This window comes from Bubalus kerabau, chromosome 15 (genome assembly GCF_029407905.1).
Source record: "Bubalus kerabau isolate K-KA32 ecotype Philippines breed swamp buffalo chromosome 15, PCC_UOA_SB_1v2, whole genome shotgun sequence".
Lineage (NCBI taxonomy): Eukaryota > Metazoa > Chordata > Mammalia > Artiodactyla > Bovidae > Bubalus > Bubalus kerabau.
Window position 1 is genome coordinate 56,728,767 of NC_073638.1, and position 70,964 is coordinate 56,799,730.

At 50.5% G+C, this 70,964-nt stretch overlaps 1 protein-coding gene across 2 annotated transcripts; it reads left to right on the plus strand.

Annotated features, from left to right (window-relative positions):
• The first annotated feature begins 35,497 nt into the window (after positions 1 to 35,497).
• Positions 35,498 to 48,953, plus strand: TSKU (tsukushi, small leucine rich proteoglycan). 2 transcript variants are annotated; one of them, XM_055549150.1, is made up of 2 exons: positions 35,498 to 35,584; positions 46,466 to 48,953. In XM_055549150.1, exon 2 carries the CDS (start codon positions 46,473 to 46,475, stop codon positions 47,547 to 47,549), a length of 1,077 nt encoding a protein of 358 aa, XP_055405125.1. In that variant the 5' UTR covers positions 35,498 to 35,584; positions 46,466 to 46,472; the 3' UTR covers positions 47,550 to 48,953. The 2 variants fall into 2 exon arrangements, with proteins under 2 accessions (XP_055405125.1, XP_055405124.1); XM_055549149.1 differs by lacking the exon at positions 35,498 to 35,584 and adding an exon at positions 36,325 to 39,060.
• The last annotated feature ends 22,011 nt before the right edge of the window (positions 48,954 to 70,964 follow it).

Below are 70,964 nucleotides of genomic sequence, written 5' to 3' on the forward strand. Positions count from 1 at the left end.
CATTGGAGAAGGAAATGGCAACCCACCCCAGTACTCTTGCCTGGAAAATCCCATGGATGGAGGAGTCTGGTGGGTGGGCTGCAGTCCATGAGGTGGCTAAGAGTCAGACACGACTGAGCAACTGCACTTTCACTTTTCACTTTCATGCATTGGAGAAGGAAATGGCAACCCACTCCAGCGTTCTTGCCTGGAGAATCCCAGGGACAGGGAAGCCTGGTGGGCTGCCATCTATGGGGTCGCACAGAGTCGGACACGACTGAAGCGGCTTAGCAGCAGCAGCAGCAGCAACAGGGAGGGGGGGTTCTGGATGGGGAACACATGTGTGCCCGTGGCTGATTCATGTCCATGTTTGGCAAAAAACCACTACAATATTGTAGAGTAATTAGTCTCCAATTAAAATAAATAAATTTATAAAAATAAATAAAATAAATAAATTCCTTATTTAATTTCATTCTCATAATAACCTTACAAGATAGGAATTACCTCTCCCTTTTACTGAGGACCTGTGGTTTATGCAAAGCCACTATTGATCAGTGCCTGAGATTAAATCATTCACTCCCTCATCTTTTCATTTACTTACTCTTTAACTCAATTTGAGCATCTCCCCCTGCTCCCCAGCCCCAACCCTGCTCCCAGCCTATGTCAGTCTGAGGAAGTATAGGTGGCATTTGACACAGATCTGGTTTTTTTAATCAGCCATTCAGAGGCCACCTCTAGTAGTTTATTGTGAGCCTTCAGTGTTGGGTTTTATCCATGGCTTAGCATTCAATTCTTATAACAGTGCAGGAGGAAATCTTTTGTCCCATTTTACAAGAAAGAAAACAGAGGCTTACAAAGGGGAAGTGGTTTGTGTCAGACTACCCCACTGTGGGGGCAGAGCCCAGGATCCAACGGGCAGAAGCTCACAGGTTCAATTCCCACCTCAGGCTTCACAGCCCAGCCTCACATATGCTCCTGGTTCTCTCACATCCCTCTGGCTAGGTCCTGGGGCCTGATACCTCTCAACTGAAGCAGCCCTGAGATCCAATAGCCCAGCTCCCAGCAGGCTCTGCGGGAGGACGCTAGCGGAGAAAAGCGGCCCCTTGGGGAAGCCATGAGTGCAGCCCTTGTTTGGGGGCCGCTCCCTGGCCAGGGCACCCCAGCTATCAGGGAGAGGAGGGGGCCCAGGCTGCCTCACACAGGGTCGGGGTGAGGTGTCTCCAGGCTGGAAAAGGAGCGGGCAGCCTTCCCCGTGGGTCATGGTCATGCCCCCTCCCCCTCCCCCTCAGGAAGTCCATGCTAGGATGCTGTGGGTCCAACATGCTCCCCCCTATTGTGCTGGGGTGCCTGCCTGACAGAGGAGTGGTGTGGGAACTCAGGCTGGCCAAGGCTTTGGGAGAAACTGAGACTACCCCTCAGCAGGGTTAAGGGGACTGTGGAAGGGGAGGGGCCTCTCAGATGGGAAAAGGGTGTGGAGAGAAGAAGCTGGAGAGGAGAATGCAGAAAAGGCAAGGAGCGAGGAACAGAGGGAAACACAGACGCAAAGAGGAAGCAGAGACAGAGAGAAGGCAGGAAAAGAAAAAAAGACAAAGCCAGAGGCACAGAGGCCAAAAGATAGCCACGGAGAGGGAAACCGGAGAGGGCCACAGCGACAGAGGGGAGAACAGCACACAGAGAGGGCTGCCCGAGCAAGAGGGACTCCTCCCTGCCCCCAAGTGCGGGGGCAGGGAGAGGCCTCGGGCAGCTCCTCAGCTGGAGCTAGCCAACTGGACTCCAGGAAAGAGGCAGGAAAGCCTGCATCTGGAAGCACTCAGGGTCCCTCCAAGAGGAGGGTGTGGGGACGGAGTCAGACATGAGCCACGTCTGGAAAAAGAAACCGGCAGAATTTTGCAAAGGCTGAGTTGGCAGTGGGCAGGGAAGTTACACAGACTGGATTCTCTGGTCTGGGATTTCTCAGTGGGCAGAGAGGACAGAGGTCCCGCCCCATCCATCCCATCTGTCTTGGGCTCTGCAGGAGGACTGGGTGGGTCCGGTTGTCAGAGAGAAGCCTGCCCCACCTCTTTGTAGAAGGAAAACAGGCCCAGGGTGGAGGGTGGGGGTTGGGAACATCTGGCCTGAGGTCACAGAGTTTCTAGGTCTTCTATACAGGCAGCCCCTCTCCCTCTTTCATCCATGTAGCCATTCATGATTCAACAGGCATTAACTGAACACCTGCTGTGGGCTAAGACGTACTGTGCCAGGTCCTGGGGTACTTTGATGATTAGTAGAGGCCCCTGCCCCTCAGGCTTCCCTGGTGGCTTCCCTGGTGGCTCAGACAATAAAGAGCCTGCCTGCAATATGGGAGGCCCGGGCTCAGTCCCTGGGTTGGGAAGCTCCTGTGGAGAAGTAAATGGCAACCCAACTCCAGTATTCTTTCCTGGAGAATTTCATAGACAGAGGGGCCTGGTGGGCTATGGTCCAAGGGGTCACCAAGAGTCTGAGCAACTGAGCGACTAACACTTGAACTTTCTGCTCCCCAGAGCTCACAGTCTGATGGGGGAAGCAAGCCTGACAACACAGTGGGCTAGATGCTGGGATAAAGGCAAGCTGTGTGGTGTGCAAGCCGGTCTGGGGATCCAAGGGCAGCTCCCTGTGGGGGCCTATCAGGAGCCATCCACAAGGAGAGGGGAAGGAGAGTGTGCCGGCATAGGAAACTGAGCCAAAAAAGTACAGATGCATCCGAGTCACAAATTCAGCTCCCTGTGCGCTCCAGTGCACAAGGAAGCTATAATTATTTTGTTTGTTACTAATCCGACTTTCCTCCAGAACCACTCCTGCCTTGGTCAGTGGGAAAACATTACATAATGTCATCTAATGTGGCTTCAAGTTCAATCTGATCCGATCATTACACAGTCTCTTTTTGGTAATATTCAGTCTGCCTTGTATGAAAACATTCTATCCCTCAGGAAGCTTTCACCTCCACCTGCCTCCCCAGCTGTGTGGGGAGGTATGGGTGTGCGGGCTAAATCACTTCAGTCATGTCCAGCTCTTTGCAATCCTATGGACTGTAGCCCTCCAGGCTCCTCCGTCCACGGGATTTCCCAGGCAAGATTATTGCAGTGGGTTGCCATGCCCTCCTCCAGGGAATCTTCCCCATCCAGGGATCAAACCTGTGTCTCCTGCGGCTCCTGCATTGCAGGTGGATTCTTTACTGCTGGGCCACCGGGGAAGCCCATGTGGTCAGGAGGAGGACTCAATGTGAGCAACCAGGCAGCTATAGGATTGTCAGGAAGAGGAAGTCACCATAAGTACTGCCTGCTTCTCCAGGGCAAACCTGGGTTCCTTAAGGGAGGTCTCCAGCCCAGGTGGAGACGCACTGGTGGCCAGGCGTGCGCCCACTGGTGGCCCTGCCTCATCTGGCTCCACCTTGGCTTGTGGTACCTGCAGAACCACAGTCTCTGCCTTGTTCTCCATCTAGCCCCCTGCCTGGTACGCTATCCTTCCAGGCTTTTAGTTCACTGGGTCTTAATTCAGTCTCCAGGTCTCTTGGAATTCAGGACAGCCCGGGGAAGCACATTCTCAAGCCATACTCTAAGTTCAAGTTTACGAGTGCACATGCCTGTTGCGGCATGGTATTGCATGCAATGAATGTACTATCTCCTATCCTTGTGCATTTCCCTCCAATTTTTCACTATTATGAACAATCCTATAACAAATATCTTTGTGCTGTCCTCTCTGTGCACACGTGCTAGTGTTTCACTGGGGTAGATTGCAAGAGGTGAAGCGTTGGGTCAAATACACCAAGATAGTGTATTTTTATAGGCTGATAGAGTCTGTCAGTTGGGCTCCAGAAAGGCTACACCAGCTTACGCTGCCAGCAACTCTCATTAACTCTGGATATCATCAATATTTTTCAAAATTTGTCACCTTTATAGGTGAAAATGAGTTTCCAGGTCAGCATTCATTTTGAACCAGGGGAGACTGCCCCTGGGGCTGGAGAGGGGGATCTGGGAGGAGTTAGAGAAAGGAGGATGGAGGGCATGTGGAGTGGGAAGGGCTTGGACCTGTCACGGGACACAGTCACCTGGACACAGCTATGGTGGGGGACCCTTGAGAAGACGGAGCCTCGGGAAGAGGGAAGAGGCAGCTAGGTGAGGGAAGCCGATCACTGGCATCAGGTGAGGTGTCTGAAGAAGGAGGGTGTGTCTAGAACACTCAAGGTGATAAGAGGGCCAGCCGGTCAAGACCGAGTGAGAGGTATTTGGCGAGGAGCTCACTGGGGACCTGTGGAGAGCGTGGTCAGTGGCATGGTGTGTGCGCTAGACTGCACCAGGACAAAGCAGGGGAGAGATCAGGGACAGTAAAGCACTCAGCTCTGCCTCTGTAAGCAGAGATTGGTCCTATTGAAGTCCATCCACCTGCAGGCTGGGCCCCACCTCCTGCGAGAAGCGGAAGCCATCCTGCTTCTCCCTCCGTCCTCCCCTCTCCTCAGCACCCTGTCAATCCCCAGGGTCAGTGGGAGGTAGCCCTGCTGCTCCAACTAATAGGGTTTCTCATGGCCAGCATTGTGGAGGAAGGGTATGGAGTAGAAGGTGATGATTCGAGATGAAAAATCTGAAGGGCTAGCAATTTTCCCAACAATTCCACTCTTTATCTGAAAGTTATAGGTTATTAGCGGGTATAGAAGTGGGAATAGCTTCACAGGGAAAGAACAAGAACAAAGAATTCCCTATGTGTTGTTCCTGACACAGAGCAACTTTGGTCACTGTCCAGGTTCTCTCTTACCTGGGGACACTCTCCTCTTTGCTCTCCCCAGATGTGGCACCCTCATGCCAACCCCGCAGAGATGGGACCTTCTTCCCAGCACCAATGATGACAGCCACACAAGAATATTGGGTCAGGCCCAAACGCTTCTCTCACAGTAGCTCTGTTAACCCTCATAACAATCTGACAAAGAGAGTAAAGGGTCTCATTACCCCCATTTTACAGGTGGGAAAACTGAGACTCCGGGAAATGAAATGATGAGCCGAAGATCACCCAGCCAGGAGGCTGCAGACATTAACTCCAAAACCTCTGTGTGCTTCTAAATCCCACCTGGTCAGGATCCCTTAAACCAGGCTCTTCGAATCTTGGAGTCCTGTTAACTGCCTGCTCTGTCCTTGGGACAAGCCCAGACCTGACCCCTTTCCTCCCCACTTCCTGAGGCAGAGGTTCTGTTATGCATTAGGGAACAATGTGGCAACATGATAGAATGGAGATTTTATTTTACTGGCTGCATGACCTTGGGCAAGTCATTCTCCCTCTAGGGCAATCACTTTTGCCTCTATAAAGTGGGCGTAATAATCTAACCTGCTCGGACCATGGTGATAAGGAACTGAGTTGTACACAAAGGACCAAGTGACGTCTCTCATCCCAGAGAGTTCCATTCCTTCTTTCCTCCAGTTTCCATTACTTCCCTCAACCATTCCCTGCCACAGAGCTGGTCCTCTGCATGAATCTATCCTGTGATGGTCTTCCTGTGAGATCTGAGCAAGGACTCGTGTTTGCTTTGCGAGACACAGAATGTCTCCTTGGCTCCTGACTTTTGACTCTCCCTAACCTTTCAGCCTGAGGAGACCCTCACCCCAAGATGCTGATGGAACCTGCAAAAAATAGGGCTGGAGTCTCTTAGTCAACTCCAGGCTAACTGCTGGGGTCTTCATCTGAAATGCACACCTTGACTTAAAGGCTGATGGGCCAGTAGTACTTACTGGGTCTTTTTTCAATGTTCTCTTGTTCAATTCAAGGAGGTTTCTCATGTGGGCACACATTCTCGCACAGAAGCCTCGTTCACACTCTTACACACACAGTCAAGCCCACAGTCACACATACTCTTTGCCAAGGAGCCACCTACTACCAATTGAGCAGCGGCAGGAGCAGGTGATTGCTGTCACAGTGGTGGGCAAGGATGCAGAATTTCAGCCCTCACTCCAAAAAGGGTGAGATGCTTTTAGCTGGAAAGGGCTTTGAGCCATTACAGAGGAGAAAACCTCAACGATACAGGCTTGAGCTGGAGAGAGGGATGACTTACCTCAGCCATGTTCACGAGTGCAGAAGTGTAGAAGCAGAACTTCTGCTGTGGGTGGACACAACTCGGGTCAGCTCCGGGTTCTCTCAGACACTTGAGGGCTTTCCCCTTCCCCTCCTACCTGGGGCACTGCAGCTCTGGAAGTGGGTAGAATTCACAGTGACATGCAAGGATAAGGGCAGCTGTCCTTGGTCACTTTCATTCCACAGTAGCAGTCCCCGCGGTCCCTCATTCCCACTAGTGGCTCTGGTCACCAGCACCTCTCCCCACTGGCATCCGCTGAAGGGCCCACATTCCCATCTGAACAACGACCATCATAAATCTGGGCAAAAGGGTCTCCTGCCTGGGTGGTGCACTCTAGAGCCTCCTGCGTATCACAGAGATCGAAATGCAGGATGTCTAGTCTGGTAAGAAATGATTTTGGAAGCCTGCTAACTGAGCAAACAAAAAGACCAGACATGGAAATAAGAGACAAACTGCCCCCATCCCTGCCAGGCCAGGCCCCAGGGCCACAAATGCATCACTGGGTGAGCGTCGAGCATTCCGGTGTCAGGCACACTGAGGTGTCAGGAGACAACGAGGCACCGGAGAGGCAGACCCCTCCGCCCGCTCTCACATACCCTGGTGGGCTCTCAGTTTGCCCCCAGCATGCCTGGACCCCCTGGATCAGCACTACTGGCACCATTAACTTCACAGCAAGCCTGAGTACCCCTCAGAGGGGCTTTGATGCGGTAATTAAATCAGGACCAATGGGAGGGATGGTAATTGAGTGCAAGGAAGTGAGGCGGCAGCTTCAAGGTCTTGAGGGGAAACGGAAGTACAGAGGCATTCACATGGGGCCTGGCCAGAGCTCCAGGGACAGCGCGGGGAAGGGGACAGGAGCCCCAGCTGTGGCTTCTTCCCAGACTCACCAAAACTCAGAGCTGGAGGTCCCAGCAGCCTCTGTATAGCTGGGAAGGCCAGTCCAGAGGGAAGCGGGGACTCCTTCAAGAGCACACAGCTGAGCTGATGTAGCAGCCAGGCCTTCAGTAAGTGGGCTCTGCCTTCCTCCCCAAGCACCATAAGAGCCCTAGAAGTTCTAGGGCAGTGACTTGCTCCCCTGTGGCCGGGCTTTGTTTCTTCATCATAGCATAGCAATGTTAATGAGACTGAGTCTTGGCCCTAAGCAAGGCCCTTCATTTCTGACTACAGCTCCCATCCGCAAAAGATGAGTACAATCTGAAGAATACTTGGTCAAAATAGTGAGTCCAGCACATAGGTTTCCTGCTGGTTCGTCTCCTTCCATCTCACCTGACCCATCTCCCCATATCCCCAGACCCACACAAGGGAGCAGGCAGCCCAGGTCACATCTCAGTTTGTGATCAATTCAAGGGCAGGATCTGGGTTCCTCTCCTCCTTGTGTTCTAATATCCAGCGTGGAGCTTCTCACAGAGGCCTGCACAGCACTTGGTGAATGAATGAATCAAATCTCTTTTGTCTGGAGTAATCTTCTCATGTACGACAGGGCACAGTGCCAGGAGAGACGTGTAGGATGGAGAGTTGGATGGTGTGTAGGGCATCCTCCCTTTGTCCCTCCAGCTCTGTTTTCTGCTTTTTGAGCCCCCTGCCCCGGGCCCCAGACCTGAAGGGACTGCATCACCAGCTCCAGTGTCCTATGGCCTCCAGTTGGGCCAGCTGATGGGGAGCCCAGCAGGAGGGGGAGGGAGAGGAAGGGAGGAAGCTGCTGGGGGCCTTACTCCTCACTGCAGGAGCCTCAGATGGGCGGGTACATCTCTTGACAAAGGACATGGCTTCTATCAGGTCCCCTCTTCCCGGGTCCCATTAACATTTCATCCTACATCTCCTCAGGCTCCAACACTAACCATCCCACTGTTCCTAACTCTCAGGCATGACAGGGTCCTGCGTGGTTTCCCTTCATTCCGTCTTTATAAATAGTCCCTTTATGAAGCCCACCTTGAATGATCCTGGCTTTACGTGTGAATCTCTTTTCTACTGGCACCTTGTCTGATACAAATGGGTAACTGGGGAGATGATTGGATGGCTCGATGGATGAATAGATGGGTGGATGGAACTAGTATAATGTAGCCATTAAAAGCCCAAGTCTTGGATTTCCCTGGTGGTCCAGTGGTTAAGAATCCACCTGCCAATACAGGGGACACGGGTTCAATCCCAAGTGTCCAGGAAGATGCCGCATGCCTCGGAGCAACTAAGCCCATGTGCTACAATGACTGAAGCCCACATGCCCTAGAGCCTGTGCTCCCCAACAAGAGAAACCACCATAATGAGAGGCCCACATGCCGCAACTAGAGAGCAGCCCCTGCTCGCCAAAACTAAAGAAAGCCTGTGTGCAGCAATGAAGACCCAGCACAGCCAAAAATTAAATAAATAATTTTCTTTTTCAAAGTCCAAGTCTTGTAGCCTGGATTTGTATCCTAACTCAACCATCTACTAGATGTCTGAACTTGGACAAGTTATATAACAGCTCTAAGATTTTGTTTACTCAGCTGCAAAGTAGGAATAAAAACAGTCACTTACAGGGCTGTTGTGAGGTTTGAATATGATGATAAATGCAGAGAGTTGAGCATCTTGCTTGGCACATAGTTGGTGCTCAATAAATGGTCACTCTTGCTACCGTGGCTGGCGGGTCAGGTGGTACAAGGAGGGCTCGCATGCTGCCCTCGGCTGGAGCCACCTGAAGTTCATGAACAGGGAGGTCAAGGCAGGTTTTGGTGTGCAGCACCTGTGAGTTCTCTCCCTGGGAACCGCCAGTTTCCCTCCCTTCCCCGAGGCTGGCTGTGGGCACTCCTAACTTGGTTCTCCCTCCTGCCCTCAGAGCTGGGTGGGCAGACAGCTCTCTTTTCCAGGTGTGCCCATGACTTGGTCTTCTTCCTCTGGAGTTGGGAGCATGGCTGAATCCTCAGTGACATTAATGACTATAGCAGTTCAGAGGAAGCCTCTAAACACTGCAGTCCCTTGAAAGCTTCCCACTCTCACCTTCAGGAGGCCCAATAAAGGTCAACAGCTGCAGGTCTTTCTGTTAAGGAGCATCCCAGGGTACGAGTCCCACAGTGAGGCCAACAGGGGTCCCCAGAGCAAGGCCTGCCTGAAGCAGGGAGCACTCCTCCCCATCAGAGAGACTCCTACCTGAGAGGAATAGTCCTAGACCCCCTTCCCACTCACTTGGAGACTGCGATGCCCACCCACGGAGCGGCCACACACGCTCCCTCCCACCCCAACAGTCAGCAAAAGTTCACCGTGGCCCCCTTTGAGCCAAGGGCCACCCCAGGCATGGAGAGTGCAGAAGAGGCAGGCGTGGTCCCAGCCCGCCCTGCACACGGCACAGATCCAGAGGAGGCCACAGCAGAAACGGGTGCGTTCCAGCCCTCCCTTCAGAGATGTGGACAGAGTCCCAGAGAGGCGGGGACCTGCCACCCAGCACTTGGGAGCAGAGCCTGTTGCAGCTGGGTTTCCCAACCACCAGGCCAGTGTCTTTCCACCTCTTAAGTCAGTATGAGTTGCAGGGAAGGAAACAAAGTGGTCTGTGGCTTGAGGTCAGGAAATTGAAGGGCTTTAGAAACTGGCCTGAGTTCAAGGCCTGGCCCCTGACTTGCAGGGCCGTGTTATCGGGTCGCCTGATCTCTCTCAGTTTCAATTTCCTCAGCTTTGAAATCAGAATAATAACTCCTTCCTTGCAGAGGATTCCCGTGAGACTATAGAAAGACCATTCTAGTTGTGCCTGAATAATGTCTTACGTGGAACTGTAAGAAATTGCCAGTTTTTCAAGTAAGAGTTTCACCTCATAATTATCGTTTTGTTAGTATTAGCATCATTAACTCTGTGCATCTTCTACAGATTATTTTATCTCTCGGCCTCCTCGCCACCAAAAAACCGAGATGACATACAGAGCTGTTGAAACCTGGCACACAGGCGCTCATTAAAGTTTCCTCCTGCTCCTTCCCCTCTTCATGCAGTTACTTCTTTCGTGGGAGGTTACACAGGAAGCTGTCCTCCTTTCTGAGTATCATAGCCCCACGGGGATAAGGATGAAATCGTGACTGAGACATGGGAAGAGAGTCAAGATCTAAAATCATCTTCGCAGAAAAGTTTAAACAGTTAAAACAAAACAAGAAACACACACGCCAGGTCATTTTTAAAAAGTGGCACCACGCAACCTACCAAGTTATGATGGCCTTGGGGACAGGAGACCAGAGCTCTGTGGCTGGAGCTTCTCTCTCCTCTTCTCCCTCGGCCCAACCCTCTCCCAGCCTCCCCAAGTAGGATTTAGCCAGAAAGTCAGTTCACTGTGTTCTAGGTCACAGCTGAGCAAACAACCAAAATGTCCTTTTGGCAGCTGGATGCCACTTGGATCCAGCAGAACTGAAGATTCCAGATTGAGAAGGTCCCGGCATCTCTGAGTCCAGCCTCCTGCCTCGATGGGCGTAGCTGTCGCACTCTGCACTCTGAGGGCAAAGGCTGGTGTGCTCCCAGGATGGAGATGCTCCCCCTCTTCTGATGTCCCCTGTAAGACTCTCTCAGGCCAGTCAGAACTCCTTCCGTTTGTCCCATCACAGCCAGCGCTTGCTTCCATGATCCATTAATCCATAGCTCCTGATAGCATCACTGTGTTGGTTCATATGTGCTAGTAAAGGGGACCCAGGTACCAACAGAATGGCCCCCGGACACTCCCCATTTGTCTCACTGGATTGTTTAGCATTCAGCCTCCCCACCAGCCTGATCCCAGATGAGGCTGGACCCAGGTGAGGCTGAACCCAGGTAAGCCTGGAATTGTCAAATTGTTAGTCACTCATTCATGTCTGACTCTTGGCAGCCCCATGGACTGTAGCCCACCAGGCTCCTCTGTCCATGGTATTCTCCAGGCAAGAATGCTGGAGTAGGTTGCCATTCCCTTCTCCAGGGGATCTCTCAAACCCAGGGATCAAACCTGCATTTCCCGCATTGCAGGTTGATTCTTTATCATCTGAGCCACCAATGGTTCAATGTTTAATGAATGGATAAATGAATAAATGAATAGCTATGCGCCACAGGTGGAAAAGGCAATGGCACCCCACACAAGTACTCTTGCCTGGAAAATCCCATGGACGGAGGAGCCTGGTAGGCTGCAGTCCATGGGGTTGCTAAGAGTCGGACACGACTGAGCAACTTCACTTTCACTTTTCACTTTCATGCATTGGAGAAGGAATTGGCAACCCATTCCAGTGCTCTTGCCTGGAAAATCCCATGGATGGAGGAGCCTGGTAGGCTGCAGTCCATGGGGTTGCTAAGAGTCGGACACGACTGAGCAACTTCACTTTCACTTTTCACTTTCATGCATTGGAGAAGGAAATGGCAACCCACTCCAATGTTCTTGCCTGAAGAATCCCAGGGATGGGGGAGCCTGGTGGGCTGCCGTCTATGGGGTTGCACAGAGTCAGACACAACTAAAGCGACTTAGCAGCAGCAGCAGCATGCTCCACAGGAACAAGATGCTCACTGCTTCACAGGGAAACCATGTCTCTGGAGGAACAGGTTGGAGGTGGTGAACAGTTGGCCCTCTAGGTCTCCTTCTGCCTCCCGTGAGGCACCATCTATTGGAGAGGCCATGAGCCTTCCCACACACGCCTGGGCTCCAAACCAGTTGCTGGGGGATCCCCGGGTCTGGAAATTCCCTGGTGCCTGGCTCTGGGCTTTCTTGTTTCACCCTACCTCCCCACGAGTCTGGACATTCTCAGCACCATTTCTTGGAAGGAGATATTGGCTCGTGAACACAAGTTCTGGAATTCAGTACAGGAAGTGGCCGTATAAACAAGGGGGTAGGACCCTGACCCAAGAGCCAAGATCTGCAGGCTCTGGTTCCCACTTGAGCAATCACAGGCATGGGCTGCAAGATTAGACAGACCTGTTTTTGACTCTAGCTCTACTGTTTAGGAGCTGTCATATTTTTGGCAAGTCATTCACCTCCCTGAGCCCTGGTTTCCTCTTTTTAAGAAGGGATTATAGTATCTGCCTCAGCAGATTCCTATGAAGATTATATGAGGAGCCAGTAGGGCTGATGTTCAGCTGACCTGCAAAAATTCTAACTTACTGCTTGGTAAACAGTTGCTACTCAGAGTCCCCTGAGTGCCCCTCCCACCCACCACATCATCAACCACTGTCCCCATGATTCAGCAACTAAAGGATTAACATCTGGCCCACTAGAGAGTCTCCAGGGCCCTGGTGACCCTTCTAATTGGTTGGTGCCCATGTTGAACTCATGGGTGTGAGTAAATGCTTTGTAAACTGCCAGATGCTGGTTAATCCACAGATGTCTTATGGGCAAGGCATGCTCCCAACTCCCAACCTGAGCTGAGTCCTGTTAAATCTATCCCAGGAATTGGCTCCGCCTCTGCCCAGATGCTCCAGGCAGCCTCCGTACCCAGTCTGTCCCCAGTCTGGCAACTGTCTGACTCCCCTGATCCACCCCTCATCATTCCTCTGTGAAGTTGGCACAACCTCTGCACTGGCCTCTGGACTCCGATGCCTCCCTCCCTTTCATTCTCACACTGAGCAGAGCCACTTCCAAAAGCAGGGGTCTCTCTTTGACCCCTAGACGAGATGTCCGCTGTCACTGATCTCACTCGCTGATGGCTGTCCTGGGAAGGGTTCAGGGGGAAGAGGTTCTGAGGTGTATATTGGTTAGCAGGAGGTTTCCTGGGGATTGATCTCCAGATCAATACCTATGAGGGGAAGGGGTGTTGCGAATGAAGCAGAACTGAGCAGAGGGACAAGGTAGACTGCTATTCAGACCCCATGAATGTCTCAGCCCACTCTCAGGAGCTTTAGAGCTGGAATGACTTTTCACAAAGTGCCAAATTGGGGCCAGGAGCCCTTTAAACCTCCAAATGGACCAGTCATTGGATACAGGCTGGTCCTGGGAAGGGGAGTGACATTAGATAAAGAGGGTTTCATCGGCCTAACATGATGGTGGAAACAGGAGTCTCAGTCTCGGGGGCGAGCTGTCGGCCATCAGAGGGATGAGTGAATACTCCAGTCTGAGGGGGAAGGTGCCAGAGTTTGGGGAGTGCAACACAGCACCCCCTGCAAAGGTGCTCTGAGTCAAGTAGATCCTCGGGAATGCTTTTGTACACGATGAAAAGAATTACCCTTCGCTGCCTTCAGGACAAATTTGGGATGTCTATTTAGGACAGTAGGCTCTTCGCGGTCTGCTCCTGACATCCTTTCCACCCCACTCTCTTTTCGCACCCCTCCCCACTTGCTCCCAACTTCCTAACCGTACAGTGCTTCTTGCAGTTTCCTGAGCTCAACATGCTATTTCACACCTCTCTGCTTTTGCACGTGGTATTTCATCTGCCTGGAATGCCTTTAAGTGGAAAAAGAAACCCTTTTCTCTCCTTCCAGCCCATCCCTACTCCTCCATTGAGACTGGTGAAACTCTCCCTCCCCAAGAAACCTTCTACTAACTTCCTGCAAATCTCATGCCCCCAGTGTGCCCAGGGTGCAGGAGTCAGACACTGGTTTGCATGAGATCTTCGTCCAAGGTCAGATCCACAGGGCCAGGTACCACCAGAGCCCTCAGTTACTCCAGACGCATTTGTGGCAACCGAGTAGAAGAGTCTCTGGGAATGGCAGCCAGTAAGTGCCAAGCCTTGGAAGAGAGAAGAGAAAAGTAGCAGCGTGCTGAGAGTGGGCCCCGCAGCGCCTCACACTGCCCAACATGACCGTGTTATTCTCCCCTTCACCACCATCCTCACTATTATCATGTTGTCATCAAGGCCACGCGGTTGAGCACTTACAACATACCAGGCTCTGAGCCAAGTGTTTTACAGACACATTTTTCTTTAATCCTTATTGTATCCTCACTATTAATAACCCCCAGTAGTAGATACTATTATTACCATACTTTACAGATATGGAAATTGAAGTTCAGGAAAGTTAAGGGTTCTGCCCAAGGTCACACAGCTGGTTAATGGCCTGTCTGACCCTAGGACATTATTCGTCTCACCAGCAGGCTGCCACCACACTGACCTCATTCTTTCCTGCCCCTCCCGTCCAATCAGTCTGCAGAAACTCCTTCCCTAAATGAACGGACGTCCCACTGAGAAGACAGCCATAGGGTAGGCCCAGCTGCCGCCCCTAGAGACTTGGGAGGGGTCTTGGGAGGGGCTCGGGGAACACATTCAGAATCACATGTGCCCTTCTAGATCAGACCAAGACAGCATTTGGTTCAGCTGCAGTTATGAGTGTTGCTTGGAGAGCTTGTTCCCCTCCTCCTGTCTGTGAACACAGAATCTGAAGCCCTGAAGGGGAAGAGTCCCATTCAAGGTCACTGTGCGTGTCAGGGGCCAGCCAGGATATAGCCTGGACTGACTCCCAGACCAGAGCCCTACCAGGCTACTGCAACAAAGGCCACCATTAAGGGGGAATTTAAGAGGACAAGAGAGAGCCCCTCCTCACCCACACAAAGGTGTACCTCCTAAGGCTGCAGGCTATACCTAGAAATCCTCCACCATGATGAGCGTCCTGACTCTTCCTTCAGGTCCAAAATCTCCACACCAGCGGGGAGCCTCCCACCCGACTCCCTTGCCTTAGAAAATGAACTAGCAGCCAGGGTCTGATTCTAGTCCTAACAGACCCCAAACTCGGTCATAACAGGGACAGATGGACAAATAAGAGGCAGCAAAGCCTAGAAAGAGGCTTTTAGCCAGATTCATTCTAATCAGGCTCAAAGTATACTGACCATGTGAACTTTTAGGGAAGATACCTGGTTGCTCTGGGCCTCAGTTTTCCCATCTATGAAATGAGAATAAGCATTACCACCTGTCAGCATCGTTGTGATGATTCGATGAGCTAGTTACTAAGGGTAGCTGATAAGGCAATGAGGCCTGGTACCCAGGAGATGTAGATGGCAGCCAGGATTATTATTGAACCTGGGGCTGAACAGAGCTGATGGATGCGTATCTCAGCAGTCCTTGCTGGAGAAACAGAGAAGTTTCTTGGCCTGGTACCCGAGACACCCAGCCTGCCTTTTCACTTCTCACTCACTGATGCTTGTCTCCAGTGGTCCCAGCATTCTCTTTCATGCCCTAAGTTTTTACTGAAATTACAAGTTTGTTTGCTGGTCTGTCTCCCCAGCTTGACAATGACAGCCTGGAGACCCATGATCATTTCCAATTCCTCCATGTCTCTGGAATCCAGCACAAGGCCTGGTCAGGTGCCCAGGGCCTAGTCTGTTGAATTGTATGGCGTTTCGTAGCCTCCAGAGGCAGGACTGATCCCAGTGTTTGGGTGATGCAGAAGGGAAGATAGAGTATGAGGAGGGCCCTTCTGCTAGAACTCTCTGAGGCAGAAGGAAGCTGCAGGAGATGTTGTGACTCAGGGGAGCATTCAAGCAGACTCGGGCGAGGATATGCCAGTGGTGCGATCACTGAGAACCAACTCATCCAGAGAATCTATGAGCCTGGGCAGAATATCTGAGTAGGAAATCCTCTCCCCTGATGACCAATCCCCTCAGCATACAGATGAGAAGACTGAGGCCCCAGAAGGGGACAGACTTGCCCAAGGTGAGCCAGCACCAAATCCAGGACGAGGAGCAGGTAGGTCTCCAGGCTCTTGAAAAAGAAGGCAGGCACTGTTATAACCTGTCTCACAAAAGATGAGTTTATGCTCCCACTCAGTTGCTCAGCTGTGTCCCCATGGACAACACCCCGCCAGGCACCTCTGTCCATGGGATTTTCCCAGCAAGAATACTGGAGTGGGATGCCATTTCCTTCTCTAGGGACAAAAGAGGAGACCAAGGTCTCAAAAGAGGGAGAAACTTGCTGGGGTCACCAAGAGAGTCTGTGCTAGATCCTCTCTCTGGCTTCAGGGCTCCCCCAGGACTGGCTGTGCCCAGAGGCTTCTCTGGAGAGCGGAAGTCAGGAGCCTGATCCCCACCCCTAGTGAGACCGGAATGAGTCACGCTTCCGGGAGCCACTGAGGAGGTCTCCTGACTGGAAAAGCCACCACATTGTCCCCAACCCTGCTCCATCTGTCAAAATCCAAAACTCCAGGGAGGGAGGCCTGGAAAGCACTTATTATCCAATCACTGTGAGTTTGAGTAGGAAACTGGGCTCAGAAAGGGGAGCAGCTGTTCCAAGACTCCACCCCCACCCCACCCCACCCTCCTACACCGCCTGGCCTTGATGGGCAAGCCTTGACCCCAAGCCCATTCTTTCTCAAGAGAGAGACAGAGAGAGGTGGAGACAGACACCAGCTCAGTGGGGAGAATGCACTCACCTGGAAGTCAGGCAGTAGGGAGGAAACAGCCACAACCCCTTGGCTAGCAGTGGCAGCCCTACCTCGCAACAGGTGGGAAGGAAGCCTTGAGAACCGAGAGGCAAAACAGCTTGGATTTACACATCCCCCAGCTGTGCTTTCAAACTGTGGTGCTAGAGAAGACTCTTGGGAGTCCCTTGGACAGCAAGGAGATCAACCAGTCAATCCTAAAGGAAATCAATCCTGAGTATTCTTTGGAAGGACTGATGCTGAAGCTCCAATACTTTGGCCACCTGATGTGAAGAGCTGACTCATTGAAAAAGACCCTGATGCTGGGAAGGTTGAGGGCAGGAAGAGAAGCAGGTGACAGAGGATGAGATGGTTGGATGGCATCACCAATTCAATGCACATGAGTTTGAGCAAACTCCGTGAGACAGTGAAGGACAGAGAAGACTGGTGTGCTGCAGTCCATAGGGTCGCAAAGAATTGGAAAAGACTTAGCAACTGAACAACAACTGCTGTGCTCCCATCAGACTCCGCTGTTTCCTTGGGTGTCCCTCCCTGCCCCCAGCATCCATGGTCCCAGTTCCAGTACTCCTCTGCCTTGCCTGTCTCCACACCAGATGCCTCTAACTCCATGTGACCTCTCCTGCCTTTGTGCCTTTGCACGTGCTGTTATTGCCTGGAAGGCTGTCCCCTCCTTGTCTCTCTAACTCTTACTGTCTTTTATTTCTTTAGCAGAGGCTGCTCTGAGAGCCTTCCCAAGTCCTCCTATGTGGCCTTTCCTTCTCCCTGAAGTGGATCGATGTCCCCTGCTCCAGCTTCTCCCAGCCCAGGCACCTCCTGGAAGTGCAAGTCACACCCTGGTCACAGCCTGTGTCCGCCTCCCCATAAAGGCTGGAAGCCTCCAGAAAACAGATTGGGGCTCTGACCTGAGCAACCTCCACAAATGCAGAAAAGAGCTGACCACAAATGATCACCTCATTCATTCCTTCCACACATAATGACTGAATACTACGTGCCAGGCACTGTTTTAGGTGCGGGAGATAGAGCAGGGAACAATACAGACAAAATCCTGCTGTGTGACTATCATTCTATGAGGGGTGGGGAGGGGGCAGGGGGCAGGTGACAGTGAAAATATCATAGTCCAAATAAGCCTGGATGGTGGTGGGTGTTACGAAGCTCACCAGGCTCCTTGGTCCATGGAACTCTCCAGGCAAGAATACTGGAGTGGGCAGCCATTCCCTTCTGCAGGGTATCTTCCCAGCCCAGGGATCAAATCCAAGTCTCCTGCATTGGAGGCAGATTCTTTACTGTCTGAGCCACCAGGGAAGCCCGTTATGTATATTGAAGGGGAACTGCAGATACGGAGACAGGAGTTCCAGACAGGTACAGTGGGCTGGAGGAGGTAAATTCCAGACCCACCTGGCTATAGACCCCCCACCCCACCCCATTACACTCTGTCTCCAGCACTGCTAGGGGCTGGAGGGAGGAGGCACGTAGGAAGGAAGGCTTGGGCCCCCCTGGAAGTGCCAGACGTCTCTCCCACCCACAAACACATTTCCTGGCTCTCCAGGAATTCAATTCAGCCACAGTTACTGAGCAGTTAGTTATGAAAAAGTCACAATAGCCATCATTTATTGTGGACCTAGAGAGCTCCAGGGGCAGAGCTAGCCGCCCTCTCTCACGAAGCCTCTTGGCGCACTGGTGAGGCAGGCCCTTGTCCAGGGTCACAGCGCTGGTTCCGGACCTGGCCAGGATCTGAGCCCTGGCCCATGACTCCTGGGTCTTGTGTTTCCCACACACCCCATAGACCCCCAAAGGCTTGGAGGGCAAGCGAGTGGTTCCCATGGTGCAAGGAGCCAGGGGTTGAGTCTGGATTGCAAGGTCCTAATCCCAACAAGGGTTTGTTGAGTTGGGAAGGACCCCTTAACACTTCTGGGCCTCAGTTTCTCTTTGTGTCAAGAGGAGCCATTAGCCAGCCCACCTGAAGGGGTTGCTATGAACAGCAGATGAAATACAATACGCAAGTATTTGGAGAATGCAACTGCAACACAACAGTCAGCTCCTCCACCCTGAGAACACCCCCAGGCCACCTTCCCTACCCCTCCAACCCTGCCCTGGTGTTGGGTAGGGCCCAAACCAAACTGGCCAACAACACACAGCAGGTTTGCAGCTGAACCTGGCCAGGGCCAAAAACCTCTGTGAACTCTGATCACCTCATAGCCTTGCAGCCAGAAAGCCAGTGTCAAGGCCAGGGGTGGGGCTGAGAGTGGGACTGCTAGTCTTCGGTCAGGGAAGGGTCAAGTCAAGAGTCAGGTGTCCCGAAGGTTCATGCTGAAGTAGGATGACTCAGGAACGTCGCCACCCCCCTCTCCTGAGAGAGCCAGCTGCCCTTCCCATGCACTGAGGGGAGGCAAAGCTAGCACTTGCTAAAAGCCTACTATGTGCTTGGGCTTTCTCAGGCAGTACCTAATTCAATGTACAATTGAAGCGCAGAAATGTGAAGTAGCTAGCTCCATGTTGCATAATGAGTGTATTCATTTGCTATAGCTGCCCTAGCAAAGCACACAGACTGAATGGTTTAAACCATAAACATTTGCTTTCTCACGGTCCTGTGGGCTAGAAGTCTGAGGTCAAGGTGTGGGCAGGGCTGGTTCTTTGGGGACTCTTCTTCTTGGTTGGTAGATGACCATCTTCATGTCCACACAGCGCTCTTTCTACATGTGTCTGGGTCCAAATTTTCTCTTCTAAGAAGGGCACCAGTCATGTTGGAAATGAATTTGCCCTAATGACCTCATTTTAATTTAATTACTTCTCTGAAGACTATATCTCTGAATACAGGCATTCAGAGGTACTGGGAGTTAGGACTTGAATGTAGGGATTGAAGGGGAACTCATTTCAGCCTGTAACGATGGATAAGTGACAGAACCAGACTGAATTTGGGTCTTTCTGGCTCGAAAATCTACCTCTTTCTATCATACCACGTTATCCTTCTTCCTCTCTCCCGAATCCAAGGTTGATTTCTCATCAGCCTGCCGAAAGGCGAGCTAGCCCACTCTCAGTGTCTAAGTGCTCTGCTCCCATGACTGCATTTAATACAATGCTGTGAGGTGGGCACCTTGGAGAAACTGAAGCTGAGAGAAGAGACGTGGCTGATGGCACACAGGGAGTTCATAGCTGAGGCAGGGCACGAACTCTTGTGTCTGACCTGCTCTACCCCACCACACTGCTGCTCACCCAGGGCGATAGTCACACTGCTTGACCACTGTATGGCCACAGAGCAATATGGCGGCATGGATAAATGGAGGTTGGCACTCCTGGCTAGGACAGGGGCTGCCAGGCACTAACCACTGAGCTGCTAGAGTGTCCGGCAGACTAGGGAGCACTAGAAGAAATGAAGGGAAATGGCTATTTACAAAGCAAATAGAAGTATATCCATCTTTTCACAGTCAGTGAAGCAGTCCCAATGCACACAATCTGAATGCCAAGCCTATTCTCTACCATCAGTCATTCCTTTGGTTAGTTTAGTTCAGTTCAGTCACTCAGTCGTGTCCGGACTCTTTGTGACCCCATGGACTGCAGCATACCAGGCTTCCCTGTCCATCACCAATGCCTAGAGCTTACTCAAACTCATGTTCATCGAGTCGGTGACACCATCCAACCATCCCATCCCTGTTGTCCCCTTCTCCTCCCACCTTCAATCTTTTCCAGCATCAGAGTCTTTTCCATTGAGTCAGTTCTTCACATCAGGTGGCCAAAGTATTGGAGTTTCAGCATCAGCATCAGTCCTTACAATGAATATTCAGGACTGATTTCCTTTAGGATGGACTGGTTGGATCTCCTTGCAGTCCAAGGGACTCTCAAAAGTCTTCTCCAACATCACAGTTCAAAAGCATCAATTATTTGATGCTCAGCTTTCTTTATAGTCCAACTCTCATATCCATACATGACTACTGGAAAAACCGTAGATTTGACTAGATGGACATTTGTTGGCAAAGTAATGTTTCTGCTTTTTAATATGCTGTCTAGGTTGGTCATAGCTTTTCTTCCAAGGAGTAAGCGTCTTTTAACTTCACGGATGCAGTCACCATCTGCAGTGATTTTAGGGCCCAAATAAATTAAGTCTCACACTATTTCCATTGTTTCCTCATCTGTTTGCCATGAAGTGATTGGACTGGATGCCATGATCTTAGCTTTCTGAATGTTGAGTTTTAAGCCAACTTTTTCACTCTCCTCTTTCACTTTCATCAAGAGGTTCTTTAGTTCTTTGCTTTCTGCCATAAGGGTGGTGTTATCTGCATATCTGAGTTTATTGGTACTTCCCCTGGCAATCTTGATTCCAGCTTGTGCATCATCCAGCCCGGCATTGCACATGATGTACTCTGCATATAAAGTAAATAGGCAGGGTGACAATATACAACCTTGACGAACTCCTTTCCTGATTTGGAACCAGTCTGTTGTTCCATGTCCAGTTCTAACTGTTGCTTCTTGACCTGCGTACAGATTTCTCAGGAGGCAGGTCATGTGATCTGGGATTCCTGTCTCTTGAAGAATTTTCCACAGTTTGTTGTGATCCACACAGTCAAAGGCTTTGGCGTAGCCAATAAAGCAGAAGTAGATGTTTTTCTGGAACTCTCTTGCTTTTGCGATGATCCAGAGATTGTTGGCAATTTGATCTCTGGTTCCTCTGCCTTTTCTAAATCCAGCTTGAACATCTGCAAGTTCATGGTTCACGTACTGTTGAAGGCTGGCTTAGAGGATTTCGAGCATTACTTCGCTAGCGTGTGAGATGAGTGCAATTGTGTAGTAGTTTGAACATTCTTTGGCTTTGGTTAGAACCATCACTAAAAATCAAGGTGGAAAACTGCCTGGAATTCCTCCTGATCTAGAAGGTGCTTGACAAGAAGGAGTTTCCTTCCTTTGAAAACAAAAGCCATATCTAAGGAGTCATAGCTCAGAGAAGAGGGTACAGGGCTGGAAGGGGCCTGGATGGAAGGGGCCTGAGAAATCGCACCGTCCAAGCCCCTTACTGGGCAGATGGGAGACTGGTGCCAGGGACAAGGATCTGCCTGGTGTGTGCAGTGAGCTGGGCCAGAAGCAGGGCTGGCACCTCAATCTCCAGCTTTCCTGACCACATGTGCCCAAGTGCTCTGACCCCACTAGAACCAGCTTTCCACACCCACCCATGACCTCAACCCATGGGAACTGCGTGTAAGTTCAACAGCCTCTTATCTGCTGGTTTCCACCGGAGATAAGAAGCCTAGAACAGGGCAGCAGAGTTCCAGCAGTGTCACAACCTGCCCTGACCCAAGCCGAGCTAAATAAGCCTGGCAACCCTCCCAAAAGACATGCCTCATCTACTTGCCTGTCCCAGGCCAGGCCAGCTGACCATGCTGTTGAACCTGGGGGCTCAATGAGCCCCTATCCACGAGTGAGAGGGCAGGGGCCTCAGGGCACAAGTGGAACTTCCTCCACCCTGAACCCCCATGTAAGTGAATTGGTTAAGAACATGGAATGTGGAACCAGAGGGCCTGAATTTAAGTCTGGCTCCACCACTTACTAAGTCCGTGAATCAAATAAGTTATTTAACTTCTGTATGTCTCAGCTGGACTTACCTGGTGGCCCAGTGGTAAAGAATCCACCTGCTGATGCAAGAGACCTGCGCTCAACTCCTGGGTCGGGAAGATCCCCTGGAGAAGGAAATAGTAACCCACTCCAGTATTATTACCCGGAAAATCCCATGGACAGAGGAGACTGGCAGGGTTACAGTCCATGAGGTCACAAAAGAGTCAGGCATGACTTAGCCACTCAACAACAACAACGTGCCTCAGTTTCCCTTTCTGTAAAATAGGAATGATAACATTAGTGCCTTCCTCATAGAGTTGCGAGGATTAAATGAGTTAAGATCTGTATCTTGCCCATTGTAAGTCTCAGTAAGTTGTTAAGTCTAAGTTTTATTTAGCAGAGCCACTGACACAGGCACCAACAGCACAAAAACTAACTTTATTTTTTTTTTAATTTTATTTTATTTTTAAACTTTACATAACTGTATTAGTTTTGCCAAATATCAAAATGAATCCGCCACAGGTATACATGTGTTCCATCGCAGCTCTGACTCTTTCTCACAGCACGGCCATGGACAGCCTCTCTGAGCCCCAGTCTGTAAAGTAAGGGCTTTAGTCCCACTTTCCAGGGTCCCCACAAGCATCAAAGGTAACCACAGCTGGAAACCTGGCAATAGTCTGCTTGCGTGTGTGAGCAGTCGCTCAGTCGTGTCCGACTCTTTTGTGACCCTATGGACTGTAGCCTGCCAGGCCCCTCTGTCCATGGAATTTCCCAGGCAAGAATACTGGAGCATCTCCTGTGTCTCCTGCATTGGCAGGATTCTTTACCACTGAACAACCTAAGAAATAGCCTACAGACATTTAACTCCTGTGACTACCCCCAGAAATTAAAATGAAAACATGTGAACAGACAAATATCCTTTGTGTGTTTGGGTAGGGGACTCACCCTGAAGCTCCAAAGAATAGGACTTGGAGCCTGTTGGGATGGGGAGGAGGCCCCCATCTCTGACATGGACAAGTCACTGATCCCGGGTGCTCACCAAAGGCCGAAGCATTCCTCTCTTGTGCAATTGTTTCCTGGATATTTGCTCTGGAAGCACAGAGCCTGCTGCTCATGAACTCTCTTCACCTGCCCGGGAAGGTACCTGAGTTCAGTCACGCATTGGCCCTGGGCACGCAACTTTATGTAACAGCACCCTGGGTCATGCCCTGCCCTTTCACCCTCTTCTCTCCCAACCCTCTCTCTTCCTTCACCTCTTCTTCTCTGCTTCCTTCACCTCTTCTTCTCTGCTTCCTGCCTCCTCACACTCAGATCATCCTGCTTCCCCCACTCAAGCCCTGGTTTTATGGATAGACCTTGACCTCCTGGCTCCTAGGCCTTTACGACAGATACTCAGGATTTCATCTTCGGGTTTAAGGGGAGAGGTTACTAAGAATAGAGGAAATAGCCAGAGCAGACGTTTGGAGGATGGAAAGCATGCAGTGTCTGGGGGCCTGTGGCTGGTGCAGGTGACCATCATCTGTGTATGTGGGTGGGCAGACGTGTGGTGGGAAGGAGCCTGGATGGGCAGGCAGAACCCCCCTCGTGACCTCCCAAGAACACTGAGAGACTGAAGGGAGCAGAGGTGATAGGGCAAAGCCCTAATGATCAGCGTGCGCTTCCCTGGAACCAGAGCCCCCTTCAGAGGGTCCAGTGTGGTGGCCCTGCGTGGGGCGTGCACAGGGCACCTCTCAGCAGGAGAGCTAGAGCTGACTCACCTGCTCTGAGGGAGGTTCTGGCAGGTGTGAGCCTGGAGGGGTGTGGCTGAGTGCTTCAGGCTTGCAAGTCCCCAGCCTGAGGCTTAAGTCTCCATCTAGCCACATGCAAGCCATCCAACCCCTCCCTTTTTCTAAGCCTCAGTTTTCCCAGCTCTAAACTCAAATGAATGATCGCACCTACTTTGTTGTGCATGTTCACAGAGGTGATGTGGGCGATCGTGACATTTAGCCCAGTGCCTGACACACAGCAGGAGTTTCATACATATAAGTCCCCTCCCTTGCCCTCCACTCCTTTACCCTCTGCTCTAAGCTCTGCGGGCAGGTACGTGATCTGAGCACCCCAAACTAATCAACAAGACTTTACCGGCCACCTCCTTCTAAAATGTTTATTGTAAGAGATGATTATTTTATTGACCATAATAAACACTTGGGCTTCCCAGATAGCACAGTGGTAAAGGATTCCCCTGCCAACGCAGAAGACACAAGAGACACAGTTTCAATCCCTGGGCCGGGAAGATCCCCTGGAGTAGGAAATGGCAACCCACTCCAGTATTCTTGCTTGGAAAATTCCATGGACAGAGGAGCCTGGCAGGCCACAGTCCATGGGGTCACAAAGAGTTGGACGTGACTGAGCACATACACACAACACGCAATAAACATTTACTGAGCAAGTATTATATGTCCAGAATCATGTGAACCACTTTACATAAGTGAATCCATTGGATCCCTTCCACTACCTTGCAAGGTAATAATTTCCTTTATTTTACAGGAAAGGAAGTGGAGTTTTTAAGGGCTAAAAGGAATCAGCAGAGCCCAAATTCCATCCCAGGTCTGTATGTCTAAGAGTTGAGCTCTTCCCCACTTTTTCTGGCTGTTTCCACTGTACTCTGTGGTCCATCGTTTTCCCAGCAGCCTCCCTGCTCAGTCCACTTCCCAGGGCAGGAGGCAGTGAGTGCCTAAGAGAGGCAGCGTGATGCAGCTGAAACAGTGCGGGCCTCAGAATCAGAGAATCCGGCTGGAGTTCTGGCTCTTCCATCTGTGAGCTGAGTGACAAGCTGTTTTAACTCGTAAGCCTCAGTTTCCTCATTCAAACGACAGAGGTAAGATGATGTAATGGATGTGTGCCCTCAGCCCAGAGCCCAAACTAAATGCCCCTTTCCTTCTCTTCATCTCACACAGGGGTATGAGAACCATTTTGTGCACATGACCTTACTGTGGTCATGGAAGGAATAATTAACCAGAACTCTCTGCTCAGCTGGCAGACCCAGAATGTAATGATCTGGAACCATCTGAAGAATGAACCTGGCACACTGCCATCTGCAGAAACCCTAAGCATGGTTCCTATTGTTCTAGACCAAAGTGAATGCCTCCAGATAGTCTAGAACTAGAGAGATTGGGAATCTAAGAAGGAGATTCCCTGATGACTCAGAGCCCAGAGGAGCAGATTCTAGCTGTGTTTCTGCCCTAACATGCTGTGTGACCCTGGACAAGTTCCCACCCTCTCTGAGCTTCAGTTTCCCCATCTGTAAAATCCAGACTTCGAAGGCAGTTCAGCCTGACTTGATTATAGAGAACTGCTCCTGAAGGATGTTTGTCCTCTCCCCAGGGCCTAACTCTGGGTACCGATGCATGCCAGTCAAGGGCAGGGGTTGTCCTGAGTCCCCAGGAAATTAAGCCCCAAAGCGCAGATAGTTTAAGTAAAATAATCCAACCAGGTCTCCCCGTGAAAAGCCCAGGATAGCTGTTTGGTTGCAAAGAAACTCAGTCAGATCAGAGGGAGCAATATGTGCACACTCATAGTCACATTCATGGTTTCATGGCTTAAAACCCACAGACTGGACTGGCAGGGACTCTTATCAGCGCTTTATAAAAAATGAAACCAAAAATCAGAGAAAGGGTTTCATCAACTTGCTTGATATTGCAGCTGGGAAGTGGTGGTCCCACAAATCTGTATACTATAAGCCCAATCACTACGTGTCCATGATTCCAACATCCTCTGACTCTGTAACAGTTTCTGTTCCAAATGTTGGTTACTGTCCCTAACACTGTGGTGGTTCTGTTATGTTTCCAACATTCGTTCAGTCTAAAAACGCATTCTTTTACAAATTCTCATGGAGTGTCTATGTTATGCCGGAGACATAGCAACCAACACAACAGAGTCCCTAGACTCACAGGGCTTACCATCTGGAGGCAGAGAGGAGAAGCATGAGCCCATTATGACCCTGTGAGGTGAGAACCGTGATGGAAGAGGCAGGGGACACTGCAGACCCACTTAGAGCAGGTCAGAGAAGGCCTCCTGAAGAGTTGCCCAGCTAAGCTGCACATGGAGACAGAGGTGCACATTAACCAGAGTTCTAGTTCTACAGAACTAGGTGCAAAGTTTGGAACCGGGCAGGGGCACCTTGTCCAAGGAACCAAAGGTGGTTAGTATGTCTGGAATACGAAGACACAGGAGAAATGTGAGGCAGGGGAGGTAAGCTGGGGTCAGATTACACAGGATTCTTTATATCATGCTGCTGCTGCTAAGTCGCTTCAGTCGTGTCCAACTCTGTGCGACCCCATAGACGGCAGCCCACTAGGCTCCTCTGTCCCTGGAATTCTCCAGGCAAGAACACTGGAGTGGGTTGCCATTTCCTTCTCCAGTACATGCATGTGAAAAGTGAAAGTGAAGTCGCTCAGTTATGCCCCAGTCTTAGCGACCCCATGGACTGCAGCCAACCAGGCTCCTCCATCCGTGGGATTTTCCAGGCAAGAGTACTGGAGTGGGGTGCCATTGCCTTCTCCTTATATCATGCTAGACAATTACAACTTCACACTAGAAGCAATAGTCATGGGAAGATTTTAAACCAGATAGAGACAAGATCACTATTGCATTTTAAAAGAAACCCTCTTACTGCTCCAAAGAGCTTGGTCTGGTGGGTGAAGATATGCAGGCAGGGAGACCTTGAGGTATCTCCACAGTCTAGGCAAGAAATGCCATCATCTGGACCAGGATCAGGTGATGCAAACAGAGAAGTGGATAGACTTGAGAGGCTTGGGCATGTACTGACTGTGGGGAGGAGGAAGAGAGAGTAGGAGCCTTGGAGGAGTCACAGCTTCCTGGTTTATACAGGCGGGTGGGTGGTGGCACCTTTCGCTAAGATGAGGACTCGGAGGGGCAAGTTTGAGTGAAAGCTAAATCTTTGATTCAGGCAAATGAAGTGCAAGGCCCATGGAACTCCCAAGTGGAGCCAACAAGCAAGTGGGTGGCCAGAGAGGTCTAACAAAGGCTGATGTCAGAGATGCTGGCAAGAGATACAGATACGCATGCCTCAACATCGGGGAGCAGCTGAAGGCAAGGGGCAGGGGTGGGGTGAGCAGGCCCAGGAACCAAGCACAGAGTGAGAGGAGCAGGGGTTGCAGGGCAGAGACTGGGAAACAGTTACATATGGACTGAGGACCAAAGAAGAGCCAGCAAAGGAGACCAAGAGGGAAGCCAAGGAGAAACGGAGTCATCTTTGACAAATGTCAGGTGTTGAGGGCTGGTGAGCCATTGTCAGCAGATAAGCAATAAGTAGCAAAGGGCAGTTTATGATTTTTTAGAAGGAATGAATGGGAGGTGGGAAAGTGAAAACAATAGATCCAGGCTATCATTCAAGAAGTTTGATGAAAAGCAAGGAGCTCAGTAAATTCTCAGTAAATACATTTCTAAGTGAATGTATCAGAGACCAGTTTTGGGGAGAAAGTTTTGGTGATTATCATCATTATTTCTAATGGAACAGAATAGGAGGGAAAAGAAAATATCGTAGTGTACCATCTGTGGCAAGGGTAAATATTGTTTTATGAAACGGATTTTATCCATGAAGTGAAAAGTGAAGTGAAGCTGCTCAGTCCCATCTGACTCTTCGCGACCCCATGGACTGTAGCCTACCAGGCTCCTCTGTCCATGGAATTTTCCAGGCAAGAGTACTGGAGTGGGTTGCCATTTCCTTCTCCAGATTTTGTTTTTAGTCAATAGATACATAGAAAGGAAGGAAGGGAGGGAAGGAGAGAGGAAAGAAAGGATAGGAAAAGAAAGAGGAAAGAAAGGATAGGAAAAGAAAGAGAAAAATCTGAAAGCCTCTTCAAAGAACTTGTTTGCTTATGGATTAGAAAGATGCTAAGGTTTTCTGAGAGTCAGTTTCTGTGGGGGTAGAATTCTGCAGCTCTGTTTGTCCTGGGACAGATGGTAATAAATTGAGCACACACTCCTTTGCACACAATAACACAATTATGTAACGCAAGCCTTTTAACAAGTTCCCCAGAGTTCACTGGCCCTCAACGACTAGACTAGCCAGAAAGGCTGCTCCTAACTTGCTCCTTAATCCCATATTCCTAATCTCTCTAAACCCAGCAGGGTTCTCTCAAGCATCACCTTCCTGGTGACACATTTCCTCATTGCTCCGACTAGAGCCTGGCCCCTCTCTGTTCTGAATGCTTGCACAGGTTTCTATCGGCATCCAAAACTCTTTAGGACCTCAGACATGTCTTTGGGACCCACTCCAACTGTAAACTCCCGGAGCCCAGCACCAGATCTGACATGTGTCAGAGGTTCAAGAGGTGAAGATTTGTTAGATAGATGATGGATGGATGGATGGAGAGTAAAGACATTAGGAAAGATGAGTGGAAGGATGGTCTGGGAGAAGAGGAAGCACGCAGTTGCAGTGAAAATGCAGAGAGGTTAAAAGAACTCTTAACTGAGAGTCTAGAAGCCTTGCTGTTCATTAGCTCAGTGACCTGGGACAAGTCACTCCACCTCTCTGGACCTCAGTCTCCCACCTATACAATGACAGAGGTGATAGGGTACAATGCCTGATATCTGATCCCCAAGGGCCCTCCACCTGCCTTGCTGGCTCCATGGTGGCAGATGCATCGCATTCTGTCTGAACACTCAGGTCCACTCGGCTCCTGGATACAGGGGTGGGGGCCAAGGTTCTGGGGTCAGAAGAAGCCTGGAAGCCAAGGTACAAAAGGGCAGCACCTGAGGTGTGGACCCAGCCTCCTAGCAGGAGACCACCTCTGGCAGCAACTCAGGAAATAATTTGTTCCTGACCTGCTACCACCACTACCACCAAACAGCAATTTGGAGGCTGAGGACTTGGCAGACTTGACTGATAGCCATCTGCTCTTTGCAGGCCATGGTCTCCTTGCCCAAAGGATTAAACAGAGACCCAAGGCTCCAGTTGAGGGAGTTTCCTTCTCTACTGTGTCCCCTCTCTTCACTCAAGGTCAAAGCCACCTCCCATTTTTTTCTCTGCAGTGGGAGAAAAAACCACTGTACCTGCCAAGCTTCCTACATCTCCCACTGTGTTCTCCTAGGCTGTGCAATCAGGCTCCTGCCTCAGTTTCCTTGTCCAGTTTTACATGTGTTTTTCTTATGAATTAATAAATCATAATATTAGTTACCCACAGTCATCCAATGCTCACTAGAGTCAGTCACTATTCTACACGGATTAATTCACTTTATGTTTGCAACAACCCTTGAGCTAGTGACTATTTTACAGATAAGAAAAATAAGGCAGAGAGAAGTTTCAAGAATTTGCCCAGTCTGAAGCTGGGATGCATACCTAAGCAGTTTGGCTCCAAAATCTGTGCCTTGCTAGAATGAATGAATTAATGAATAAATGAACAATCCTGTTCACGACAGAGGTATCCTCGCTGTACCATGGAAGCACAGAGGAAGAGCCTCCAATGGTAAAGTTAAGGGTTGGGAAGATCAGAGGAGGCTTCCTGGAGGAAGTGATAACCTGAGATGAATTTTGGATGATAAGAAAGAGACAGGGATAGGGCAAGGGGCACTTCCAAAGGTGGGGCAAAGACATGGAGGCAGCAAGGAACTGACAGAATGCAGGGAACCCCAACAGCTAAAGATGCTAGGGAATCAAGTCACAGCAGGAGGCAGGGCTAGCGAGGGGGGCTGCACAGAGGCACAAACCAAGTGCTTCCAGGCTCAAAGGAAAGAAACTGTGGGAAATGGAAATGTCTTTGTGGAGGAGGCAGCAGAGCTTGGAAGCTAGCGAGGACTGCAGCTGGTAGATAGGCTGAGAAAGTCATTCCAGGCAGGGGACAAAGTATGGAGGTGGGAGAGTGGGAGAGAAATATTTAGGGAAGCATCTGATTTGGCAGGAAGGGAGGAATGTTCGTTGTACAGTGACTGCTGAACACCGGCAAAGCCCATGCACCAAATCTGGCCCCGCGGAGGAATGGCTGGAGTTGTTTTAAAGAACCACTTGTAGGTTCTATCTGTGTGACCCTGGATGAGTCACTTCGGAGTCTCAGTTTCCACATCTGTAAGATGGAGGTGATAAGAGACTACCCAAAATTTTTTCTAAGAGGTTTCAAAATGAGACTGTGGAAAGACATTATAAACCCTAAGGCACTCTGCCATGTCCCCCAATTCCTGTACTGAACCACCATAGGCGCTTTTAAAAAACACAACGTATGGAACTTCCCTGGTGGTCCAGTGGTCAAGAATTGCCTATCAATGCAGGGGACACAGGTTTGATTTCCTGCTCTGGGAAGATCCCACATGCCACAGGACAATTAAGCCCATGCACCACAACTACTGAACTGGTGCTCCGGAGCCCACGTGTCTCAACTACTGAAGCCCTTGCACTCTACAGCCTGCACTCTGCAACAAGAGAAGCCACCATGATGAGAAGCCTGCACACTGCACGGAAGAGTAGCCCCTGCTCTCTGCAACTAGAGAAAGCCCCTGCATCGCATCAAAGACCCAGCGCAGCCAAAAATTAAAAATAAATGAATGAACGAATTAAAAAAAACACACACAACAGAATCAGGAGGTTGAACTGGCATTTTTTTTTTTTCTTCCAGCTCTTCTTTTCCATTATTTCTTCACAAGGTCTTGATGCTCTGTTAACTTTCGATCTGCCAGCTTCTGACAACTGCAAAGAAGAAGACACAGCAAGAAGAATAGCCAGAGATCCTGGAGCTTCATGGGCTTCTCTGGTGGCTTAGTTGGTTAAGAATCCGCCTGCAAAGCGGGAGACCTGGGTTCGATCCCTAGGTTGAGAAGATCCCCTGGAGAAGAAAATGGCAACTCACTCCAGTATTCTTGCCTGGAAAATTCCAAGGACAGAGGAGCCTGGTGTGCCGCAGTCCATGGGGTTGCAAAGAGTCAGACACAACCGAGCGACTAAGCACTAGGCACTGGAGCTTAATGGAAATATATTGGATTTGGATGGTTTTTCTGGTCAGGGCTTGACAGATTTGATAAAAGAGAAAAAAAGAAAGACCTTTTAGCATTCTCAAAATGTGGGAAATAAGCAAGGTAGCCAAAGGGGCTAATGAGGCCTTTGACCTCTAATCTGGAGAGTTCTGAGAGAAAAGAGATCCTCAGCCAACACCCCAATTGAAGTACGTCTGGTCAAGAAAAGTACACAAAACCCTACAACGTACAACATATTTATATATGTATTAATCCATTTGATCCACTCCATATCCCTGTAAGTCACTCAGTCGTGTCTGACTCTGTGACCCCATAGACTGCAGCATGCCAGGCTTCCCTGTACTTCACCATCTCCTGGAGATTGCTCAAACTCATGTCCATTTAGTCGGTGATGCCATCCAACCATCTCATCCTCTGTCATCCCTTTCTCCTCCTGCCTAGAATCTTTACCAGCATAGAGTCTTTTCTAATGAGTTGGCTCTTTGCATCAGGTGGCCAAAGTATTGAAGCTTCAACTTCAGCATCAGTCCTTCCAGTGAATATTCAGGACTGATTTCCTTTAGGATTAACTGGTTTAATCTCCTTGAAGTCCAAGGGATTCTCAAGAGTCTTCTCCAACACTACAGTTCAAAAGCATCAATTCTTCAGTGCTCAGCCTTCTTTATGGTCCAACTCTCACATCCATACATGACTACTAGAAAAACCATAGTTTTGACTTTGTTGGCAAAGTAACGTCTCTGCTTTTTAATACGCTGTCTAGGTTTGTCAAAGCTTTTCTTCTAAGGAGCAAGTCTTTTAATTTCATGGCTGCAGTCACTGTCTGCAGTAATTTTGGAGTCTAAGAAAATAAAGTGTCATTGTTTCCACTGTTTCACCATCTATTTGCCATGAAGTGATGGGACCAGATGCCATGATCTTTGCTTTCTGAATGTTGAGTTTTAAGCCAGCTTTTTCACTCTCCTCTTTCACCCTCATCAAGAGGCACTTTAGTTCCTGTGAGGTATGGTTTCTTATTTATTCTCATCTTACAGGTTAGGAATCTGAGGCTCAGGGGGAGAGAGTGACTAGCCCAAGGTCAATAGGTAGCCGAGGACAGAGCAATGATTTCCACCTGGGACTCTTAGGTGCCAAGGCCTCCCTACCACACCACATTCTGCTTCTTGTGTTGATTGTAAGGTAGTAGAAAGATCACTAGAGTCCTAAATATTGTTCCAGCTTTGCAGAAAACATACTGTGTAACCCAAGACAGATCTCTTACCCTCTCTGGGCCTCATCACTATCAATCTAGGGTGGTTGTTACAGGGATTAAATGATATAATAACCATAAAAGTATCCAGCGCAGTCCCTGGCATGGGATAACAGCCAAGACTATTGCAGCAAAAACAGTAATGAGTGAACAGCTTTTTGTACATACCAGCCAAACAGAACTGCAATAGTTAAACAGTCTTGGTTATTCTTTAGCTGTTACTACTAAAAAACACTTGTAGCTGGGCTTGTCCATCACAAAACTAATTACTCTCTGACTCCGTATAAATTATACTCTACAGCTGGCATTCTTCTCCCCCTACACTCCCTTGTAGGATTCTGCACCTCCAAAGGAAGAAGCTCACAGTCAATAACTTCAGGGACACCAGAGCAGGTGGTTGAGCTACCTGATGCCAGTTTTGGCTGTAAACTTGCAGAAAAAAAAGTATATACAAGACTTTGGTGAGGCTATAAAATCTCTCCATGTTCCCCGTAGAAGCAGGGCACAGTTCTTGAGGCGCTAGCCTGCTGTGTACTCCCCTTTGCCAAATGAAGCCATTTCTCTATTTCTTCCAAACTCTTGTCTCCGCACATTTTTTATTCAGCCCTGGGTGACAGGGGGTCAAGATTTTGGCAACTATGTGACCACAAGAAGGGGAAGAGAATGGGGAAAGTGGTAGTGCATATGTGCAAAGGGTGTAGCGACATAATAGAAGGAGGGACCAAATTCACCAGGCATTGAGTTTCTGGGGGAGGGAAATTTGGACAGAGATTTGAAGAATTCAGAGGCCCTTCCTTCCCTTCCCTCTCTCCCTCTCGTTTCATGTGACTTAGAGGACTGGAGCTTGGGATGTGTAAAAGGGGAGCGACCAGAAGTGAAAAGCTAGGATCCAGGGGAACATATTACAGGGGCCTTGAATGTGAAGCCAAGGAGTTTGACTTTGCCATTGAAAGGTTTTAAGGGGGCAAGCATCCTGATCCATTTTGCAGATTTGCAGTTTAAAAAGGTCATTTTTACTGCAGCATGAACAGCAGACAGGAGGAGGGACCTGGAGGCCAAAGGACCATTGTGGGGGAAGGGGGGAGGGCTGATGGAGATGCCCAATCCAAAGTCTCCAGAGGCCACCTCCCACTGAGAAAAGATCAAGCAAGGGAAATGATGAATGTAGCAGTACACTGAAACTGCTGCCAGCTGCAGGCCAAGGTGTGAAAGGTGGTTTGTTATGCTTCTGTTAAGTGAGAGGCCCTTTGGAGGGGTGTAGAGCCTCCAGCCTCTGTGGTTAGAGCCTGCAGACAAAGGACAGTGGGAGTTAGAGTTAGTGTTTAGCTCCACTGTCAGATGCTGAGCCTGAGCCTCACCCCAGAACTCCACCTTAAGGGAGGGAAGGATGCAAGTTCTCCAGCACAGAGCAAAGGTTGAGGGGGAGGGGTCCTTTGAAAGATGGCTCCCTCCCCCACGGGAGGGCAGGAGATGGCCAGCAGGTGGGCTAGATGAGCAGAGGGTCAAGTGACCATTCCCCTGGCTTCTCCCCTCCCAAGCCAGCTCAGCTTTCCAGACTACACACACCATCCCTGATCAGAGACAACTTGGTTTGATAATAACGCTAATAACCCACAATGGCACTTTCTATCAGCCAGACTAAAGCCTTACTAAGTTACTGTTTACTCCTCACAACAGCTCTATTACAGCTGCAGAAACTCAGAGAGGTTAGGTAACTTCCCTAAAATAACCCAGAGCTGGTAAGTGCCAGGGCTGGAACCTGAACCCTGACCAAGCTGGGGGCCCTCGCCAGTCACGAACTGACAGGTCTTTCCCACCTCCAGGCCTGGAAAAAGTAGGAACGGGAAGGTCTCGGACCCTTCTTGAGGGCCCCAGGATGCACGGTTGAATGTCAACAGCATCCTTATTAAGCACGACTGTGAGGAGACTGGGTACAAAGAGGCCTATGGTACAATTTTAAAGACAGTTGTGATGAGACATCTGAGCTGGTGGCCTCCCAGTTCCAGAAGCTGGGATTCTAATGAGGGGAGGACGGTGAGAGGCAGAAAGGAGGGAGGGGAGCTTTCCCTGTCCCAGGCTGGTAGGACTAGGCTCCCAGCCTTCTCCCTGCACCTCCCTAACTGCCAGGGCCCCCAGGCCTGGCCATCCCAGGGGAGCAGAGCGGCCACCAGCACTGCCACCACCACGCAACCACACAGACTAGTGCCAGGGAGGGCCTGCAAGAGCACTTTGTCCCCTGGAAAGCCGATTTGTTTTTGCTGCCCTGAGGCCCGGGCAGTGGCCTCTACTCCTTCCTCCCAATCTCCTTACTTGTCTCTCTCCTTCCCCAGGCAGACAAGCAGACACAGACTCAGAAGCCCAAGCAAATTTTTTTTTAATAAAAAAAAAAAAAAAGGCAATAAAAGGAACAAAAAGACTGGGTGTGCAAGTCTGGGCTACTGTAAAGGGAACACTGCCCAATCTCTGCACAGCAGGAAAGCTCCTGGGAGGTCCAGGGTTCAAGGCCAAAACCTCCCTCAGCCCCCAGGCCATATACTTCTGGGGTGCCTGAGAACTAACACCTCCTTCAACCCCAGAGTGTCTGGGTGTGCAGGGAGACTCAAATTCAAGCCCCCCAACCAAACACACACACACACTCCTTGTAGGGAATGCATCCCACAGGCAATTTCTTCCCCCCAGCTCCCAAGTGAAAAAGGTTTCTTGGATGCTTTTCTGCACTTTTTACCATAAGGAAGGGTGAGAGAGGATGGGCTGCAGAGGGAGAAATAGATTTAAACTGCTCCCAGTTTCCCTTCTTAGAAATCTAACCAGAAGTCGATGGTTTCCTCCAGGAAAAGAAAAAAGAAATTAAAAAAAAAAAAAAAATCTGTTTCCCTCTCTCCTCTCTTGCCAGCTTTTCTGCCTAAGCCTGACTGTCTCTCTGTCGATTCGTCTTTCAGCCAGTCTTTCCCTGCTTCAGATTCTTGGACTCCCTCTCATTAACGTCTTGGAACCTCTTTCACCCGTTTTAAGGGGGGATGAACTCGAGAAGAGGGAACCCTCACCACCCAATCTCTTTCTTAAAAAAACATCTCTCTCTCTCTCATCTCTCTCTCTCTCTACACACACACACACACACACACACTCCAGCGACGTCCAGATGTTCCCGACCGTGCGGCCATCTGCTGAGAAGGCTCAGGCGCTCCGGGGAAGCGGGCAGGGACCCCGGGATGCAGAAAGCTAGGAGCAAGGCCGACTAGAGTGGGCGGGAGCTGCATGAGCACTTTTGAGACGCTCCCTAGGGTGGAACCCGGGCTAGGCACGGGCTCTGCCGGCGGGCGGGGGCGCGGAGTGGGGAGCGCGCCGGGAAAGGCCAGCACTTTAGCGACACTCCCTAAGTCGCCGGGCGGCCGGCCGGAGCCGCCACTGGGCGCCGGGCGGGCGGGGGCTGGGGGGCGGGCCACGCCGCGCCGAGAAAAGCGCCGGCCGGAGGGCCCGCTGCCGGGCCGCCTGGGTGAGCGTGCCGAGGCGGCTGCGGCGCAGGCTTCCAGGTGGGTACGGGTCCCCGGGCAGAGCGGGAGTTCGCGCTGCAGGCAAAGGACCGGAGGCCCCTACCCCAGCCTCGCCGCTCCATCCGGCGGGCAAGCCGCGCTGGACGCAGGGGCGGGGCCGGGGCCCCTCAACTTTTCCCGGACCCAGGGCGTCGGCAGCGACCGCCTGACGCCCGGGGCTCGGCCAGAGTGAGGAACCTGGACCTAGAAGGGGGGCTTCCAGGAGACAAAGGCTCTGACCCGGGGCTGTGGGCGTCGGCCGGCGCCTCTGGGGTCTTTGTGCGGACACGTGCGTTTGTGGGTCTTTGTGAATTTGGTCCGGGGACATGCATCTGCCCGTGCCTTTGTGTGTCCGTGTTTTGGGGAAGGGGGCAAGGACCCGGGATGGGGGCCCGCGTTTGGTTGTGGGTGTGGGTGGGCGCATCGTTGTGTCCGCGTACGTGGTCTGTGCCTGTCGACGTGTCTGGGTTGGGTGTCCGCGGAGTATGTGCGCGCCGAGAGCCAGACACCGCCCCAACTCCTCGCTCCCCTCAGTCCACCCGGGCCAACTTAGCTTCAAACTTTTCTCCGCGTTCCTCCTCCCCGCTGCATCCCGGGCCGGGGGCCGGGGAGGGGGGTCGCTGGCAGTCCTCCCTTCCTACACCTCAGGGGTTTTTAGAGCCGAGAGGGGATGAATAGGATTGGTGGGTGGGGGGATCGGCAGCGCCTGAAGACTGATCCGAGCCAAGGCTGGGCAGAGCGTGCCGAACACCCCAGGCGAAGTGGCTGGGAGAAGAGAGGTAAGCAGCGGGTCCTGGCCCCCCGACTTGGGGGCTGAAGAGAGGAGAGGAACGGGCACCGGTGTGGCCCGCCCTACGCTTCTCGGAGAGAGTGTGTGTGACTGAGAGAGACTTGTCTGTTTGGAGGAGAGGCCAGCCCCTGGGGCCCCCCTGCCCCTCCTCCCGCTCCTCCTCTTTGAGATCCGCACTCGGTTTGTATCCCGCCCCTGGGGTGAGGGGGTTGAACCCTCCAATCTCAAAGGTGGAAAGGTGATGACGCCTACGAGGACCTCCAGCTGGGCTGCTGGCAGTAGGAACCTTGCACACTCTGGTTTCAAATGGAACATCCACTGGCCCACAGTATGGCACTAGGCAAGTTGCTTAACCTTTCTGAGCCGCAGTCACCCTGTCCTGGATGGGGTGAAAACTCCCTCGCGAGGCAGAGCCTGCGGTGGGGATGAGCAGCGCAGCCAGGGACGGCCAGAGTGCAGTGCCCACCCACACTTGCCTGGCGGAGGAGGTGACTCAGGAGCTTCTGATCCTCCCTGCCTGCTCTACTCTTCGATAAGTCCAGACTTGCAGAGTTCAAGTCTGATCTGAGAGTGAGGGCTCAGACTGCCGGGAGCCTGCTTTTTGATCCTGGGTGGCAAAGATAAACCCAACAGCCCCCCTCCCTCCCCTACCCCTTGCCAGTCTTTAACCTAGAATTTTGCTAGGTCCTGCAGATGTGAAGGGTGGGTACAAGCCACTCACCTTGGAAAGAGGCAACTGTGGGCGCTTTCCTTGCCCTCTTTGGGCCTCAGTTTCCTTGCTGGAAAAGGGGTTGCTGACAGCCTCTTTCTTCCCTTCCTATTGTGGCTGACTGGTTGAGACCTTAGAACCTGGAAACACTTTGATATTTAACACTTCCATTCTGACTTGGCACTGATTTACTCTTTTGAAGAGGGAGAGGGGAGCTGGCTGTGAAGTTATGTAGAGATTAAGGCCTTCCTGGAGTCCGTGCAGTCCAGGAAGGCTGAAAAGCAGCAGAATGGGGAAGTGGGGGGAATACACTGGGAAAAGAGGCAGAAAGTGCCTCCCCCCTAGGGAACTGCACTGCATGACTCTGTGTCCCGAAACAGCACAGGGGTGGTCAGCATTGTGGACTGCCAGATGCAAGACTGGGGAAGAAGGGATGGAATTCAACCTGAGGCTGGGAGGGACTGCAGGGGCCACAGAAGAGAGCCTTGAATGCCAAACCTAGGAGTGGAGATCTAGGCAGTGGAGAGCTGCTGGAGGGTTTTTTAAGCTGGCATGATAGGGTGGGGTTGGTAATTCTCAGAAACTGTCCTCTGGCTCGTGGGTGGTGCTGGAGCCTGGGAAGCCAGTCTAGAGGCTTGAGTGCTCCAGCCTCTTAGAGTCAGAAGGAGATTTTCACTTATTTCATTGCTTCCTAGCTCTGTGACCTTGGGCAAGTGACTCTACCTCTCTGATTCTCAGTCTCCTCATCTTTCAAATGAGGATAGTAATTCTGGTCTCACTGACTGTTATGGATGTTAAATACGATGACAAACTACCTGTGCTAATAAAATGAGAAGAGGTTTGTGGCCTGTATTGCATTGTGCAGACATCTGTCAAACTGCACTAACAGTAGAAGGCAGAGCCAGTATCTACTATGGGTCCTAAACCTTAGTTCACCACCTGGCAAAAGCCCTAAGTATCCTGCAAGCTTGGACCAACTGATACCCTCTCCTAGCAGAGGGAAGCTTTTTGCCCAGGGCATTTCTCCCATCTGGCTTATCCACTTCACATGGCCAGGTCCACGCAGGAGAGGAGCTGGACCATCAGAATTGGAGATGGCCACACGTCACAAAGTGTGTTGAACCTTGACAGGGGTGGCCCAGGAGGAGAGTGACCTTTACTGGATGAAGGGCGAGTTAGACTGGGAAAACCTCACAGAGGAGGTGACTTTTGAATCAAATGAGTGAGAATTTGTATGGAGGACAAAGAAAAGGGTGTCTCTGTCATCTTCACTGAAGGGGACAGCCTGTGCAAAGACATGGGGCCCAAGGAGAAAGACAGACCCCCAGACAGGCAAGCTCTCTTGGCAGGAGAGGCTTTAAAGTAGGAGCGGTGGTGCGGTCCTGGTCTGTCTGGATGGCATTCTGGTGCCCAGCAAGGCTGGCAGGTGGAGGCAGAGGGCCAGGAATGAGGCTGTTGCAGCAGTTCTGGCCAGGAGGCCTCCTGAACCCGACTGGGGCAAGGCCACGGGGAGAGGGAGGGGAGGACAGTGAGCCCCCCACCCAGGGTGGCTGCCAAGTCTCAGGTCCTCATTCTGTCACCGGTGACACACCTGCTTCAGCCTCCTTCAGCCTCCACGATATTTCCACACTCCCTTATCAGCTCGCTGGCAGAGCGCTTGTAGCCCAAGTGAAGCCCTGGAGGGTGCACCGAGAATCCAGGAAGAGTCCGTGTTGGCGTCTTCTCTATCCTCTGCCCCTGCCTTGCTTTCAGATCTGCTGGTGTCACTGCTCCTTTTTCTTTCCTGGTCTCTGAAATTACGCTCTGGTCAGGGGGTGGGGCCGGAACCCACATGCAGTGAGCACCAGTGTGTGCCAGGCCTCAGTCTTCCTTTACCTCATGTAATCCTCAGTGACCTTGTGGGAACAGCACCAGGTTTCTCACCAGGTTGCAGATGAAGACTCGGCAGGGAGAGGACACACACAGGCCTCCTAGCAGGTGAGGTTCGGTGGGGTGGAGCCCAGTGTGCCTGACTGCAAAAGCCATTTCCTCTGCCCCATACTGCCTTCCCGTGTGCCTACACATGCCTCAGACCAAAGGGAACTTGCCAAGCTTCAGAATGGAGAAAATAGTATTGGGAGCCTTGTCCGTTTCTCTGTAGATTATTCTCCAGGGATGATGTCATGGAGGAGCGTAGGCACCAGGTGTCAGAACACCTGGATCCTGAGTCCAGCCTCTGACCTCACTGGCTCTGTGACTCTGGGCAGATCACCGAACCTCTCTGGGTCTCTAGGCAGGTGTACAATAGATACCATGCCATCCAACCTGCTGATCTTGTAGGGTGACTGAGAAGATGAGAGTTGAGGAGGCAGTGGAAAGACTGAGAGGTGTCCTTTGGTGAGGTGGCAAAATTCTAAATGCCTGATGTATCTTCATATAGTACCTGCTCTGTGCCAGGCCTAGCAGTCAGCTTCCAAGACCTAAAAGTGAATCTAACCCCATGCCTGCCCACAGGAGCACAAATAGGTAAATGTAATTATAGTCCAGCATAAGCCACATGTGCCCATTTGTAAGTTGAGGCACAGCCGTATAAGGAGCATTGGATTTGATTTGAGACTGGTTCCTATTCTGCCCCATTCAATGTCAGTCTTCTTGTCTGCACAACAGGGACAGGAGTCCCCATGGTCAAGGGTGGTGGGGAGGCAGAAAGGAGCCACTGCTGCAGAAGTGTGTGGTCAGCTGATGTGTTTGCACAGATGTGTGGCATTAGTGCCTCTGTTGGGAGAGCCAACCCTCAAGGCTCCGGGAGTTTGGCCCTAGGCATTCTCTTTGCCTTGCATTTCCAGAACTGACTTAAGCAGTTGGGGGCCAGGACACTGATGGAATTTCCACCTGGGGATTTCATTGGCATCAACTTGCGTGAGCTCACGATGAAGGGTGGGACGTGACTCAGCACTGAGCAGCCAGTGGAGACAAAACCCATCTTGGGTGGATGCTCAGTCCCCTGCCCAGCTCGTCCCTTTACCAGGGGCTTCCCCTTAAAGATGTGGTGAGGAGCTGGCAAATCTGTGGGCCAGAGATGCTGGGGTGCAGGTGACTGGGACCAGGAGGACACGAGCTGGAACCCCTAGCCCCAGATAGGCCTCAGAGGAGAAAGGAGATGGGGGCCTTGCCAGCAGACACCAGCATGGTGACCAGAGGCTGTTAGCACAAGTAGTCAAAGACCCGTCGGGTGCCTGGCACCTCTTTGGGTAGTTGGGTGGGGAGGAAAAGAACAACAAATAACATGGTCATGGCTTTCAGAAAGCTTAATAAATCATCACGGTCCTTGTCTACTATGCATTCAGCACTCAGCTTGTAGGAGTCGCACCAAATGTTTCACTCACTGTCCCCTAATGCTTCCACCAACCCTGTGTTGTCACCCGTGTTGAGGACACTGAGCCTCAGCAAGGTTGAGACGTGCCCAAGTCCAGTAGGTACAAAGCTGAATCCACAGCCAGCTCTGTGTCCCGCGGTTGACTCTTAATTTCTGGGCCCTCCATTCATCCAGCAAGTTTGCCATGCCTGCCAGGCCTGGCTCTGGCCCCAGGTGGGGGAAGGGTTAACAGGTGAAGAAGGCAGGGTCACCGCCCCAAGATGCTTCACACTTCAAGTCAGGAAACAGGCAGGTCAATAAAGGCAGAGAATTTACCTAGTGTGCGTCTGAAGGTGTGTTGACAGTACGGAGCCAGAGGCCCTGCGAAGCCAGGAAAGGAGGGGGAGTGGCCCAGGGGCCTGAATGGACAGAACGGGCTTTGTTCCACTGGCAGGGCTGGGGCAGGCCTGGGGGGTGCGGCTGTCCTGGCAGTAGTGTGAAGCATCCAAACCCAGGTCCCAGGTCCTGCTGTGCTGTTTCCTTGCCATCACGGTCCCTCTCTGGGCCTCAGTTACCTGTGATCTCGGAGGGGCCTTCAGCTCTTCCAGTCCTGGAATCCTCTTGAGTTTGGGGAAGTGTGCACTAAGGCTGAGACTTGTTCAGAGGCCACCACCATAGGTTCAGATCAAGATGGGACTTTCAACCAGAGGGACCATGAGGGCAGATCTGCACAGAGGTGCAGATACCTGTGTGCCAGAGAGAACTTGGTTTCTGTAGGTAAAGCGGAAGTCAGGAGGTTTCTCAGAAGGGGCATGATCTAGCCAGAGCTGCTTGAGAGGCTCTCCTAGCGGGGTCTGGGGTGTTGCAGTGGGGAGACCTGCCTGGGGACCTCTTAGGGTCCCACCACTGACACTGTAACTTTCCTTAGCGTCCCGATGGACCCATCAAGCAATCACTCATGGCCCCTGCCCAGCGGACCTCATGCCGCTAAGCCTTTGTCTGGCTGCCCTTATGTTCTGTAACCTGGCTCATCAGTAGATGACTTGGATCTGCAGGTTAGGGTTTGGAGAGAAAGTGAAGTATCCTCTCTTGGCATTCCATGGTGAATACCTGCCTGCCTTTTCCTTTCTCCTGAGTGTAGATCACAGGGTCTCGAGAGAAGGAAGGAGGCAGAGTCAGTTCTACAAGACAAGAAAACTGAGGCTCCAAGAAAGAAAACTCTAAAGTTCACACAGTTAGTAGCAGGGCTGGCACTAGAGTCCTGGTCTTCTGGATCTAAGGCAGGTGCTAGATCTTGATATGAGTTGGTCTCCTGTCCCCATTGCTGGTCTGTAAGCCTCATGGGGACAGAGGCCCTGGGATCTCCTGCCCTGACCCCAGCATGCACCTCATAGGGCCTAACAGACCGCCTTGCCCTCAGCAATTTAGTGCTGCGGTTGATTGTATCTGGAGTGGATATGGGTAGAGGTGGAATGAAAAGGGACAGTCTTTCAATTATATGGCTTCCACCCGCTTGGGGCCTCATTTCTCTACAGGGATGTTGGTCTTCTGAGTCTCTTCACGGCCACCTTCTCTGCGGCTGACGGAACCATCATTAGTATCCCAGATTCACAGCTGAAGGAACTGGTCCAGAGAGGTTAAGTGACTTGCTCAGTTCTATTGCAAGTTGATGTCGAGAGTCTTCTCAGTCTCTGTGCAGGCCTTTCCTCTCCCTGGAGCTGAGGCTAGCAGTTTTTGTGAAGAGGAACTCACATTTAGTCATCCCTTCCCAGACCCAGCAGCCCTGTTGAGAAACAGCATAGCTTGGTTTCCCAGGAAGAACTGCTTTCCTGGAGGGCAGTAGTAAGACGTTTGTCATGTTTGATAGTGTCTGCTGGAGAAAGAGAAATCCCCACCCCAGCCACTCCCTGTCTGTGGAGGAGGGCAGGGGAGCCCCCACTGAACCCTCCCCCGTGTGGGGAACCATGCTCAGGTGCCTCCCTTACCAGTACGTTTCATCCTCTTGACAGGCCTGTGAGATGGCTATTAACACCTGTATTTGACACATGAGGAGGCTGAGGCTTGGAGATTGTGATTAGCCAAGGTCAGAGAAAGCAGAGATGGCCATGAGACAGTCCTGAGTCTTCATTACTCAGTCTGTTTTATATCTATATATATATAGTTATTATAAGAGAGGAAATAAGAGGGGGGGAAAAGGAGATTAAGACATGGTGAAACCACCCAAAGTTCTGCCATCTAAAGGAAGACCACTACAGGGTTGACAGATTTTCTTCTAGACTTTCTAAAATTACCATTTAGGTTGGTCTTTTTTAAAACGTATGGCTATAATTTTCTTAGCATGCAATTTACCCTCATGATCCTTAGCATTATGGCATCAGCCCCCTCCTACATGAGGTTGCAGACTCTTCTGAGCACTATTTTTATTGACTCCATAAGATCCCTAGGAGAGTTCCACAGGCATCTTGAGGGGACTGGGAAGCACTGGGCCTGGAGTCAGAAGGTCAGAGCCTGAGCATCAACTGCCATCACCTCACTGGCAACCCAGGGACAAGATGAGGGACCTCAGCTTTCTCATCTAGAAAGTGAGGGATTGCACGCCCTGCTCTGCAGCCCTCACAGCTCAAATAAGCAAAGGTCTTTTGGAAAATATCAAGGGCTGTGCCCTTGGCAGGGGTTTTCCTTATCTTCCCTCAGTTTCCTCCTGAGAAAGTTGTGCCCTGCCTTTGGCTCCTGGGCCTTTTGCTCTAAGCAGCAAAACCAGACCTCAGCATCTCTGAGTCACTCACACAAAGGCACTCCTCACGTTACCCAAAAGGGGACATGACCTCTGAGCAGAGCAGGGTTACCAACCCTCAAAGACTACTAGCCCACGTCTCTGCCTTTGCCCCCTGCTGGCTCCAAAGTTGAGAGACCTTCCAGAGATTTCTCTCTTCTTTTTTTCTTCTCCCAGGAAAAGATAAGGAAAACCCCTACCAAAGGCACAGCCCTTGATATTTTCCAAAAGACCTTTGCTTACTTGAGCTGTGAGGGCTGCAGAGCAGGGCCTGCAATCCCTCACTTTCCAGATGAGAAAGCTGAGGTCCCTCATCTTGTCCCTGGGTCCCCAGTGAGGTGATGGCAGTTGATGCTCAGGCTCTGACCTTCTGATTCCAGGCCCAGGGCTTCCCAGTCCCAGCCGCATGGGACAACCCTGAGAGACTTCTGGGCTCTGCTGTGACCTCAGGAACACCCAAGAGCCACTGAGTATTAGGAAGCTGGGCACTGACGGTCACAGCAGCCGACAGTAGCTGGAGACTGGCCCTGGGACCCTGGACGCTTAGCTCTTTTCCCAGCAACACACAGGAGTGCACGTTCCCCCTGAACCTAGCCAGTTACGAGGTTACAAAGGCCTGAGTTCACTTGCTGGTCTCTGACGCCTTCCCTTGCCATCCTCAGTTTCCTCCACTGTAACACGGACATAAGAGTGACCTCCCGGAGTGACCGAGAATGGCGTAAGGGGACATGTGACTGGCACGTGGTGAGGACAGGCTCAGTCACTGTCAGCACTTTCCACTCGGTCCAGGCCTGGCCCAGAACCAGGGCCCACGGAGAGGTGCCCACAGTGCGGGGCTGAGCAGGGACCTGGTCTGGGGTGTCCTGGGAGCATCACAAGCAGTTTTCCAGGCGGGTCTCCACCCACACTCCTGCTCCTCTGTGGCCCGGTGATGACCACCCAGCACATGTGCACAGCGCTTCACAGTTGGCATTGCTCTGTATGTGACTTGCATCGGTGTGTAGGAGGCAGGCAGGAATTACTGCCTTGTGGTACAGAGGACAAAGCCGAGGGCTGGAGAGGCCCCTCGTCAGGGGGGTAGGGGAGCATTGAGCTGAGTTACATAAGCAGGAGCTCATGAGGGGCTGTTTGGCACTTGAGAGGCACATTGTATAATCACCTTTGGGAACGAAGGGTAATCTTAGGCCTTTTTGTGTGCATTTGGTGTTTGTTTAAACCCCAGGAAGGGGTGGGTATGAGCAGATCAGCTTAGCAGGGAAGGTGAGGCCCTAGGTAGTAATGAACTCCTGCTGTGAGAAGCTCACCCCAGGGAACAAAAGGGGTGTGAAGCAACTTAATATTTTCCTTTTGGTTCCAGACATTGGAACACTCTGTCCAGCCTCAATTGGGACCGAGCCCAGGATGCACCTGGGCTGGGTTTAATCCTCAAATTGGACTCCGGAAAAGAAAGGGGTGGGAGAGGAAGGGCCTGCAGAGGGAGGCCGAGGAGAAGCGCCCAAGTGCAGATCAAGTGGCTGCCCCTTTAAAGTTTCATGTAGAACTGGTAATGAGATCCTGCTGCTCCCCCCAGCCCACCCCTCCCTAAAGACCAGTGGGAGGAAGGTTGGAGGGGGAGACGTGGCAGGGGTGCAGAGCGGAGAGCTGGGCCACTCCAGCTGAAGGATCTGCTGGCGTGAGGCTTGGTGTCTTCTGTTTCCGGGCTGAGTAGCTGCTCTTCTAGCAGGAGAGGGTGACCACAGACTGTCCAGTTAGCAGCTTTCTTTCACTGCTCAGCCTTCTCTCTCATCCTCCAGGGAGCTGCAGATGTGTGTGGGGATGCGTGTTGAGGGTGGCAGTGTACAGGTGGTGCTTGGCATCAATGGCAGCTGCTGTTAGAGTTATCCAGGGAGAGGCAGTGAAGCCAGGTGAGGGGCAGTGGCTTGCATTGTAGCCCCCGTCGATGGGAAGAGCCCCTCTTGGATCGCATCTCTCCTGCCAGTCCTGGAGGCAGCAGAGGAAAGTAGAATTAGGACTGAGCAGGCCTGGGTTCTAATCCTGCCCTGCTTTTTACATACAGGCTTTGGGTAAAACCTTTTTTGTCTCTGAGCCTCTATTTATTTATCTGTATAATGGGAGACACAGCCTAGCTGCCTGCCGTGGGTTAAAGGAAGGGCCAGAAAAGTGTAATCACTCTAACAGCTTGGGGGTCAAGGTGGGCAAGGGGAAGGGACTCAGCAGAGTGGTCCCCAGGCCCATCTGGAAGTCTAGATGCAGGGTCCCCTGTTGGAATGAAGGATCCTGCCCCTAGAGGCCAGGCCAGGGGAGAGGGCTTATGACTGAACCCAGCCATTGTTACCCACAAAAGGAGTGAGGAGGGGACAGTCGCTACAGGGCCCCCTTGCAGGAGAGGCCTTGGTCTGGGAAGCTGGAGCAGGGGTCTCAGGCACAGCTCAGCACGACAGTGAGCCATGCCCCTTTGAGCACTGTTCAGTTCTGCTCCCACTCACGTGTGGCCATGCATGGCTTTCTGAACCTGAGTCTCAGTTTCCTCTTCGTGAAGTGCTGACAAGATTGCTGCCGTGCGGCTTCTGTGGCTGTGAGGGCTGAGTGAGGCCGTGCAGGGAGCCAGCGAGCACAGCACCGAGCCCGCAGCACAGGCTCTGCAGAGGTGAGGGGAGCACTCCCCAAAAGCACCTGCCCTTCACATCCCGCGGCAGGACGGTGAACACGTACGAAGACTCTGGCTTCCACCTTCACTCCAGAACAGGCCCACTCTCACCTGCCAATCTTATTCAAGAAAGGGTTCGCATACTTCCAGTTTAAAATCCAGCTATCTAGCCTAACTCGCCATATCATACAGATGGGGAGACAGGCCAGAGAGGAACAGGGACTAGGAATTATTTGAGGAAGGGGTATTCAGGGAAGGCGTCTAGGGGCACTGAGGGGCATGTGGCAATTTTCATCTGTGCCTACACATGTTGGCCAGGGTCTTCCAGGTTGGGCGAGAACCATCTGGAATGGGGTGCGTGTGTGCTTATGGTCAGTTCAGTTGTGTCTGACTCCTTGTGACCCTTTGGACTGTAACCCTCCAGGCTCCTCTGTCCATGGGATTCTCCAGGCAAGAATAGTGGAGTTGGTTGCCATTCCCTTCTCCAGGGGATTCCCCACCTAGGGATCGCTCCTGCATCTCTTATGTTTCCTGCATTGGCAGGCAGGTTCTTTACCACTAATGCTACCTGGGAAGCCCCTGGAATGGGGTACCCACTACCAACCCTGACCTGTGGCTCTCTTTCTAGCCCCACCATGCCGTGGCCCCTGCTGCCGCTCCTGCTGCTGCTGCTGCTGGCCGCAAGCGGGGCCCAGACCACCCGGCCCTGCTTCCCCGGGTGCCAGTGCGAGGTGGAGACCTTCGGCCTCTTTGACAGCTTCAGCCTGACACGGGTAGACTGCAGCAGCCTGGGCCCCCACATCGTGCCCGTGCCCATCCCCCTGGACACAGCCCACCTGGACTTGTCCTCAAATCGGCTGGAGACGGTGAACGAGTCTGTGTTGGCAGGGCCGGGCTACACCACGCTGTCTGGCCTGGATCTCAGCTACAACCTGCTCACCAGCCTCTCACCCACGGCCTTCTCCCGCCTCCGCTACCTGGAGTCGCTCGACCTCAGCCACAATGGCCTGGCCGCCCTGCCCGCTGAGAGCTTCACCAGCTCGCCCCTGAGCGACGTGAACCTGAGCCACAACCGGCTCCGCGAGGTCTCCGTGTCCGCCTTCGCCACCCATAGCCAGGGCAGGACGCTGCACGTGGACCTCTCCCACAACCTCCTCCACCGCCTGCTACCCGATTCCTCGCGGGCTGGCCAGCCGGCGCCCACCATTCAGAGCCTCAACCTGGCCTGGAACCGGCTCCGCGCTGTGCCCGACCTCCGGGGCCTGCCCCTGCGCTACCTGAGCCTGGATGGGAACCCGCTGGCAGCCATCGGCCCCGGCGCCTTTGAGGGGCTGGCGGGCCTCACTCACCTGTCGCTGGGCAGCCTGCAGGGTCTCCCCATGCTGGCGCCCCACAGCTTCCATGAGCTGCAGGGCCTGCAGGTCCTGGACTTGTCCAGCAACCCCAGGCTCCAGTGGGCAGGACCTGAGGTGTTCTCAGGCCTGGGCTCCCTGCAGGAGCTGGACCTGTCGGGCACGGGCCTGGTCCCCCTGCCCGAGAAGCTGCTCGTCCACCTCCCCGCACTGCAGAGCATCAGCGTGGGCCAGGGCGTGCAGTGCCGGCGCCTGGTGCGGGAGGGCACCTACCCACGGCAGCCTGGCTTCACCCCCAAGGTGGCTCTGCACTGCATAGACACCCAGGAGTTAGCCGCCAGGGGCTCCAATACCTTGTGACGAATGGCGCGCCTGGGGCCGTGGAACAGACTGTGCCCTGGGGTTCCTCGGGTCCTGGGTAATTTATATTTTAATGTGCCAGTGCCCACAGGGACTCTCCATTCCTGTGTGGCAGCATCATTGAAAGAGAGGCTTTGAACCTGGGACCCACACCCAGGAGCAAAGTTTCGCCCTTTTGTCTATGTTGCTCCCCGGACCATAAGCCGAGGGTCTTCGATGCCAAACCAGACAGCAGTCCCCTGCTGTCCTTCCCCACTTGTCCCCAAAGTGCCTTCCCTGAGGCCTGGACCAACCTGACCTGTGACAGGAGGTGGGTGGGAGGGAGGTCCAGCCACTCGGATGTGGGTTCTTCTATGGCATAAATCTCGCTTTGTTCTGGCCATGTGAGGCCTACCTCATTCTTTTTTCTTCCCCTAGAACTCTGGATAGGACTTAAGTTATAGAAAGGATGGGAGAAAAATGTCAAGCCCACTTCCTCATGTGACAGATGGGGAAACTGAGGCCTAGAGAAGGAAAAATGGTGTTCAGAGGTCTTACAACAGCAGAGGCATGAGTGAATCAGTGTCTGGCCTGCCTACCCACAGGGCCCATTTGCACTTTTCTCTCTTCTCTAAATCATGCCCCCCTCCCCTTTCTGGGTCCCCCTTGCTTCCAAGACTCACATCCTCCCATTTGTGCCCTTTCCCTGTCATCCCCAGGAGGGCAGGCCAGGGCCTCAAGGATGGCACTCTGGGCCCGGTAACTAGCTGTGGCACAGGCTAAGTCAGTTCACCTCAGAGCCTCTGGAAGCCTCAGGGGTGCCAGTCCTAGTTTCCCACTTGGGTGGCATCCCCCAGCGTCCAGAATGGAAATGTGCTCCTTGACCCCTGAGGTACTGCCTCTAGCTGGTTCCCCAGGAGCTGATGCAGTCCTGGAGCCCCACCAGCTCCGAGGGGCCTCCCGGAGTCAGCCCCTACTGGCCTTGTGCCCGACAGCCCAGCTCAGCCTACTGCGAACGCAGCCAAGGAGGCAGGGTACCCCCACCCATGTTTATGCTTCCCCACCAGGGTGGCATCTCAGCTCCCCAGCCCTGGGCTCTTTCCTTAGTATCAGTTTCATAAAAGTTGTTGCCTTTTTAATGGACTGTCACTTAGCACCACCACCCCCCCAATCCAGGTCCCTGCTGGCAGGGGATTGGAAATATGTCCTTTGTAAAAGAAAGAAGACATTGCATTTGTTCACTTTTGTAACACTGTGTCCTGGGGATGAGCTGGGAGAGGAGGTGTTGGGTAGAAGCCAGCCATATGTCGCCATGTGGGCATCCGTGGGGCTGGTCCCTCAGAGACGCCCACAGGACAAGGAGAGCTCTGTCCTCCCCCACGAGCCCCACCCAACACCTTGGTTTAATAAACACTACAAAGAGTCTTCCTCTTGCCATCATTTGACCAGCATCCATTGACATTCCCCAGACGGGTCTCTGGGGCCACAAGGATGAATCAAGACAAGCTTGTTCCCTCTGAAAAGCCCAATAACCTCCTAGGATTAGGGGAGTGAGGGAGGGAGTTCCTTGGGGTGGAACCTTTTGGTGCAACTTACACCCTCGACCTTCCTTACCTCTCTCCCTGCCTCCCCAGCTCCAGCTGTCAGGCCCTTGGCATGCCTCTGCCTTTGCTCAGGCTGTTACTCTGGGACCGGGCCCTTGCCCCCTCCCCCCACCCCAGTTTCTCTGCTCCTTCCCGGCCTAATAGACCCAGTTTCTGCCTCATCTCCTTACAAGCTTTCCCCAAGGTCTCCACCACCCCTCCCGCCCCTGCCACCTCCCGCTAAGCCCCAACAGTACGGTGTTCCTTCCTGGCACCCAAATGCTGTGGTACCTCTCCTGTTCACACACTTCCTGTGACAGGGAACCCACTTCCCGCTCATCTGAATGGTACTGCTGTCAGCAAGTTCTTCCTTCTAACTGGCCAAGATCTGCAGGCATATATCCATAGCGGTCACCACCACCACCAAGCTTATCCTGTCTGTTCTGTGTTCTGGGACTCAAGTTCCTGGGATGGGAGGGGACAGGGCACACAGGGGACATCTGACTAAGCAGCACAGGGAGCTGTGCAAGCCCTGTGGTGGGGTTAGGAAGGCTTCCTGGAGGAGGCTCATCCATGGAGTCAAGAAGAAGGACAAGTGGACTTGGACAGAGGGGGCTGGCACTTGGAAGGGTCATCGGTGAGCAATGGCACAGATTCCCGGGACATTCACGCTAGGTGTGTGGTTGGGGTGCTTGCCCATCGCGTGGCTTAAGCCGCCCAGGGCTTGGACTCCCTGAGCCAGAGGCTGGCCACCACCAATATGGGAAAGGTCTGAAGCAAGGGGGACAGGAAAGGATCAGAATGAGACCCCAGCCTTCACAGTCCTCAGATTAGTACTTCATCCTCCCACATTCCTTGGGGCAGGAGAGACCTCAAATACAGGGGTGGAGGGAGGGATCCCTAAGACTTTCACCCAGTGGGTCTTAAAAGCCCCATTTGAAGAAAGCGTCCTTGGGGGAGGGCTATGGAACATAGGGGTCTTAAAATTAGTGGCGCTGAAATCGGAGGAAAGGTAGCCGGTAGCCGGGGTCCTGCAAGTCACCTGGCCCTGAGCTGCAGCTTCTACATCTGCAAAACGGGGCGGGGAGGGAAGCGCCAGCAGGATGCTGGGCTCCTCCTTCCCAGTGGGGGCATCACCTTGCACACCTCCAGCGCCTGCGTGGCCTCACAGAACCAGGCGTTCCCGCGACCTCTCCGGAGGCTCTCAGCCCGCAGCACCACCTCGTGGTCGCTCATAGCCAGACACTCCAGATCCGAGGGGTCGCCAAGCAAGGCGTAGAGCCGCTGGAGGCCAAAGTAGACCAGTGCAGTTTGCGCAGTCATCCCTACCGCCTTCATCCCCACACTCCGCCCTCTTGGAATCCTGGGGCAGAGAACGAGGTGATTGGAATCTTACAGAGTCATAGAGATTAGTGCAAACCTGTTTTTGGAGTTCCCCAAAAAGGGTTAAAATTGTGTGATTTCGGCCAAGTCACTTTTCTTCTCTGAGCCTGGAAAATGGGGATGAAAATATCTCCCTGCACAGGATTGTATGAAGAGGAAAGGAAGTAACATTTGTAAACAATCAGGTACACTGCCTGGCAGAAAATACAGACTCCAGAAATGCTTGTTTTCTCATTCATTCAACCATAGAATCATGAATTAGATTGTAGAACCACGTGGTCGTAGACTCATGTTTTGATATCTGATTCAGAACGGAAGGGTTTCCTAACGCTTTAGGATGGTAGACCTGCAGAGCCATAGTGTGGTCCACGGGATCTTTGCTCTGTGCACCTAGGCAGAATAGACCTTCAACACACATGCCAGCTGAGTTTTAGAGATGGGGAAACAGCTGAGCGGTCTGTCGTCATAGCACAGGCCACGAACATTTCACTGCACTTCATTAATAATTCAGTTGTGATTCACTGGGCACGTGTCCTTGCTCATGGTGTACATGCGATCCTTTCCTCCCCATAACTGCCCTGGGCATTACCGTCACCATACACAGCTGAGGAAACTATCCTGCTCCTGGCTTCATCTGTCAGATGGTGAGTCTGGCATTCCTGGCTGTCCCACCTCAGTGTCCAGGTCAACTGTGCAGGTCACACGTGTCAGAGAGGGCAGCGGTGCTCTGAGAAACCAATAAACACTAGGACTCCATTTTTTTTTTTTTCTGCTAGAAGAAAAAGAGGGGGTGGAGTTATGCAACTCTAAGTATGTCCAATCAGACCATGGACTCTACAGCATGAAAATATTAGTCACTCCAACTCTTGGCGACCCTGTGGACTGTAGCCCACCAGCCTCCTATGTCCGTGGGTTTCTCTAGGCAAGAATACTGGAGTGGGTAGCCATGCTTTTCTCCAGGGAATCTTCCTGACCAAGATATCGAACTCGGGTTTCCTGCACTGCAGAGCATGAAAAGCCAAAGATAAAATCCTTCCCCTCCTGGCCCCATTTTACAGATAGAAAATGGAGGCTCAGAGAGGAGCAGCCCAAGGTTACATGACAGGTGACAGGGCCACCTGGCCAGGATTCTGTGCTTCAGGACTGGCTATATACTTGGTGGCTGCTGCTGCTGCTAAGTCGCTTCAGTCGTGTCCGATTCTGTGTGGCCCCATAGACGGCAGCCTACGGCAGCTCCTCCGTCCCTGGGATTCTCCTGGCAAGAACACTGGAGTGGGTTGCCATTTCCTTCTCCAATGCACGAAAGTGAAAAGTGAAAGTGAAGTCGCTCAGTCATGTCCAACTTGTTGCGACCCCATGGACTGCAGCCTATCAGGCTCCTCCGTCCATGGGATTTTCCAGGCAAGAGTACTGGAGTGGGTTGCCATTGCCTTCTCCATACTTGGTGGAACCTAGGGTAAAATGAAAATGTAGGGTCTTATGTTCAAAATTATTAAGAATTCAAGATGGCAAGAGCAGAGTCTTAAAACAAGCATGGGGCCTTTCTAAGTTCCCAAGGCCCATTGAAGCCAGTCCTGCTGTGCTTAGATCTTGAAAATCCAGTAATTTCCCTCCATGAGTGTTATCATACCACCCGCTGATTTCCCCAAATTGTCATGGCCAAGCGGTTGACCTCTCAGAGAGGGTATGGAGATACCATTACCCATCAACTGCCTCCAACCCAGCTCATAGGATGTGCCTCTGGATGAGACTGCCAGGTATGTGGGGAGCAGGGACCTACTTCTGCTTGTACCTAATGTCCACTAAGACATTAGACATCATCACAGGCTAACAAGGTCCTGCCCATTGATGCTCAGTGTTGTATGACAGCTAATTTCACCAGGGGGCAAATGTCCATTGATAACTGATATTTATCAGCACCCATTGTTCATCCATGACAGCCCTCACCAGTGGCTGATACTCACAAAGGGAGAATGCCCACTGCTGCCCAATACACCCAGTGCCAGGGCTCACAGGTAGCTCACTGCAATGATCATTGCTCTAAATGTCAGTATCTCGTGTCGGTCCATAGCTCAACATCTGGCAACAGCAAACAGCCATCTGGTGAAGTCACATGCCCTGTGTTTATTCTTCTATTTATTTAAGTCCTGGTGGTTGTATTTATGGAGATTAATGTGTTTATTGAGCTGGGTGGGAAATTCTTCCTGTGTTTACAGTGTGATTCCAAAAGCTATTTATTATTTTACTTGGCATACCCATCAGTCAACATATTCTGAATTAGGAACGCAAGCATACATTTATGTTTCTTGATGTATACACATTCGTATATGTAACGTGTATATATATAGTTATTAAATATAGGAAAGATACAGAAGGACAGAAAAAGAGAAACTACTTTAAGGACAGAAGTGTCAAGACACGAAAAATTTTCTAATTAGTTGATTCTTAGAGGCAGCAACTTTTCCAAAATGGAGTTAATAATTCAAGACATCAGCCCCCTTGCTCTGGCAAAGAAGGACACAAAGCCCTACTTTGGGCTGAAAAAAGCTAAGTTCTCAAATGAAGTTAAGTCAGTGACGCAAGTGGTCCTTAGGGCAGCATAACAAGTGGTTACGGCACAGGCTCTGAAAAGAGGCTGCCTGAGATCAGGGACAGCTCTGTTACTTACAGCTAAGTGAGCTGGGCCAAGCCATTCAGCTTCTCTCTGAGCCTCAGTTTCCACATTTCCCATATTTCCATAAATGGAGATACTAGTCACCCCAAAGGGTTGTTATGGGAAATAAGTAAGTCAATGTACATAGAATACTTAGAACTGTGCCTGGCATATAATAAGTTCCATATAATAAGTGAAATGAAATGCAACTGACTGCTGTGCTGAGCCATTATACGTTGGAGTGGTTTCTTACACGGCAGTGAAAATGAAAGTTGCTCAGTCGTGTCTGACTCTTTGAGACCCCATGGACTATACAGTGCATGGAATTCTCCAGGCCAGAATACTGCAGTGGGTTGCCATTCCCTTCTCCAGGGGATCTTCCCAACCCAGGGATCGAACCCAGGTCTCCCGCATTGCAGGCAGATTCTTTACCAGCTAAGCCACCAGGAAAGACCAGGAATATTGGAGTGGGTAGCCTATCCCTTCTCCAGGGAATCTTCCCAACCCAGGAATCAAACCAGGGTCTCCTGAATTGCAGGCAGATTCTTTACCAGCTGAGCTACCAGGGAAGCCTTACATGGCAGTAGATAACCAAAACAAACAAGTCACAGGCTGGGTTCCCCCCTCACACACACACACACCAGCCCTGTGGTCCCTCCTCCACCCCTCTGGCTTTCCTAGTGGAAGAATGGCTAACCTAGCCGTGGTACCTGAGCAACCGAAAAGGCAGACACCAAATGACAAAGCCAGACATCCAGAGCCTCCCCTAGGGACCAGGCAGAGAGGCACAGCTGAAAGGAAACACATGTGCCCCCTATTTTAAAGTTTATGGGCTCATCATCTCATGTTATATTTTTGCCTCACAGCCACCCAGCAGGCTTGGCCTGTCTCCTCTCAGGCTTGCACTCCCCTCACAGCCCAGACAAGTGACCTGCAGGTCCCCAGACAGACCTACCTCTCACCCTCATCTCTCCACAGCCACAGCTGGGAACTGGGAGCGTAAAGACCTAGACCCACCCTCCTGCAAAGCGACCATCTCCTTCCCTCAGGGCCTTTCCTCCAGACCCAGGGGCTTAAGGGCAGAGGACTGAGGAGGCTGGGGGGAGGACAGGCACTGGGCAGGGACAGGTGAGAGCAGTCTGATGAGAACAGGCAAGGGAGGACCCAGTCTGGAACACAGGGGGCCCTGGGAAAGGCGTAGCTTTTTAGCACTTCCCGCAGACTGTGGACAAAGTCATACTTAGCTCAAGCTTTAAAAATAGTCTCCCCACACACAAACACTGTAATTCTCCTGACTGGCCCCACCTGCCGGTAAAATCTGCGTCTGTGCAGACACGTAGGGCGTGGGGACCAAGAGGAGTGCTTGGAGGGAGTGTGGTTTAGGTTTGGAACAGACTCCTCAGGAGTGACTGCGGAGAACTTCCCTTTGCCGACATGTTCTAAAGGAAGACAATGCTTGAAGGAACAGGGTAGGGGGCCATGAACGCTCCCCTGCCTTCACACCTGTCAGCCCGATTACCTCCCCCTTATCCTTCCCCTCTCAGTGTCCCTGCCACCTCCTCTGGGATGTCTCCCTTGACCACCTCTGCCATCCCACTCTAGATAAAGTTAGGTGCATCTCCTCCATGCTCACCTCATCTTCCCTCCAGAGTGACACTCAGCGCGTTGATTTTCTGTTTATTTTTCCAGCTTCCACTTTACACTGAGGGCAAGAACTGTGCCTATATTTGCTCTCCAAAGGGTCCCTAGCACCCAAGCTGGGTGCCTGGCACATAACTGGTTATCAATGCACATTCAAAAAACAAAAAATATGTCCATTTTATTGATGGTTAAGTGGAGGCTCAGAGAGGTTAAGGGATTTTTTTCCTAAGGCTGCACAGCAAATTCAGCAAGAAACCAACTCTTGAGACTTTCAGTTGTGAAACAGGACCCTACCTCCCCCTGCTTCCCTCCCCATCCCTCAGGTGGCAGGTGTGTGCCCTGATAGGCCTGAACGGGCAGGAATCCACAGTGAGGATCCACCTCTTCCTCTCCAGCACCCTGACAGGGGCCCACCTCTGCTCTGACTTCCACCGGGTGACTAAGTCTGTGCCCTGCCTCACCCACCCCAACAGCAGCCCCACTGGCTATGGGAGGGCAAGTCCCACCTCTCTGAGCCTGCTTTCCCAGCAGAAACGTGAGTCGGAGATCCGGAGGCTCCTTCTAACTGAGGGTCTGGGAACTCGTAGGAAAGAGACTGAAGAAGGCTAGCTGGCCAGCTTTCTGTGTGGCATCAAGCACAAACCTTCACCAAGCACCAAAAAGGCCCAGAAATCTTGTTTTTTTTTTTCCAAACGTACCAGAGTTCTGAAGTGAAGAGAAAGTCTTTCAGTCCTGTCCTACTCTTTGAGACCCCATGGACTCTAGCCCTCCAGGTTCCTCTGTCTTTGGAATGCTCCAGGCAAGAACACTGGAGTAGTTTGCCATTTCCTTCTCCAGGGGATCTTCATGACCTGGAAAGGGACTGAACCTGGGTCTCCTGCATTGCAGATGGACTCTTTACTAGCTGAGCCACCAGGGAAGGTTCCAGAGTTTTACTTTAGTATTTTACATAGGTTTCTAACTTTCACTATATATTATATTGTGTGCGTGCGTGTGTGATGGTAGTTTTCAAGGTTAAAAAACAAACAAACAAAAAAATCCAGAGGATTCTACAGCATAAACAGGTCTAGGCAACACTTTAAAGTTTACACACACACACACAAAATAAAGTTTACACAAAACTTTCCTCTCACACCCACCCCTCGTGTCCTCTTCACAACCTTCTCCTGAGGAAGGTCTATCAGGAACCCACTTCACAGGTGGGGAAAATGATGCCCAGAGAGTGGGTGGCAGAACCTGGGACTTGTAGTCAAAAGACCTATTCCAAACTCTCCTCCCACTTCTCCAGAGTGATTGAACCAGAGTGATTCTGGTTCAAACAAAAAAGAAAGAAAGAAAAAGGAAAAAAAAAAAAGAATAAGTATAATTACTTGAGACCTGCCCAAATAGCTTGCTGAGCCCTGGCAGAGAGCTAAATCATTCGGTAGGAAGCCCATTCTCTAGGAGGTGGGAGTGAGAGATGACAGGAATAATAAAACTCGCAGACAAAGGCAACAGGCTGCTGAGAGACGGACTCAAACGATTAGGGCAGCCCAGGGGGTGAGCCCCAGGCCTCAGAGCTCAGAATCCGCCCACGCGCACTTTTAAGCCAGCGTTTGTTAGAAAGAAACCACAGTCCTGGCCACAGGGCACCCAGAGGTGGACCAAACCCAGCCCTGGTCCCGGGGGATCCCTGTCGACTGCAATACAAAGTGGCAAGTGGACTAAACAGGCGGGACTGGAATGTGCCTTCCCATCTGACAGAGGGACTAACGGAGGATCCGCCCACCCCTCTGGTCCAGGCCAGAACTGAGCTGCTGGCCGAGCTCCGGGCTGAGGCCAGGTCTCTGATCGGCCACCAGAGGGCGCTGCCTGGGACTCTCCCCGCCCCGCCCCTCCCCAACCCCTCACTTCGCCCCCGCCAACCCCTCACTTTGTCTGCGCCTTTTTTCCTGGGTTGCTGTTGCCCAGGCCTAGGGCGGAAAGGGAGTGGGGGCATTCCTACAGGTGAGCTGAGTGAGAACAGCAGAAATTGGAAGAAACAGTGGTTTTCGGCAGGCTACAAGGACTCCATTACCTTCACATCTTCCCCTGGACGAAATAACTTCCAGCCTTGTGTTTTACAGAACTTTAAAACGAACATGTATTCGGGGGGGTTATTTTTATTTTTTTCCAATTTAACAAATAGTTGATGTTTATATTAACTATTTATATAAGAATCCGCCTGCAGTGCAGGAGACTGCTTGCAATGCAGGAGACCTGAGTTCAGTCTCTGGGTGGGGAAGATCCCCTGGAGAAGGAAATGGCAACCCACTCCAGTATTCTTGCCTGGAGAATTCCATGGACAGAGGAGTCTGTTGGGCTACAGTGCATGGGGTCGCAAGAGTTGGACACAACTTAGCAACTAAACCAATGCTTATACATGGACTTATTTTATTCTTACTATACAAAATGGGCTTCCCAGGTGACTCAGTGGTAAAGAACCCACCTGCCAATGCAGGAGACATAAGAGATGCGGGTTCGATCCCTGGGTCAGGAAGATCCCCTGGAGAAGGAAATGGCAACCCACTCCAGTATTCTTGCCTGGAAAAATCCCAGGACAGAGGAGCCTGGTAGGCTACGGTCCATGGGGTCACAAAGAGTTGGCCACCACTGAGCATACACATACACATATTATGCAAAAAGGTGTTTGACAGTTGGAAACACTGAAGCTCAAAGAGGTTAAATAATTTATCCAAGGTCACACAGCAGGAAAGTGATGGATTATAGATTTTAAAAGTAAATCTCTCTGATTCTGAAGCCCAGAAATAAAATAAGTGCATAGAAGGTAAAAGTAGAATACTAACCTTACATAATCAGGAACAGAGGATCCCAGAGTGTCAGTCTCCTTGCTCTTTCCTTAACAAAACCAAGATGGGCTTGGTGGGGACTTCAGAAGGGACTCTGGGTCCTGCAGGCCAGTGATCCAACTGCTTTGACCCAGGCTCCAGCCCAATGCTACAGCCTCTAAGCAGGGTCAATCGGAAGCAGCGTCTGCTCAATGCTGCGTGGTGTTTTCCTGGCCAAGGACAGTTACTCTGGGAGGCTCCTCAGTTTGCATTCTTCCCCTCCTTAGGTAACCTTCTCAAAGCTGCTCAGCCATGTGGTCATGGATTTGAACCGTGGTCCTCTGACCTTCCTATCCAGGCGGGTCCTCCCTTTCCCTCACAGGGCCCTGCTCAGCACAGGGTAAGCCCAAAAACGTCTCGTGGGCCACTGCTTATGGCAGATGAGGACACGGCCTAGTCTCTGTCCTAATCCATGGCTTTCTAATAGGGACTTTAGAGATTTGCTAAAAATATTTGGTTATGTGAGGATTCTCAGACACTAAGGTAGGTCAGTAGGGGAAGGAAATGTTTTGTGTCTCAAATCAGGGTGGCAGGGGGAACTTCCCTGGTGGTCCAGTGGCTAAGATTCCATGTTCCCAATGCAGAGGGCCCAGGTTCAATCCCTGGTCAGGGAGCCACAGCTAAGAGCTGGCATGCCTCAGCTAAAAAGTCCACGTGCTGCAGCTCAAAGGTCCCGCATGCACAAGTGACGATCGAAGAGCCCATGTGCTGCAGCTACAACCCAGAGCAGCCAGATAAAATAATTAATATTTTTAAAAAATCAGGGTGGCAGAGAAAGCTGTGGGCACCTTGCATCCCAGTCTCTCCTGCCACTTTTCTAGTTGCATCACCCCAGCCAAGGCATTTTACCCTCTGAGCTCCAGTTACCTGGCAGGAAAGTGGTGACCTTAACAGTGTTTACAGCACATTCTCACCACGCTCAGAGCCCCATCACATGCCTGACCCACTGAGGGACTTAGGTAGCATCAGCTCCTTCCTCCCCTCCCCAAGGCTGAGGTTCAGGGTGAATCTCCCAGGACAGGGCCCCACGTCGATTTTGACTAGTGCCATGTTGAGCAGTTACATCCTGTGACTCTCTTCTGCTGCTGTCCTTACATGTTAGGTCTAATCTGGAGAGTGAGGATTGGGTCATTATCTCATTGACTACTCAGCTGGGGGCCCTGATAAAACAAATGACACTAATGCAAAGTTTAGCCAGAAAATACTCAGGAAGAGGAACTAAAAGGAACAGTACAATGAGTAATGCCCTACAGCCTGAACAGCATGTAATATTTCAAAGCCATTGCATGTCCATGACGTATGTTGATCTTAACAAAAATCTGTGAGGAGCTAGGATGGCATTGTGAGTTCCCTTTACAAAAGAGGAGACCAAGGGTCAGAGAGGAGGAATGGGGTTTGTCCAGGGCTGAATATCCAGTGATAGGAGAGAAAACTCCAGTCCTGGTCCCCCGACCTGGTGAGAACACATAGAAAGACAGGGAAGAAGGAAGCAATACGGGAGCATAGAATCCCCTATATCTGCCTCCCAGGTTGCCTTTAGTAATGAAAGAATTACAAATTAAAACACAGTAGAGAGCTCATGTGAAGTTTTGGTTTGTTTCCAGGAGGCGGGCCCTCCTGGGAGGAAGGAGGTGGCAGAAGGGTAGGCTGTTTCATGCCGTACTCGAAAGAGACAGCATATTGGCACCAACTTTGCTGAAGAGCAATTTGGCAGTATGTACCCAATACCCTAAAAATTGCCCTGGTAATGCCACTTTTAAAATGTTCTTAGAAAACAATCATGGAGAAGTATAAAATTTAGCTACAAGGTTATTCATCACCTATTGATAATGGCAAAAATATTGAAAACAATCTGAAGATTCATCGATAGGGTAGCTATGTAAGTAACTTATGTCTAAGGATAGAATATTGGCCACTCATTGAAAATTAAGCTGTACATAGACAAAACCGAAAAGTCAACACTAATCCAAATTTCATACTTTATACAATATTAACTCAAAATGGATCACAGACCTAAATGTAAAAGATAAACATATGCAAATTTTGAGGGGGGTGCGGAGAGAAAAGCTTCAAGCCTAAGATCTAGCCAAAAAGATTTTTAGACTTGATAAGAAAAGCACAATCCATAAAATAAAAATGGATAATTTAGACCTCGTTAGAATTTTAATTTTTTGCTCCATGGAAGACCCATGAAGAGGACGAGAAGACAAATTATAGATTGGGAGAAAATAGTTGGACACCACATATCTGACAAAGGACTTGTATTAAGAATGCAAAAAAAAAATCTCAAATCTCAACAGACAAAGAACACCTCAAGTAGAAAATGGGCAAAAAAACAAGAACAGAGATTGCACTGAAGATGATATACAGATGGTAAATAAATGTGAAAAGATGTTCAACTTCATTGGCCATCAGTAAAATGTAGATTAAAACCACAGTCAGATACCTCAACACACCTCTCAGAATAGCTAAAAAAAAAAAAAAAAAAAAAAAAAACAGTGATGATACCAAATACTGACAAAGATGTAGAGAAATTGGATCACTTGTGCATTGCTGGTGGGAATGCAAAGGGAACGGTCATTCTGGAAAACAGTTAGTTTGTTATAAAACTAAACAATGCACTCACCATACGCCCCAGCAATCACACTCTTCTGCATTTATCCCAGAGAGATGAATGCTCACGTTCACACAAAATGTGTACACAAATATTCATAAAGGTGATTCACAGTAGTCAAGAAATGGAAACAAGTTTTCCAACAAGTTTTCCTGGCTGTTCATTGGTCTTAACCACTGTAAGGGACACAGGTTCAATCCCTGGCTGGGGAACTAAGATCCTGCATGCCTTGAGATGCAGCTAAATAAATAAATAAACGCATAGAAATCTCATGCTTTGGGTTGGAATATTCAGTATTTTTTTTTTTTTTAAAGAAGGGAAGAAATGGGAACAAATGTTCTTCAATAGATAAATGGTTAAACAAATGTGATATATCCACACTATGGAATACTGCATAGCAATATAAAGGAATGAACTCTTGGTATATGCAACAACTTGGGTGGATTTCAAGGGAATTGTGCTATGTTATGGGCTTCCCTGGTTGGCTCAGCAGTGAAAGAATTCACCTGCAATACAGGAGCTGCAGGAGACTGGGTTCAATCCCTGGGTCAGGAAGATCCCCTGGAGGAGGGCATGGCAACCCACTCCAGTATTCTTGGCTGGAGAATCCCATGGACAGAGGAGCCTGGTGGGCTTTGGTCCATAGGGTTGCAAAGAGTCAGACGGGACTCAAGCAATTTAGCACTCACACACACATGCTGTGTTATAAAAGGTAATCCCAAAGGTTATGTGCTGTATGATTCTATTTATTTAATATTCTTGAAGTAACAAAATTATGGAGGACAGATGAGCAGTTGCCAGGGTTTAGGAGTAGGGGAGTGGGTATGGTTATAATGGGCAAAGCAGGAGGGAGCCTTGTGAAATGAAACAATTATGTATATTTATTGTAATGATGGTTACATGAATCTGTACCAGTGACAACATTGCATAGAAGTACACACACAGAATGAGGGCATATAAAACTGGTGAAATGTGAGTACTCGGTAGATGATACCAATGTCTATTTCTTGGTTTTGATACTGTGCTATAGTTGTGCAAAAATATTGCCATTGGAGGAAATCGGGTGAAAGATACACTGGACCTCCCTGTACATCTCTTCTGCCAACTTCCTCTGAATCTATACTTCAGTTCAGTTCAGTCGCTCAGTCGTGTCTGAGTCTTTGCGACCCCATGAATAAAAAAATGTTGTATGAGGCTACAACCCCAGGGGTGAAAGGTGGTGGCTGGCAGGGAGCCTGAGGGAACCCTCTGGGGAGCTGGTAATATTCTGTTCTCTTGATCTGGGTGCTGGTTACACAGATGAGTTTGGCTTGTGAAAATTCAATAAGCTGTACATTTATAATCCATGAACTTTTCTGTATCTATATTGTACTTCAATAAAGTGTATCCTTAAAAGTTAAACCTACAGAAGAATATTTAAGGATGTGAGAAAATTTTCATGTATATATAGCTATCTTAAGTAGAAATAAAAGCAGAGGACAAAATAGTATCTATTATTTGATATAATATTTAGTTTAAAAATTATATGAATATATACACACAGAGAAAAGTGAATAAAGGAAGACATGTCCAAATGTTCACATTGGCCATCTCTGGGTGGTGGAATAATGACTAATTCTAAATTTTCTTTGTTGGTGTTATCCATATTTGCTGTGATAAACATGTTTTACTTTTGAAAAAACACACACAAAAAGTCATTTTATATGCTAATCTTTGATATTTGTATGGAATATCCTAGCTTACAAGTAATATTGTTAGTAACCATGTTCTCAGAAAGATCAGCAAGTGAGAGAGCGTTATTCTGGTTTAAGATCAGGCAGGGACTTCCCTGGTGGTACAGTGGGTAAGAATCTGCCTGCCAGTGTAGAGGACACAGGTTTGATCCCTGGTCCAGGAAGATTCCACATGCCTCAGAGGAACTAAGCCCTGGAACCACAACTCCTGAGCCTGGATGATGCAACAATTGAAGCCTGTGGGCCTAGAACCTGTGCTCTGCAAAAAGAGAAGCCACCCCAGTGAGAAGCCTGTGCACTGAAACAAAGACCCCGCATACCTAAAAATCAATTAATTAAGTTGAGAAAATTAAAACTTTAAAGAGATTAGGCAGTTGCAGCGCAGGGAGGAGGAGTCACTTATCCAGAGTCTCCAGACATTTACAAATCTGAATGAAGACTAGATCTCGGGTCTGCCAGCTCTGATCCTGAGCTTTCACCTTCACCACCCTGCTGATGTGGGCAAAAGACTACGCTGGGCACAAAGGGGACTTCCAAGGGTGACTGGAATCATAGCTCTCTGAGTCAGACCTCACGTGTCATTCAGTCCAGTACTACCATCCTCTACATCATGTCCCCAAATTCCCACCTGGTCCCTACTTGCACACCTCCAGTCAGGGGAACTGCTTCCATTCTAGAGCTGCTCTAGTGCTCAGTGGATCACCTGGTGTTTCCACTGACCCCAAATCTACACCCACTCCTCTCCTCTCCTTCATCCACCTTCACCCTGCCCCTTGGGCTGCACGAAGAGGCATGATCCCCTTTTCATGTGCAGTCCTGAAGAATTCGGGAGATGACAATCTCTCCCTGTCCCTATTTCCTACAGACAAGGCTCCAAGCTTCTAAATATTCTAGATCCGGACTCTGAGGCCCAGAGAAACTGAGTGACTCACCGAAGGTCACACAGCAATTTTGATAGGTGATTAATCAGTGGCTGTTGTGGCACAGCATTCTGTTGACTCAGCTGACATGGCTGGAGCTCTCCGGACACTGGGGGGCCATCTGGGATTCCCCTTTGAGGAGCAGGGGGTAGAAAGGGGACCTAGGAGGCATCTTGGTGCCAAACCTCTTCGGGGTCCTGTGGGAGCCAGCATTGCCCTTCCCCCACAGACACCCTGGGGAGCCTGCATGCACACCACCCACACACCTCACTGCCCCGAACTGCCTCTGAAATCCCTCAGGTCTCACGAAACCCAGCTCTGCTCTAGCAGTCCTGAGGGACATGAGTTGGATGAGAGGAGCTGAGGAAAAGAAGGTGAGGAAGGAAGGAAACAGTTCCTGGTCTCCCACAAGGTATTCTGAAATGACCTTGAACAGGTCACTTCTCCCCTTGGACCTCAGCTTCCTTGTTTGCCAACCAGGACGTATGTCCCCACCATCAACCACTTCAGGGCTGCTGTGAGGATCCAGTAAGACCAGGAATAAGGGAGGGAGTCCCTTGGACTGCAAGGAGATCAAACCAGTCAATCTTAAGGAAATCAACCCTGAATATTCATTGGAAGGACTGATGCTGAGGCTAAAACTCCAATACTTCGGCCACCCAATGTGAAGAGTTGACTCATTGGAAATACCCTGATGCTGGGAAAGATTGAAGGCAAAAGGAGAAGAGGGCTGCAGAGGGTGAGATGGTTGGATGCATCAATGACTCCATAGACATGAATTTGAGCAAACTCTGGGAGACAGTGAAGGACAGGGAAGCCTGGTGTGCTGCAGTCCATGGAGTCACAGAGAGTCAGACATGACTTAGAAGAAGAACAACAATCAGGGACCTGGGATAACAAAGGTGATCCAGGAGCTCTTGCTCTTTGGAGTTCTGGGACCCTCCTTTCTTCCCTTTTCATCCACTCATTCAGGCCTTCTCTCTTGGCTAAGCCCTGGGCCAGGCACTGGTGATAAATGAATCAGCCAGGGTCCCACCCTCAGAAGTGTCCATGGTGGCAGGAGGTGCTAGGGGAGAACAGGGATGAATGTAGATGAGTAAACTAACAATTGCCAATGATCATGAGACGCTCAGCGAACTGTGGGAGAATCCAGAGAAAGAACTCAGCCTGTGAGATACAAGGAAGGTGAAAGTGACCTTAGGTTAGGATTTGAAAAAGGAACGGGAGTTTGCCCTGGTGAACAAGATGGGAAAGGACAGAGCCAACTTACAAAGCAAAGGCAAGGACGTGAGAAAGGACCTCCCCGTCATGGCCCAAGAAGAGCTTTCTAAAGATCCATGTGAAGACTGAAAAGTCTTCCTTGGAAGGAAGGGCCTGGAAGGAGCTGGCTGTGTTTGGAATACTCTGGGGAGACAAAATTAGTAGGCGACAGAGAGGCTGGAATAAAAGGCCTTTCATATTTTTCTAAAGTCTGAGATTCCAAGTTGACCCTGATTAAAAGGAGAACATAAGGTTATTTTCCCTTTGTGCCCAAAAGGCAGTGTCATGTCTCTGGACTAAAGAAGGGTCTGGAGCCAAAGTTACAGGATTACCCAACTCCCAGTGGGATCTGTATCCCGCTGCAGCCAGCCTTCAACACGCACAGCCTCTTCTGCCCGGAGGGCCTTCATCTTTCCAGAATCGAGTTTTGGCTTCCCCTTCGCTTCTCCAAGGAGGGGCTGAGCCCTCCCTGCCAGAGTGAGGACTTGTGAAAGCACAGGGAAGGGCCCAGAAGGGCTCCAGCCAGCAGCCCAAGGTTGAGCTCCCAGCCAGCACCCTGACTGACCCCAGAGGACCCCCAGCAGGGATCCCAGAGATTCAGAACTGTCTCGTTCTGACACCCCATCACCAATTTCTCCCCTGTCCCCTGGAGGCTGGCATCCTCAAAACAGGTATGGCCATCCCCATTAAACACAGTTCTCTTCAGCCAAGACTAGGAGCTTTTGGCTGCATTCTCTGCCCCTAGTGACATTAGATGAGTAAACTGAATATCATCCTGGTTCCAAAATGATTCAGAGTGGGGAGGAGGAGGAATTGAGGGGTGTCTCCGGGAGACCAGACCTTTGTGATGGTCCAGAAAGAACGGACAAGGTCTGAGCTAGGGCTGAGGCCCCAGAGAAGAGATTGTTGGGTGACTGGTGACTAATTGGATCGGGGGGGTGTGGGTGAGAGGCAGGGAGGGGATAGGATTGATTCCAGAGTTCTGGCTTGGCTGACAAGCTGGTGGATGAAACAGAAGGAAAAACCAAGGGAGAGGGATATATAGTGAGTTATTAATAATAAGAAATGCCCATCATCTCTTTTAAAAATTTACTTTTTGCCCAGTAGGAAAAACACTGTAAATAACTTAGATGTCAATAGAGAGGAAGTTAAAAAAACTGTTATATCTATACTAAGCAATATTATGAAATATGAAATATGAGGAAATAGTCACAATAATTTATGCTTTGGAAGGGAGTCATAAAAAAGTGTTACAGAGTAATTCTGTTTTTGTAAAAATATTGTCTGTGTTTATGTATGAATTTTTTTTTAAAAACTAAAATAGTAAACATCCAAGTATTAAAAACAATTATCTCTTAATGATGAATCATAGGGGATTTTTACCATCTTTACATATTTTCCTCATTCCTTCTCTAGAACAAAACCAAAGGTTACTAATCCATGTCCTCTGCTATAAAGATACAGAGTCTGAACTGACAGTCCCTTAGAGCCATGCCAAAGGGTCTGAAGGTACTTCTGCCCCTCCCCCTGAGTGTTTTGTCACATGGAAAAGCAGCTCCTTGGGCCCTGGCAGCAGCTAGGCAGCTACTTCTCTGGGTTGTGAATGGTGCAATCCTTCTGGAGTCTTAGATCCTAGTCTAGGTGGGACAGAGGCCACTAATGAATTGCATCAGGATCTCTGGCTTAAGAGGGTGCTGGGGCTGTTCCTTCCAAGTGGATGAGGAGGACAGGGGTAAGCTGCTGTTGGAGGCCCACGAGTACATGACAGTCATGCTAGAAAATCATATTGAATGAGTTGATGAAGGGGAGAGATCAACTCTGTGAATCTTTTGGATGCATTGGGAATTCTTTTTATCAAATGATGAGTGAATTAAACAAATTATAAACCAATTAAATCACCAAATACAAGTCACTATATGTTAACTGCCCCAGATTAGTAGAGCTCAGTGCTAGTAAAATCTAAAGGGTGAGAGACACCCCTGAGCCCTCAAGATCCCCCTGAGTTCTGGAGTGAGAAGGCCTGTTCTTCTCTAATGGTGGGGCCCAGCCCACATGGGGTTCAGTTACATTCTACTAAGTGCAGAGAAGCGGGTGGAACCGGAGGAGGGGGGGGTCTCATTAGCTGTGTCTTGTCACCCCCCGGAGCTCACTAATCTCTCACTATTCCCCCCAAATTTCTACATGCCCAGGATGTCCTTGGATACTTGACTGAAATTGGCAAAAAGCCCCTGACCTTTTTCTAGCGAAAGCATTATCAATGTTCTCTGATTAGAATGACAGCCCCTTGTGTTTTTCTTCCTTTCCTGAAAACCTATTCATGGAGGAGCATGGGGATTTCAGAGTTGGTGATGACCTTGACAGCTTCTCCGACCACTCTGCCTGGGGAGGCCTCAGGCATTCAGTGGTATTTCCTGTGAGCCTCCTAAGAAGCTTCACGATTTCTAGACCCATTTCCGTCTAATCATTCTAGCATCTTCTAAGCAGATGTAGTTGCTGTTTCCTGGCAATTACTCTTTATCCTGCCTCCCTCTGCTCTGCATGGCTGTGATTTCTGGCCCTCAGCGTTGGCAGAGGTTTAGAATCAAACACTCAGTCAAGCGCTCATGAAGGTCAGAGCTGCAGTGGTCCTGGGAGGGTACGGTATCCAATCCCCTTGCATGAGAGCTCATTTCAGTTCTTTTCATCCATCATCACTGAGCTGCTCCTCTGTCCTGGGCTCAGTGCCAGGCTCTGGGGGCTCAGAGCTGGCGCTCCTCAGCCTCCCCAACAGCCCTTGAAGAGTTTGCTCACAGTCTCAGAGTAAAGACAGACAGTAAACTTACCAAATTCACTCAGTATGATGAGGCTTCAGTAGAGAGCCAGATAAAGTCCAAAAGCAGGGATCAGAGGACTGAATGGCCAACTGGACATGGTGAGGTCAAAGAAGGCTGAGTAAATGGAAGTGGTATTTGAAATGTAAAAATTGACATTTTTAAGGATAATAGTTAAGGTGTTTTCAAGGAGATGAGGGAGTAATATGTATTTCCAGTAGAAACAGTGGCCTGATGGTGCAGAGCCTGGACGCTGGCGTGACTAGCTGGATTTGAATCCATCTCTAACCAGCCATGTGAGCCTGATCAAATTATCTATTCATCCTCTCTCAGCTCAGCTTCCTATTCTGTAAAATTCTCAGACACCTTAAACAAGTCTGACCCCTGCAGTCATGTGGCACGTCAGGGTGCCCCTCCCAAGGTCGTGCCCTTTCCTACTGAGAGGCGTATGTTTGTTAAAGCAGCTTTCCGGTAGATAGTAGTCTAGTGCTTGCTTCCCCATAATATTGTCAGTTTGTCAGACAGAAGCTGAGGGTCCTGAGGAAGGGCCTTTTTTCGAATTTGCACAAAGGTACCAAGTGGGCTACAGGTGGTCCAATACTCATGGTATTTTTCTTTCTCCTTTCAAAAATGAAACTCTTTCTAACAAGCAGGGGTCAGAGACATTTCAGTCTTCTTGCCTCTCTTAAACTGCCCACCCTGGAGCACTCTTGGCAGTTTGGGCCACTATCCACTGGGCTATAGGTCTCTGTCTTGGGATCTGGGCTGTAGCCCCTCAGTGGGATGTGAACACCTTTCTCCATAGAAGTCCTGGGGGAGATGGAAAGGAACAAGGCCCCTTTCTCCCCACTTCCCTGCCCCTTCAGTCCCTCTAGTTAAACATCAAACTGGGCAGGGAATAAACCTTTCTGCATAGAAGGATTGAACAATCCTAAAAGGTGCTACAGTATCCAAGGGGAAGGCTAAGGCTCTCCCTCTCTCGACATTTCCCAGAATATGGAAGGGAAACCCTTAGGGCTTTTCATTAAAGGAGAGGTTCCCACAGGGCACACCCGTTTCTAACCTCCCCTCCCTTGCTGGCAACCCACTCCAGTTTTCTTGCCTGGAAAATACCAGGGACAGAGGAGCCTGGCAGGCTACAGTCCACAGGATCGCAAAGAGTGGGACATGACTGAGCAACTAACACACTTGCTCTGAGATCCACACCTCTCTTTCTTCAAAAGCCTCCTTCTCACAAGCCTCTCATCTGCTTCCAATCCAGTCCCACAGAAATCCAGTGCCCACCACAGGAGGGAGGTCTCACTGTTTGGATCTACCCACCCAGCCCACCCTGACCCGAGATGTGCAGAATCAGAATCCTGGGGGTGAGACCAGATATCTGTACCTTCAACGTGTCTCTGGGTAGTTTTTAGACTCATCGAGGCTTGCCATTTCTGCCCCTTGACATTCTCTCCCTCAAATGAAGGAGGTGTTCAGATTGATCATTCCCTTTTTAAATATTTATTTAGCTGTGTTGGATCTTAGTTGCAACATGTGGGATTCTTTGTTGCAGAGCACAGACTCTAGTTGTGGTGCGTGGGCTTAATAGTTGAGGCACAAGCGCTCAGTTACCCCATGGCCTGTGGGAACATAGTTCCCTGCCGAGGGATCAAACCTGCCTCCCCTGCATTGCCTTCTTAACCACCGGACCACCAGGGAAGTCCCCAGACTAACCATTCTAATAAGGATTTTTATCAAGTGCTTCAGTTCTCTTCTTGATGTATGTGCAGTGAGTATGTATGTGTGATGTGCATGCATGTGTGTGTTGTGGAGGTGTGTGACAGGGTGGATATGTGAGTGTGATATATGTGAATGTGATGGGCAGCAGGGGGAAGGTGGGTCAGTTTTCCACACTACACACCAAAATGATAAAAGTACTCATCTCTGGGTCATGGTAGCTATTTTTCTTTTCCCTAATAGCTATTTTTCTTTTGCCTCCTCTGTATTTTTTCAAATTTTCAACAAGGAAAAGCTTATTATGTAATAACGTGCTAAGTCACTTGAGTTGTGCCTGACTCTTTGCAACCCTATGGACTGTAGCCCACCAGGCTCCTCTGTCCATGGGCAATAATACTGGAGTGAGTTGCCATGTCCTCTTCCAGGAGATCTTCCCAACCCAGGGATCAAACCGACATCTTATGTCTCCTGCTTTGGCAGGTGAGTTCTTTACCACTAGTGCCCTCTGGGAAGTGTTTTTAAGAAATTCACTGTATTTCATTGTCATCCATCTTGAATCTCTTAGTCCCATTAAATCCTTTGTGCACCCTCCTCTCCCAGCCTGATGCGTCAGTGAGAGCTGATCAACTGCTTTCAGAAACCAAGCTGTTCCTAGGCGCCATCTGGAAACACGGCCCTGCCCTGTTCTGTCATCCAGGGTTCACCCAGATGGCGTCGTAGGGCCTTGGCAGGGTCCTGAGTGAGTCCCAGGGTTCCTGGCAGCTTTGGAGCTGAATTCAGGCCAGAGTGGGGGAACCAGGTGCAGGCTCTGGAGAGAGGCCTGTTGAGAGTCAGGATGGCCCAAAGCAGTCCCATCCAAGAGTCTTGCTGTAGCTCCTCACTTCCAAGACATGCCTTATTCTCCTTGGATTGTGTTTTTAATTTGTGATGTGTCTGAAAATTTGTATGTACATTTAGTGAAGTGACTTTTCTTGTTTTCCCTAAAGGTTCTGATTAAATCTGGGAGTTATACACAGAATGGAGCACAGTGCCTGGTTCATAATAAAATGTCTGTTAATAACTGAATACATATATGAAAAGGAAAAAATAACATCTGTCTTCTTATAATAAGAGTAAAATGCCTGCCACTCACTCCAAAGTTAGTGATGATTGTTTTAGGGTCTCTCTTGGGCTTGGTTAGCTTGGCACAGTCTCCCTGGGGGACAGACATTTTCCTTCATGTCTTTTTAAAAAAATATTTATTTATTTATGTTTATTTGGCTTCGCCAGGTCTTAGTTGGAGCATGTGGGGCCTAGTTTCCCAACCAGGGATTGAACCCCGGTTCCCAGCATTGAACCCAGGTTCCCTCCATGTTTTTACACACACAACGATCCTCAGTCATCTCCCCGGAAGCACTGAGGAAGTTCCTGGTACAAAGTAGCAGCTCAGTACTGGGTTCCACCATATCCTGGAACTCCTCCCATCTAGGGCATGTGGAATTCCTGTCCAGAGCAGGCCTTTTCCTTCAGAAATATCTTTGCTTACAGAAGGTAAGAGATGGAACTGAGTGGCCACAGTGTAGCCAGATGTCAATTTAAAACAACAGGCACAAAAATTATTATTATAATTTTTTAAAAGCAACAGGTGGGACTTCCCTGGTGGTCCAATGGTTAAGACCACGGACTTCCCTGGTGGCTCAGACGGTAAAGCATCTGTCTACAATGCCGGAAACCCGGGTTCGATCCCCGGGTTGGGAAGATCCCCTGAAGAAGGAAATGGCAATCCACTCCAGTACTATTGCCTGGAAAATCCCATGGACAGAGGAGCCTGGTAGGCTACAGTCCATGGGGTTGCAAAGAGTCGGACACGACTGAGTGACTTCACTTTAACTTTCCCTTTCACCTCCATTGCAGGGGGCTCAAGTTCAATCCCTGGATCCCTGGTCAGGGAACTTAGATCCCACATTCTGCAGTGCAACCCCTCCAAAAAAAGCAACAGACACTTCCCACTCCTATTCCAGGGCAAAGGAGTGGCAGTGCTTAAAGGGATACTAAAAAAGAAAACAGTGATTTATTCCAGATGTGGAATATTTCATCACTACAAGGAAATGAACTATCTTGAATGATTATCCCTTTGGATTCAGAAGGAAATGACTGAGTCCAGAGGTCTCTAAGTTGGTGCCCTTCGTGAGCTGGGTATCTCCACACCCAGCTGTTCTAACTGCTGTTCACCCCAACCGTCCCCCACACATTCTAAACCCCCCTTAGGTGGAAGTG

Coding starts and splice junctions, on each gene's coding strand:
- TSKU (XM_055549149.1), top strand. CDS start 39,017: ATGAAGACTCGGCAGGGAGAGGACACACACAGGCCTCCTAGCAG. Junction 39,061..46,465: donor ACACACAGGCCTCCTAGCAG/GTGAGGTTCGGT, acceptor CTCTCTTTCTAG/CCCCACCATGCCGTGGCCCC.